The sequence below is a fragment of the Lacerta agilis genome, chromosome 17 (assembly GCF_009819535.1).
Source record: "Lacerta agilis isolate rLacAgi1 chromosome 17, rLacAgi1.pri, whole genome shotgun sequence".
NCBI lineage: Eukaryota > Metazoa > Chordata > Lepidosauria > Squamata > Lacertidae > Lacerta > Lacerta agilis.
The window spans coordinates 36,134,283-36,202,958 of record NC_046328.1 but is presented as its reverse complement, the minus strand read 5'-3'; the positions used below and the strand labels follow the sequence as shown (position 1 = coordinate 36,202,958).

The following is a 68,676-nucleotide window of genomic DNA, read 5'->3' as shown; positions in this document are numbered from 1 at the left end:
AGCAGCTGCCCAGGTTTTCAGACAGGAGACAATCCAGGAGCTTCTGCATGTGAAACATGTGCTCTACCTACAGTCGAACCTTGGAAGTCGAACGGAATCCGTTCCAGAAGTCCGTTTGGCTTCCAAAACATTCAGAAACCAAAAGCGCAGCTTCTGATTGGCTGCGGTAAGCTCCCGCAGCCAATCGGAAGCCGCGGAAGTCGCGTCGGACGTTCAGGTTCCAAAGAATGTCTGCAAACCGGAACAAACACTTCTGGGTTTTCGGCATTCGGGAACCAAAACGTCTGAGTACCAAGGCGTTCGGGATCCAAGTTACGACTGTTGTTGTTGTTGTTCAGTCGTTCAGTCGTGTCCAACTCTTCATGACCCCATGGACCAGAGCACGCCAGGCACGCCTATCCTTCACTGCCTCTCGCAGTTTGGCCAAACTCATGTTAGTAGCTTTGAGAACACTGTCCAACCATCTCGTCCTCTGTTGTCCCCTTCTCCTTGTGCCCTCCATCTTTCCCAACATCAGGGTCTTTTCCAGGGAGTCTTCTCTTCTCATGAGGTGGCCAAAGTACTGGAGCCTCAACTTCAGGATCTCAGGGCTGATTTCTTTAAGGATGGATAGGTTTGATCTTCTTGCAGTCCATGGGACTCTCAAGAGTCTCCTCCAGCACCATAATTCAAAAGCATCAATTCTCGCTTTGAAATAATGCTAAGTTCCCAGTCTTTGTCAAGGGCTGACTTAGGAAGCTGCCTTGTGCTGAGTCAGACAAGCATGTACAGTGGTACCTCCGGTTGCGGACGGGATCCGTTCCGGAGCGCCAGTCGGATCCCGAGGTTTCCGCAACCGGAGGGACCGCTTCTGTGCATGCGCGCGGGGCGAAACCCAGAAAAATACTTCCGGGTTTGCTGCATACGTATCCCAAAGGATACATAACCGGAGGTGAATGTAAATAGAGGTGCCACTGTACTTTAACCATTGAGTTCTGCAGCTTTCCTTCAAAAATAAAACAAGGTTCCAGTCCTCAATGTCCTGATTAAGGGGCTGATTTAAACAGCAGTGTCGGAAGCTGCCTTAAGTCGAGGTTGGATGGCCATCTGTCTTGGGTGCTTTAGCCGAGATTCCTGCATTGCAGGGGGTTGGACTAGATGACCCTTGGGGTCCCTTCCAACTCTACGATTCTACGAAGTCCAACCACTGACCCGTTTAGAGATGTCACTGGGGACTGAACCTCTGCATGCAAAGCAGGTGCTCTAACCACTGAGCTGCACAGCCCTCCCCTTCAAGCATCCAACAAGTATTGCAAGGTGTGGCGTGAGCAGATCGTAAGGGACTGTATTTTCCCACTACTAAAGACCGGCGGCCCTCATCATGCCTGAGTCCCAACCACCACCCAAAAGCTTTTCTTGCAAACAGGGATCTCGACTCTGCCTTTTCCTGGGGCTGGTGATTCTCTCGCTCAAGATGTTCGTCCCAAAAAAGGAGAAAGAAATTGGGCAGGGGTTGAGAGCGAAAGGTCAGGAGGTCTCCATTGTGTGCTGTGCAACCGCCACCTTGAAACTCTGAAACAGACTTCAGGAAGGAGCTGAGCTTCTTGGCTTGTGACAGAAGGATGAAAACAGGAAACCCCAGTGCATCTGTGGGGGTGGCGAGGAGGGGAGAAGGGAAGGAAACGCTGACTTTTAAAAATATATTCCGAGGCATCGTGAGAAGGCTGGGCTGCAACGGTGCCTGGCGGATCCCTCTCGGACGCTGGTTTTAAAAGGAAGAGGGGACAGAAAAACCAGCTTGGAGATTTGGTGGCGCACACTGGTTCAGAGGAACGGAAGGAGAGACCCGCTCCGTTGAGGTGGCGGCGCACAAAGACTGCCACGACCCCACGTTCTTCGCTGGGCATCCCCGAACATCTCACCCTATTGAGGAGGAACGGAGAGACCAAGCAGAGATTAAATCATTGCAATTAAATAAAAAAAGAGTTAAGGTAGGTACGGTTCCCAGAGGGGTAGCCACATTCATCTGTGTTTGGGCCAAGGCAGTGGCATCTTAAAGCAGGATTTGACTGAGGCCCACTTCCTCACAGCGAGCAAAAACCACAGGCACGTTATGTGCAGAAATGCAGAACTGTCTCGGTTTGCCACATCGCTCCGAGACTCTCAGATTTAGCTCCTTCCGGACTCAGCCGGCATTTTGGGTCTGTCATTCATGCCCAGCATCAACCACCTGCTCCTTATCTGAGCATGCAAATATACCTTCCTGCGGTCAGTTCCGCAGATGTTTGGCTGCTTCGAGTGTCCCATTGATGGGTGAGAATATTCTTTCTCTCCACACCCTCCCCTCTCGCAGAAACACACGCATACACCCTTCCTTTATTGCAGGAGTGTGTAATATATATGTATATTGTCAAGGGCCACATTAACAGAATCATAGAATTGTAGGGTGGGAAGGGAACTCAAGAGTTATCTAGACCAACCCCCTTCAATGCAGGAATCTCAGCTAAAGCATTCATGACAGATGGTCATCCAACCTCTGTTTAGAAACCTCCAAGGAAGGAGAGTCCACCACCTTCCAGGCGAGCCCATTCCACTGCCAAACAGCTCTTGTTGTTGTTGTTGTTGTTCAGTCGTTCAGTCGTGTCCGACTCTTGGTGACCCCATGGACCAGAGCACGCCAGGCACCCCTATCCTCCACTGCCTCCCACAGTTTGCCCAAACTCAGGCTAGTCGCTTCGAGAACACTGTCCAACCATCTCATCCTCTGTCGTCCCCTTCTCCTTGTGCCCTCCATCTTTCCCAACATCAGGGTCTTTTCTAGGGAGTCTTCTCTTCTCATGAGGTGGCCAAAGTACTGGAGCCTCAACTTCAGGATCTGTCCTTCTAGTGAGCACTCAGGGCCGATTTCTTTAAGAATGGATAGGTTTGATCTTCTTGCAGTCCATGGGACTCTCAAGAGTCTCCTCCAGCACCATAATTCAAAAGCATCAATTCTTTGGTGATCAGCCTTCTTTATGGTCCAGCTCTCACTTCCATACATTACTACTGGGGAAACCATAGCTTTAACTATATGGACCTTTGTCAGCAAGGTGATGTCTCTGCTTTTTAAGATGCTGTCTAGGTTTGTCATTGCTTTTCTCCCAAGAAGCAGGCGTCTTCTAATTTCGTGACTTCTGTCACCATCTGCAGTGATCATGGAACCCAAGAAAGTGAAATCTCTCACTGCCTCCATTTCTTCCCCTTCTGTTTGCCAGGAGGCAAACAGCTCTTACTCTCAGAAAGTTCTTCCTGGTGTTTCATTGGAATCTCATTTCTTGTACCTTGAAGCCGTCGGTTTGGGCCCTACCTTCCAGGGCAGCAGAAAACAAGCTTGCTCCATCTCCCATGTCTGAAGGTGGCTCTCATATCTACCCAGCTCCCTCAACCGTTCCTCATGAGGCTTGGTTTCCAGACCCTTGATCATCTTGGTCGCCCTCCTCTGCACACTTTCCAGCTCGTCAATCTCCTTCTCAAACTGTGGTGCCCAGAACTGGACACATAATTTCACGTGGGATCTGACCAAGGCAGAATACAGCAGTATTATCACTCCCCTTGATCTGGACAGTAGACTTCTGTCGGTGCTGCCTAGAATTGCATTAGATTGTTTTGCTGCCGCAGAATAATGGATATCTGTCTGGGGCTGCATGCTGACAATGGGCAAGGCCAGAGCCACTGGTAGACAGTATTATAGACTTCTCTCTGTCTGTCTGTCTCTCTCTCTCTCTCTCTCTCTCTCTGTCACCCACCACCCACTTTTCCTGCTTTGCTCCTCTCCCTCAGTGCTATCCGCACCCCCATGAAATTGCTCCAGGGGCTGAATGCCCCACCCTTGATTTTGTTGGTGGCAAGGGCGGGGGGAAGAAGAAGAGAAGAAGAAGAGTTTGGATTTGATATCCCGCTTTTCACTACCCGAAGGAGTCTCAAAGCGGCTCACATTCTCCTTTCCCTTCCTCCCCCACAACAAACACTCTGTGAGGTGAGTGGGGCTGAGAGACTTCAGAGAAGTGTGACTAGCCCAAGGTCACCCAGCAGCTGCATGTGGAGGAGCGGAGACACGAACCCGGTTCACCAGATTACGGGTCTACCGCTCTTAACCACTACACCACACTGGGAATAGTTATATAAAAGCAGAATTCCATGGAAGCCAAGATGCAGGTTTGGGGCAAGTACTCTTTGGTAAGAGAGCCCGTCCAGAGATTTAAAATCACAAAATAAGTGTGGAAACATAGGTCGTTAGGCTTTTAAAATATGCTCTTGTGAATGAGCTCCAGAATAGTCCCCTCTTCCCCTACCATAGAAAAAGACAACATGTTTGGTAAGTTAAAAATGGTTTACTTACAAACTCTCTAAAGGTCATATTCATGTGCTTTTTCCATACAGCATTCAGAAAATGCACAGGCAGTAAAACGTGGCTTCATTACAGTGGTGAAAGTTCTTAAATTATTGGTATAGGAACACAAGAATGGCTTGTAAGAGCCATGCAGTCTGAGCTTGGAGCAACCAGCTCACTGAGCTTCTCAGGTAGATTGGAGGGGAACAAAGTCTTGATTACCCAAGTCCCTCCCAAGGTGAGCTAAGCCTGGCAGGACAGCTTACTCTATGGTTTTAACCCCTTCGTGCATTAATTAAGACTTAAGCATGTTGGTTATATCAAGCTGGTTATCCCACAGATAACTCCTATATTCCTCACCTCCGAATTCTGGTTCGACATGGAGAATGTTCAGACAGATCACACAGACAAAACACCGTCCTGAGAAGTCTCTCTCAGCAGCCATTCTCCCTCTCACACACAAACAGAAAGCAGTTAAAAACGACAGTTAGTGGAATAACAGTCACAACAGAAATGGAATGCCGCTGTCATGTGACTCACAGTCAGTCAATCACATGAGAGGGGGGGAACCCCATGTTAAAAGTACACAGTAATTTAACATGAGTAAATATTCCCATTTCAGGAAATTAAATCACTATCCTTAACAGTGGCCTGGGGAGAGGAGGGTTATCCTGGGGCGAGTCCAGACAGCCTTATAAAACCTCTCTGTTGGCTTTTCCAGGCAGCCACGATGGAGGCGTTCAGCTCCCGCAACTTGGCCATGCAGGCCGAGAAGAAGATCCTCAGCCGGATGGCCAGCAAGTCCATGGCCAATATGTTCATTGACGACACCAGCAGCGAGATCCTGGACGAGCTCTACCGGATCTCCAAGGAGTACACGCAGAACCGGACCGAGTCCCAGAAGGTCATCAAGAACCTCATCAAGGTGGCGGTCAAGATCTCCGTCCTGTACCGCAACAACCGCTTCAGCCCCGAGGAGCTGGGCCTGGCGGAGGAGTTCAAGAGGAAGCTGCACCAAGGAGCCATGACGGCCATCAGCTTCCACGAGGTGGAGTTCACCTTCGAGAAGGCCGTCCTGGCTGAGCTGCTGAGGGATTGCCGTGACCTGCTGCTCCGGCTGGTCGAGAAGCACCTGACGCCCAAGTCTCACGGCCGCATCCGGCACGTCTTCGACCACTTCGCCGACACGGAGCTCCTGGCCAAGCTCTACAGCCCCGGGGAACCCTACCAGTCGCGGCTGAAGAAGATCTGCGAGGGGATGAACCGTCTCATCGACGAGGGGAAGTTGTGAAACCCACCGAGGAGGAGGAGGAGGAGGAGAGGAGAAAAAAAGGTGGAAAGGAACACGTATGCGGGGTGGGGAGGGGGAGACATGAAATTTAACATCAGCCAAATCCTTCAAGGACCTAGCCTGTAAGAAGCTATGGATCCAGATAGACTGCTTCTGGGCCTGGAGGTTCCATCAGGGCATGAGATGAGCCCTGTTGGATCAGGCCAACTGGAGAAGAATAAATGGGTTCACCCTGTGGTGAGAAAACAAGACGAGGGGTGCTTCTCGTGATCTCTTTGGCAGGCCGGTAGCACCCACAGAACTTGTTTGCTGGGTGGGTGGCCCTATCGGAAACTCAGCCCCTGGAAGCCCCTCCCAGCCTTCCTTCCTATGTCTTCGGAAGCCTGCACGCTCTGCAGCTCATCTTTGCAGCCGGTAAGGACTAGAAACTTGGGAATGAAAATGGAGTTCCAAACAAATCTGGGTGGTGAGGGGAGAGTGATGGGCAGGAAACCGCAAACCCATCTCTGGCTGCGTACACTGGACTTATTACAGCTCCATCATAAACCTTCCTGGTCCATCATCAATGAGAAGAAATGTTGTGTTTTATATTCTTTAAATGTTGTTTGCAGACGTTTACTTTGTTACGTTTGGTGTGGGAGGAGGGGGAGGGGGAGAGACCTTGCCACTACTTTTTTTTTTTTTTGCTTCTCCTCTGAAGTCACGGATCCTTTCAACGCCTGTGTCACCTCCTCTGGCTGTTGACCATGGTGGTATCTGACGAGGCTGATGGGAGCCATAAGAGCTCAAGCGCCAGTTGATGGGAAAGAGTTCCCTAGGAAAAGGGATCGTTTGCTAAACCGCTCTGGGAATCGTAGCTCTATGAAGGGGTTGGGAGGTCTCCTAACAACGCTTAGCACCCTTAGCAAACTACAGTTCCCGGGATTTCCAGGGGGAGGGAGCCACGGCTGTTTAAAGTAGCAGGCACAGCGCTTTAAATGTATTGCGGCCTTGGCGGGTTGCAGGCCATCCCTTGCTGCAAGATCAGCACCCTGGACAGCTGCCCCAAAGGAGGACCAGCTTGCTGGGCCAAAAAAACGGGTTTCTCTCTCTCTTTCTTCCCTTGACCACCCGGGGACCGTTCTGCTCAAGATCTCAGGGATTTCGACTCAGGGACTGCACAGACTGAAAACCAAACAAATAAAGATTTCTTTTCAAATGAAGAGTGTTCCCATTTCCTTAAGACAGGCAGCCGGGGCAGGAGAAGAGGGGGTAACCAAAACCGTGAGCCCCCTCCAGTCCTGCCGTCTAAGATAAGGGAGTGTGAAAAATGGCCTGTTTTGGTTTCAATAGCTTTCTCATTTGTCCTTCTTTGGCTCCTCAGATTTAAAAAAGCCGCTTGCAATTAAATAAAAAAAAAAGTCCTCGTGGAAATTCTCTAGCATTTTGGGCATGCATTTCTCCTAATGTTTACACCCTCGCACATGATTCTGTCTCTCACACACTTTTTTGCAAGCCGTTCCCCACAATATAAGGCATTTCTGTACATCGCTTTCCCTGCCTTTCGCATTATTTGAGACCGGAGAGGTCTGGGGTTTTTTTTTAGGACCCACGCTATTTCTGCGATTGTAGGTTGTTTTAAACTGTTAATATTGCATTTAAACATTGTAATCTTCCCTGGCACCTTAGGGTGAAGGACCATCAATAAACAACAGCAGCAACATTCTCCTTTTTCCCTCCAGGTTCCCCCCCCCCTTGGAGAACCCCATCACGAAATTAAGAAAAGTGTGAATTTGGAATAACAGCCGCAATTTGCTTCAAGAAGTGCAAACTGGGATGGTTTCTGTTGCAATATGAACCAGAGCAGATTTCTCCTCCCTTCCCAGCCCACTCCCTATCCAATGGTGCTTGTTGCCAACTATTTTTTTAAATATGGGGCAGGCAAGTAGGCTCAGTTAATGCCAGCAAGGACGGGCTCCACTGACTGACTTGTTTCCTTTGGGCAAAGATGCTCATGAGAAGACCATCAGAAACCTGCACGAAGGGGTTAAAACCATAGAGTAAGCTGTCCTGCCAGGCTTAGCTCACCTTGCGAGGGACTAGGTAATCAACTACCCCTGCCAACCAAGGAATCTAGATAGACTGCATCTGAACCTGGAGGTTCCATAAGAACACCCAAACAGCCCTGTAGCTGTTCGAGCATCCTGTTCTCAGTGGCCAATGGAAAGTGGGCGAGCAGGACCACAGCACAACAGCAACGTTCTCCCCACTTGCGATCCTCAGAAACTGGTATTCCAGAAGCACATAGACTCAGACTGTGGAGGTGGAAAAGAGCCATCGTGGCTGGCAGCCATACATAGCCTTTTTTATCCTTTGATGGGCTTTTAAAGCCATTCAAGTTGCTGCCCCTCACTGCCTCCTGCAGCACCCAGTTCCATAGTTTCACTATGCTCCCATGTCAAGAAAGGCTTTCTTTCGACTGTCCTGAATCCGTCCACATTCAGCTCCATTGGGTGGGCTCTCCCAGCTCCTAGCATTAGGGAAAAGGTAGAAGAACCACTTTTCTCTTCCATCCTTTTTACTCAGGAGCACGAGGCCTATTTTTTATATTTGCAAGCAGCTGGCATTTGGAGGTAGACTGAACAGAGCCATGGAGGTTCCATCTAGCTTTAACAAGCAAATCGGTGCTTACATGAGGATGTATTTAAGTGTACAAAAACTGCACCGGGTCCCACTAAATGGAGAAGCCCGAGGCAGATCCATGCAGACCAGTTTTCCTGTTTCACGCAGCAGCTCACCAGCTGCATCCAGGAATCCCACAAGAAAGACAGGAAGGAAACAGCCTATCCCTGTTGTTGTTGTTCCTCCTCCTCCACCACCACCAGCAACATCTGCTATTCAAAGATAGATTGTGCTTGGACACAGAGGCTTGATTAAGCTATTATAACTCTTGCAGGTTAAATCGTTAAAAAGGAAAGGAGGAATTGCTAGAGGAGTCCCAGATTTCACTTTACGGATGTTTCCTGTGGGTGGGAGAAAGAGCTGAAGTGGTGAAGGGCCCTACTAGATCAGGTCAAGCTGGGTTTGGCTAGCCTGGACTAAAATTGTCTATCAAAAACTTCACTCTTGTGGTTTATCACCACAACAGCTACTCACTCTGGGTTTTAGTAAAGCAAACAGTCTTATTTGTCAGTGCCCAGGTGGCGCTGTGGGTTAAACCTAGGGCTTGCTGATCAGAAGGTCGGCGGTTCGAATCCCTGCCATGGGGTGAGCTCCCGTTGCTCGGTCCCAGCTCCTGCCCACAGCAGTTCGAAAGCACGTCAAAGTGCAAGTAGATAAATAGGTACCGCTCCGGCGGGAAGGTAAACGCCGTTTCCGTGCGCTGCTCTGGTTCACCAGAAGCGGCTTAGTCATGCTGGCCACATAACCCGGAAGCTGTACACCGGCTCCCTCGGCCAGTAACGCGAGATGAGCGCCGCAACCCCAGAGTCGGACACGACTGGACCTAATGGTCAGAGGTCCCTTTACCTTTAAATGATATTGAGAATCAGAACGACTTGGCCACAATAAGGAAATTTTGCCCATGGTATGACTATTTTCCACCTTCCCATTTTGGCTCTCTGGCACCCTATCTGCATAACCTAGCAATTCTAAAATATAGGCGCGCTTTTACTCTCGCAAGATTGAATGCCTTGCCCTCGGCTGTACTTGAGGGACGATTCCAACAGATTCCACATGAAAAACGCTTATGTCCCTGTGAAGACGGAAGTACCAAATCGGTGGTGCATGCTCTTCTGGCTTGCACTCTTTATAAAGACTTGAGGGATAAGATTATCACCCCTCTTTTATTGTCCGTTCCGGGTTGCCCAACCCTGCCACAGTGTCCTTTCTCTTGGCAGATCAAGATGATCAGGTGACAGCAAAGGTTGCAAGGTTTTTAGCTGGGGCAATCAGAATAAGATCCACTATTTGACTATTGATTCAATACCCTAAAATGTATTTTATATAATTGACTTTTTATTTATATTCTTTGCATATCGATTGTTTTATTGCTACGGCCAATGGCTGACGCAAATATTCTTTTATTCATTCAAAGCTGGGTTTGGCTAACCCGTTCCCCCACAGAGGCAATACGGTTCTCAGCACATCAGGTAGACTGCATCCTGTCCATGGAATCCCAGCACACACCCCAGCTTGAAGTATGCTCCCTCCCATTACTGGGAGATAGTATATTGAAGAAGGTTTTATATTTGAAGTATGTGAAACGAGTTATTGTAAAAAGCCCCTCTGGGTGGCACATGCCCCCCCCCGGCCTCTATGTGCCCCCCACTGAAGAGGGAAAGAAATCTAGCCCAGAGCATTGACTCATGTAGAGGGGCGGCAGGCAGCCTCTTCTGACGGCAGCCTGCTCCACTGCATCCCTAGATCGGGGGGAGGCAATGGGACACTTCCATCCCACTTATGGGGAGAGGCAAAACCCAAAGGACAAAATCCCAGCATTTCCCCAGGTTGCCAATGACCTCCGCAGACAAAAAAATAAACCGAGTCAGACAGGCACAGAGACAAACTTGGAAGTCAGCAAAAACTGCCAGTTGTTTTAATCACAGGGGAGGCAGTACAACAAGAGGACCGGAAGTGTGCGGGGGTGAGCAGATGGGAGCCTCGGAGGTGGAAGGGGTGGGCTGGAACAGTTCAGGGATCCCACCGTTAAGTCAAGCACGGACCCTACAAGCCCTCGCCCAACGGCCAGCCACATCGGGGATCCCACGGCGGCCACCCCAGCCCAAAACTGACCGCCGGAAAACAAGGGGGAGGTTCCCCCAGCACAACAGCGCCCCCTTCGCTTCCGTTCGGCCAGCCGCACCATATATACCACGGGGGGGGGGGGCATTAAGGGAAGGTTATCCTCTGATTTTGAGGACGGGCAAGAAAGCACTTAAGGTGATAAATATGATGGAGGAGGAGGGAGGAAACGAAGGTACGCAGAGACAAAGACACACAAAGAGTCCGTTCGAAATCCAGGGGGCAGGAATGGGCAAAGCCGTCGATGATGCTGAGGCCGCGGAGGCCCCTTCTGAAGCGCCCATCTACGGGGGTCGTCCGTCCTCCAAAAATAATTCCCAGCTCCTTGGCTGCTTGCAGCGGGAGAGTCCCCTTACGTGTGGGGGGCACAGGGACGGGGAGGCTCTCCTGCGGTCGCCGGAGCCCCACGGACAGCGGGACGGGGAAGGAGGGAAGTGGCGTCACTCAGAGCTTGAAGATTTCGTCCTCTTGGTCGCGGAGGGTGTCGGCACGGGCGATTTTGGTGAGCGGCACGGGGCCCAGGACAGCGCGGGAAGAAGCCTCGTTCTGATAGGAGGAGGGCGAGGAGGAGGCCGTCGCGTGGGGAGATCCCTGCTCGCTCCCAGAAACCCTGAAGAGTGGGAAATGGAAATATGAGAGGGGGTCTGTGTTCTGCTGTGGGTCAGACCCACCTAGCCCCCAGCTTTCTGTTTCCAAAGTGGGTCGGCTGCAGGCCTGTGGGGAAACCGCTGGGGAAATTTTGGTTTAGGGTGGGGATTGCTCAGAGACTCTACATATGGTGGCAGTCTATCTCCAAGCACCAGGGGCAACCGGCTCGGAGAAACTGTTGCTTTCATGCCTCATGTGCAGACTTCCTAGAAGTCTTCAGCTGACCAGAGGTGCTGGGCCAGGCAGACCGGCCCACGGCCTGATTCGACAGGACTCTTCTCACCTCCAGCAGGGGAGGCTCCTAAAGTGGAAACAGGGACCCCGGCCTCTTGCCCAATCTAGTTGGCATCAAGGGAGCCTCCACGCTATGGAGCAGTCTACCTCTGAACGCCCAGATCCAGGGGACTTGGAGCTGGAATTGGCCATTCCTTGCTTGCCCTTGGCATCTGGTGTTCAGGGGATGCTCCTGGAGACTGAATTTCTATTAAGCCAACCCAGTTAACAGTTGCTAGTACACTTATAAATTCCCAGGACTGAAATCTGGGTCAGGAGCAGGAGCAGGGCAATTCTGGCCCTTGCAATGCCAGCATGTGGCCCTCGAGAGACTACTTTGGAGAAAATGCGGCCCTCGGTGGTGGGCAGAATGCTCCACAGTTTTATTTTTAGGGTGCCCATAAATGCTGTGTTTGCCCAAGCTGAGGACCAGAGTTGGATGAGACCTCAAAGCTTCCCACGCCACCCCCGCCCGTTAGGCAGGATCACAATGTTCCGCAACCAACACACACACACGCACCCCTCCTCCTCTGATCACCCGGCAACGGATCCGCCGATACAGAGGAAGGTTGTGGAAAAGAAAGCGCAGTGCACTGGGGTTGTTTTTAAAAGCAAAAGGCGCTCTTGGATCGCTCGTGCTAGCCAGCCAAGCTGCAAGGAGCTTGGTGCCGGTGTTTGGGGGAGATGACCAGAATCTCTGCCTGTCTCCCGGTCCAAGGAGGCCCCGTTTCAAAACTCCACGTGCTCTCAAGTCTTTATCTTGCTATGACCCATGCACGCTTTTGCAGAAATCCATTAGGGCGGGAAGGAAATGAGAATATCAGCGTCACCAAATTCAAGGATGGAGCAGCTCTGTAGCTACTATGCCCTCTGGTGGCCACAGAAGCTCAAAAGCAGGCAATACCTCCCAGACTAAGACTTCTTTCTCTCCCAGAGGACTTGGAACAAGGTTTTAATAATGATAATAATAATCACTGCTTCATTGGGAGTTGGTTCTCAGCAGGCTGAGAGCCAATACCACTTTTTGGCCCTGGAGAAAGAAGGTGTCTAAGCATGCCAGAGTGCCTGCTTTGCTGCAGCCAGCTTCTTATGCCAAATTAAGGATTCAGGCCTCCCAGTTAGAAAAACTACAGATAAGGTTTCCAGCTTTGCAGTACATATTGCAACCCAGGCTGGAGTCCCTTGCGACAGGTGGAGCCACAAAGTGAAAATTAAAATGCATGTTATTATAATTACAATGTTTTAGTCGATTTTAGTATCGTGGTTGGTATAGCCAACTAAGCTCCGCTCGGAAGTTAAGTTTTGAAAACGGGGCCTTTTCTGCCATGGCCTCCCTGGAATATCTTCCCCAGATCCTTCCTTCTCTGCCCCCGCCCCCTCAGGTTGGGCTGTGTTGTGCTGCAAGCAAGATGCAACAGGAGGTATGAGAATGGAGCGTTGTATTTAGGTTGCTCGGGGCAAGTGAGTCAAGCTGCATTTTGGGAAAAGGGCAGCCTGAGTGCCAGGTGGGTGGGGAAAACATACCGACCCCTGTTTGTGTGGCTATTCAGGAGACCCCTTTATTGTTGTAAACCACTCTGGGATCATATGGTTCAAGTGCAGGCAAATAATAATAATAATAATAATAATAATAATAATAATAGCCTTCCTCATAAAGCTTGTCCTTAATTTTCCCATCTGTGAAATGGGTACAATTGCCTAGGGGGAAAACAGGAAATTGGCCCGGCACTCTGGCTGCCCTTTTCCCACAACGCAACTTGACTCACTTGCCCCGAGCGACCTAAATACAATGCTCCGTTCTCAGGCTCCTGTTGCATTGTGCTTGCAGCGCAACGCAGCACAATCGGGGGGGGGGGGAGCAGAGGAGGAAGTATCTGCTTTGTGCCACCCTTGGGACCCACGGAAAAGGGAAAAAGCAGGGGCACTCACGCGCTCCCCCCTTCCCGCAGCTTCTTCGTGGCAGCCTGCTTGGATCGGCGGATCTCAGAGTCCAGCTTGAACAGGAAGTCCGCGGCAGAGAGGTCATGCTTGGGGGCAGAGGCCCCTGACGCCCCGTTCTTCCGCGGATGCTTCTGTTTCTTGGGGGCCTCGGGCTGAAAGGCCCCCGTCCCCTCTTCTTCCACCTTCTCCTTCTCCTCCTCCGCATCGTCTTCCTCGAGATCTAACCCGTTGGACAACAGCGCCTTGGGTTCAACTGGTACAGGGATGTAGAGAGTCTTTTTGAGGAAGATGGAGTCGTTGGTGTACAGCCGGTTTGCCCTCTTGATCTGCTCTGTCTGGAACGGAAAGGGGGGGCTGCTAAATACAAGGCCCTTTAACAAAGCAAGCTGCTAGACCTCATGGATGTGGGAACATGCAAAACAGCAGAAACTGAGTGGGGGAGCTCACTTTGGCATAATTTGGGCAGAGCACCTGAGTACAGCGTTGTTAAAATTTTGTGGTGCCAAGTTCTTGATCAAGCTGGGATACGCCACAACAGCGGCGAGAATGGTGACCGCAAAGAATTGGAAAGGGGGACAGAGTTCCAACAAAGGAAGAATGGCAACTCAAAACTTTGTGAATATTTAGAATTAGCAAGAATTACGGAGGTGATTAGAGGCTAACCCACCCAAAAAAACAAAAAAAGATTGGCTATGTGTAAGAGATTACCGGTACATGAAAAAACACTGTTCTCAAACTATATCAGGCATAGGCAAACTCGGCCCTCCAGATGTTTTGGGACTACAATTCCCATCATCCCTGACCACTGGTCCTGTTAGCTAGGGATGATGGGAGTTGTAGTCCCGAAACATCTGGAGGGCTGAGTTTGCCTATGCCTGAACTATATCCTGGTTATGTTTTGACTACCGTATTTTTCGCTCCATAGGGCACACCGGACCATAGGGCACACCTCGTTTTTAGAGGAGGAAACAAGAAAAGAATTTTTTCTGGTTTTCCTCCTCTAAAAGCCCTGTTTTTTTGAGGATCAGCTAAACGTTTTGCAGCTTTTTTTGCAAAGGGAAAAGCCCTGTTTTTTTGAGGATCAGCTAAACGTTTTGCAGCTTTTTTGCAAAGGGGGAAAAGCAAAGAGGAAAAGCCCCGGTTTTATGGGGTTCAATTCACATTTCTGCAGCTTCTAAAGGAAAGGGAGCCTTTTCTACAGTTTCCAGACAGATCATCTAATCAGCCAGTCACATGTAGCTGGGGAAACAAACAACCTCCCTCTGCAGCACATTCAACAATGGAGGCCTGGGGACTCTTATCTCTCTCCCGATCTCTTGCTGATCAGCTGCTGAGCTGGGTCCTTTCAACACCCCCTTTTCTCTTTGTAAAATAAAAAGCATGATCCTCTTTTGGCCCCTGGGCAATTCAGCTCCAGGGACCACCATTCGCTCCATAAGACACACAGATATTTCCCCTTACTTTTTAGGAGGAAAAAAGTGTGTCTTATGGAGCGAAAAATACGGTACATCTTGTAAAGAGTATTATTGAAAGAGAAAGAATTGGGAGACTTAAACAAAATAAAGAATAAATAACACAGTAAGAAGAAAAAATTGCAAGAAGAAAGCTGCAGTGAGGTGGCGGAAAAAGATTTGTATGGGTAGACGTATAATGTATTAATTGAAGGATTTATGTTGTAAATAACTCAAGAATATATGTGTATGTACAATCTATACTCAATAAAAATTAATAATAGTAATAATAATAAAAGATCAAGCTGGGATAGCTCAGTCGGTAGAGCAAAATTTTTAGAACTGGGGTTGGGGGTCCGAGACCCAAGTTGGGTGAAAGATTCCTGCACTGCAGGGGGTTGGACTAGATGACCCTCGTGGTCCCTTCCAACTCTACAATTCAATGATTCTCTCAATAAGATCATCCCGGCTGGGGCTTCTCAGTTCTGCTCAGGTGCATGGGAGATGCTGTCCTCCGGCCTGCCAACCTTATCAAAGCTTTCTATGGATCAGGAAACGCCACGGATTTATCAGCAGACTGCAGCTGAACAGGCAGGCTCCATTAGGGATCCCAGCCAGCAGCTGTTGCTCAACCGTCTCTGATTTTATGCTTCCTCCATGAATCAGTCTTGTCGTCGTTTTTTTTTTTTTTTTTAAAGTCAAAGCTAGAAACTGTCACCACTTCCTGTGGCGGCGAGTTCCACAAGTAAGTTGTGCACAGTACGAAGCAATAGTTCCTTCTTCCTCCTGGACAACCACCACCCCAGCCTGAATGAACTACCAAAAAAAAAACTCCACCTTCCCCCCCACTGATGACTCGTTGTTCCTAAAAACAGCCCAGAGGATAAGATAATTTGGATCGGTAGGGACTGAATTCGCTTTGGCAAAAAAACACGAGAAAACAAGCACCAGGCAGGTAAGAATGGGATTGTTACTGAAGGTCTGGGATTGTGCTTTGGTAGTGGGTTCCCTAGACTAGAATTAGCCAACACAATGATGTTGGCAGCCAGCTCCCATCAGCTTCGGCCGGCTATTAGCCAAAATGGCCATTCTCTACCTCCCCGGTTTGAGGCAGCAATGCTTCTGAATACCAGCTGCTGGAAACCACAGAGGGGAGGGTTGCTCTTGGGTCCTGCTTGTAGGTTTTCCATTGGGACACCTGGTGAGCCCCTCTTCTGGTGTTCTTATGGAACCAGAAGTTAACAGCTGGATCAGGCCAATGGCCCATCTAATCCAACATCTCTCAGGGGCTGGACTGAGAAAGAATGGTTGCCTCCCTCCCCCTGCACTTCTCAGCAGGGCCGGCGCGTCCATTAAGGCAAACTAGGCAATTGCCTAGGGCGCCAAAATGGAGGGGGCGCTGGCCAGGCTTGGGCGGGGGGGGGGGTGGGACGGGCTAGTAGCAGCTTCTCCGCTGTAGCGGAGAGGTGCTGCTTGCCCCCTACACCACCACCCCGGCTCCCACTAAAACAGGCTTGGGCGGGGGGCGGGGGCGGGACGGGCAAGCAGCAGCTTCTCCGCTACAGCGGAGAAACTGCTGCTTGCCTCTCCCACCACCCCCACCTCCCGCTAAGAAGAGTTTGGATTTGATATCCCGCTTTTCACTACCCGAAGGAGTCTCAAAGCGGCTAACATTCTCCTTTCCCTCCTTCCCCCACAACAAACACTCTGTGAGGTGAGTGGGGCTGAGAGACTTCAGAGAAGTGTGACTAGCCCAAGGTCACCCAGCAGCTGCATGTGGAGGAGCGGGGAATCAAACCCGGTTCCCCAGATTACGAGTCTACCGCTCTTAACCATTACACCACACTGGCTCTCACACTGGCTAAAGCAGGCTTTGGCGGGGGGCGGGCGGCAGGGGGCGCCAGAAGGTGGTCTGCCTAGGGCGCAAGAAACCCTAGCACCGGTCCTGCTTCTCAGAGAAGAGGGAGACAGTATAGATTTAGACCAGGGGTCTGCAAAATTTTTCAGCAAGGGGCCGGTCCACTGTCTCTCAGACCTTGTGGGGGGGCCGGACTATATTTTGGAAAAAAAATATGAACAAATTCCTATTCCCAACAAATAATGCAGAGATGCATTTTAAATAAAAGGATGCATTCTACTCATGTAAAAACACTGTCCACGGGCCAGATTTAGAAGGCAATTGGGCCGGATCCGGCCCCCCGGTCTTAGTTTGCCTACCCATGGTTTAAGTTCTGAAATGAACCGAGTAGCCTCCTACAGAGTAGCTGGGTTTTTCGGAAACTTTTGGGCAACCTTTTTCTTAGGATGCCTCCTTCACGAATAATCATTCTCTCCTCATAAATCCTTCTGTTTCTTGTATGATTCTTGTTGAGCAAAGAGGATATTACTGCACTGTATGAGAATGGAGTAGTCCCAGTTGACAACATGACTAATAATTTGTCATGTAAATAAATTTTAATCCTTCCTACTCTTACGTTTCTGTATCTGAAGAAGTGTGCATGCACACGAAAGCTCATACCAATAACAAACTTAGTTGGTCTCTAAGGTGCTACTGGAAGGAATTTTTTAATTTTTTATTACGTTTCTGTGATTCTAAGGCTTTGTAAAAATTGCTGTTGCCATTTTCCTTGTCCACCAGGGGGTGCCCTTTTATTTATTTTTGCTTGAAAGTCCCCGTACACCCTAAACTACTGTATATTCTGGTGTATAAGACTACTGTTTAATCCAGGAAAATCTTCTCAAAACTCGGGGAGTCGTCTTATACGGCGGTTGGAGAATCTGCAGTCGAGTATATCTCAAACTCTATATTTTAACTGGAAAAGTTGGGGGTCGTCTTATACGCCCAGTCGTCCTATATGCCAGAAAATACGGTAATAAAAGGACGCATTCTACTCATGTAAAAACATGCTGATTCCCGGACCATCTGCGGGCGAGATTTAGAAGGCGATTGGGCCGGATCTGGCCCCTATCCTTGATTTAGAACAGTGGTCTGCAGAAGGTCACAGGTCAGAGGCTGCCGAGGGGAGAAGCTGGGAAATATTGGGAGAGCAGCAGAAACGTACCAGGGGAGAGACAGCTGACAGACTCTGTGTCTTTAGAAAACATTCCTGCCCTCCCACCCCCCTCCCAGGACCAGGTGGGCATTGAGAGTAGTAGAACAGAAAGCTCAGAGGCAGAAAGCACAGACGGAGGGGGTGGGACTTTACTCAGAGCAATGCCATTACTGGAATGGAGAGGCACTTATCGAAGCCTCTCTCTGTGAATATAGATTAAAGGACTTGGTAAGAACTCTCCTTGTTATCTGCTTATCGGCTGCCCACTGTGAGAGGGATCAGATTCCCTGAAGCCTGACAGCACCCTGTCTTCACGGTGGCCACCCAGATGATCCGAGCATCACCTGAGTCCACCTGCAATTCCCAGCATACAGCTCCCTGTAGGAGCGGCTCCACCCCCATCGTTCTGCCCAGACACGGAGGTCCAGCGCCGAGGGGCTTCTGGCAGTTCCCTCGCGGTGAGAAGCTAAGTTACAGGGAACCAGGCAGAGGGCCTTCTCGGTGGTGGCGCCCGCCCTGTGGAACGCCCTCCCATCAGATGTCAAAGAGGAAAACAACTACCAGACTTTTAGAAGACATCTGAAGGCAGCCCTGTTTAGGGAAGCTTTTAATGTTTTTTAATGGACTATTGTATTTTAATATTCTGTTGGAAGCTGCCCAGAGTGGCTGGGGAAACCCAGCCAGATGGGTGGGGTATAAATAAATAATAATAATAATAATAATAATAATTATTATTATTATTATTATTCCAACTTATGCAGCAGGGCTCAGGTTCCTCAAATCTGCTCTGTTAGACAATGTGCAACTTGCCCTTCCAGCGCACCTAAAGGAGGCAGCTAAAAGACCTCTGTTGAAAAGGGCCTTCCTGAATCTCAACAGTATCTGATATTTATCAGCCAGGTTCCAATATCTCATTTCGGGGCAAGGAACTGGCATCTCAGCTCCAGGGGTTTCTGGAGGAGATGGTTCTCCTCTTCATTCTAGAGTCAATCTTGAGCTAATCTATTTATGTGTATATATGTATACGTAATAGCTTAATATTTTATTCATTTCATAAAACTGATACACTGCTTGCTTGCCCCCCCAAAAAAACCTCAAAGTGGTTTACAAAAAAGGGGGGAGAATTATTGTTAAGAAAAATTAGCAACAATAATTTAAGACATTTGAAAAGTTAAACTAGCAGTAGACTAAAAAGAGACAAAAACTCACGTCACCTTTCTAAGCATCTGGGTAGGCCAGTCTAAACAAAAATGGTTTTTTGCAGGCACTGAAAAGAGCACAGCGAAGGAGCCTGCCCAATATCAATAGGCAGGGAGTTCCAAAGACTGAGCTCTTACAAATGCAAAATGGAAAATAGAAAATTCTTTTCAGTAGCACCTTAGAGACCAACTGTGTTTGTTCTTGGTATGAGCTTTCGTGTGCGTGCACACGAAAGCTCACACCAAGAACAAACACAGTTGGTCTCTAAGGTGCTACTGAAAAGAATTTTCTATTTTGTTTCGACTATGGCAGACCAACACGGCTACCCACCTGTAACTGGAAATGCAAAATGGGTCTTACATGGGCAGAGTGGACGTATATGGGGTAAGGCGACCGCAGGTAAAATCAAGAGCTTTACATGTGAGCAGTAACAGCAACACTGCAAACACCATTTCTGAGCATACGTGTAAGGATCGTGACCCCTCCCCTTCCTAAGCAGACTCACCGTGACCCCATACTTGACCGCCAACCCCTGGAGGGTGTCCGCAGGCTCCAGCCGATGCTCCAGCCGCCTCTCGCGCGCCGGCGAGCTGACCGTCTTGACCAGGCTGCCGTAGGATCGGGTCTTGCTCCCTTGCAGCAGCCCCGCCCCGCCGGGGGACCCCTGTTTGGACGGGGAGGCCATTCCCCCAGCTGCCACCCCTCCCCTTACCTGGACGGCCCCAGCTTGAGGCCAGGGAAGGCTGACCTCTCAAGGGCTGATCCTACTGCAGCCACCAACTCCTGCAGCCAAGAGGGCTCATTTCACAGGAGTGCTGCGTCCACCCAGGACGCCTCTCCACGTCCTTCGCCCTTCCCCGCCCCCCAAAAAAATCTCCAGTCCCCCGAAACGCAACCTTTCAATGCAGCTGTGCTTTCACTTTCCAAAACACCCCATTGTTTCCAGCCTCTTCCTGTTCTCCCAGATATCAGATCCCCCAAGGGATCTCCTGCTCCCACGTGAGTCCGCTTTTTCTCTGAAAGATCACCCCCCCCCGCCCGCTCTTGCAAAGCAAAAGCCCCCTAACCTATCCAGTAGTAAACCACCATCAGGTAGCCTGGCGGCTGCGCTTTCTGTTGCAAGCAGTTGAAACAGAACCCAGCCTAGCCCTGGCCCCTCCCTCCCACTCACCCGCTCTCGCAAAGGCTTCTGGGAGCTGTAGTATTTTGGGGGGGGTCTGCTGAGCAATCTCCCACCCACTACATTTTCAATTATATGTTGCACAAACACACAAAATGAGCCTTCTACCAGCCTGGGGTGGAAGGGAGCCACGGTGGGGGGGGGTGTGAGACTACATTTCCCATCATGCTCCCTGCTTAGCAGTCCCTCCCGCAGCATGACGGGAGTTGTAGTCTTCCAGAGGCAGAAAAACAAAGGCTGCGCTTTCAAAGGGGGCGGCGGCTTCTCCCCTGTTGCATTTTGGGGGATTTAGCCCACGGGCAGCTGGGAATTGCAGTCCAGCCAGTTAATTGTTGTGGTTTTTTGTTTGTTTTGTAAGATTCTCATAAGGACAAAGGGACTGTAGAAAGAAAGGTTGTAAATTTGGGGGGGTTTTAGTTTGGAGAAGCGGCGACACCATAGTAGTGTATAAAATTATCCACATCTGTACTATGATGGCATGCATTTTAATCTGTTTTTTTAAGTTTACCATTGGCTTTAAGATAAGATAAGATAAGATAAGATTTCTTTATTGTCATTGTACAAGTACAATGAAATTGGATGCCAACCCATACAAACAACCTGGGGCGGGGACATAATTATATTTTGAATGTTTTAAATACTAGGTTTTATTAATTTTTTTAAACCGATCATTTAATTGCTTTATTCATTTCCTAAACTGCTTGGAGGTTTGTTTGTTTTACAAGTGGGGTGTCAGTGCTATGAAATAAGTCAAATTATACACGGCCCGCTTGGGGGTCTTATGGAACCTCCAGGTCCAGAGGCAGTCTATCTGCATTACTAGGTTCTTAGGAGCATTTGACCACCGTGAGAACAGGACACTGGACTAGACCCCTCCCTTTGGCCTGATCTAGCAGCCAGCCTCTCCTGGAGCTTTTATGTTGTACTTTCCTTACACGCTTACCTGAGAGAAAGGTTGGTTATATTCACTCAGAGGTTGTTGTTTTTTTACCAGAGTAGCCCCTCTGAAGCAGACCAGCATGGCTAATTTTAATTTTTTTTCAATGGGTTAGCTCTGAGGAAGACCCAGTTAGATCCAACTCTTCATTGTTAGGCTACAAATATGGTCCCTTCAATGAGCATACTTACAAAAAAAAAAACCAGTAAAAAGACAATAAATATCAAAAAGGACAAAAAAACCCACCTTCAAATAATTCCTTTATAGAGAAACAGCATAATATAATTTGCAGTTCAGATTTAAAACACACTTTAAAAGCCAGGGTGAATTTAAATACCTGTATATATTTATAATACTGTATATTAATTAAATATATTATATTAAATATATATGTTATCATCTAATATCATTGATAGACAGATGTTTGATACATTTACTGGGCTTGTTTTCTTCCTTTATTTTTTTTTCAGATTCTACCCCGCCCCTTCTCTGATAATATTTACATTGGTCTATATGGCGCTGAAAGCCGTGCGGCATGCTGGGAAATTGAGTTTTGCGCTCGCTCCATTTTCGTTGGCCGTGCAAGCCTCCTTGGGAAATGTAGTCCCTGAAGCCTGATTGGCTGAGAAGGGAAAGGGAGGAAAGAGACCGGCATCCAGGTGCATGCTGGGGGTTGTAGTTCTCGAGGGAATGGAAAGGCCAAAACTGGAAGTGTTGGAGGAGTCCTCCTGCTCCTTGTTCAGTCTTCGGAGCCTGAAAGAGTGAAGGGGGGGGGGGCACAGCATGTCTTTCAAGAGGGAGGGAGACGACCCCAGCCAGCTCAATGTGCTCAAGGTGAGTGGAGGGGAAGATTTGAATTTGAATTTATTTTTACGGTCACAGACCAACTCACTGGAGGGGAAGATTGGGGGGCAGGGTTTCAAAAGGCATTCAGGGGATCTTATCCCCCCCCCAAAAAAAAATCTGCACAACCTCCTAGTTCGTCGTCGTTGTCGTCGTTAGGCTTTTTAGTCGCTTGTTTATTTATTATTATTTATTTGTTGCATTTCTGTTCCACTTCTTTCTCCAAGGAGTTCAAGGTGGCTCGGACATGGTTTTCCCCTTCCTCATTTAATCCCTGCAAAGGAGGTTAGGCTGAGAGGCAGGGATTTGTCCAAAATCACACAATGGGTTTCATGTGGCTGAGTAGGGATTCGAACCCTGGTCTCTCCCGGGTCCCAGTTTGACATTCTAACCGCCACACAACCAACTGGCTCAGACTCTGAGGTCTCCGAGCGGTTTAAGAACACGTGTAAGACGTAAATATCAAACCAGGCCTAGAGAGCAAGCTGAGCCACTCCGCATGTTCTCCCTACTCCGGGAGAAAGCAACTGCGCTCTGCACATGCTCCCAGTCACTGTAGACTCTGCACCGGATCCCAGCCCTAGCACTGTGCAAACGCTCCCTGTTCCAGAATTTCTGCCCAAGGCCCTCATCTCCAACTCTCTTCTCCCTTTTTCGTGACCCTGTGGGCTCATACCCCTAATTCCTCTCTCCTACTGTGACTTTGCCTGTAGCTAAACCAAGGTGGAATATTTCTCCTCCTTTATTCATTTCCAGAAAAGAAGAGTTGCTGACCTCTTGGCCAATTACATCGCCGAAGATGAAGCTTTGCTGCTGAGAGATGGCAGGTCAGAGCTAAAGAACACTGGATACTCCGTTGTTATCTTCATTGATTGATAATAGACGGTGCAGGTTTATGTACAGCTAACAATGGGCAGTTAGAGCAAACTGGGCACTCTGCACATGCTCAAAATCCCAGGTCGCTGATGTAGCAGGGCAGCAAAAAGAATGAGACCACAGTTTAGCTCTCACCAAATTGGCTCTCTTACGGCATGTAGTTCATAAGTCTATTTTAGTTAGAATACGTGGAGTAGAGGAATAGGGTAATATGATTTATAGTTCCAGTTACAGGTAGGTAGCCGTGTTGGTCTGCCATAGTCAAAACAAAATAAAATAAAAATCCCTGAAGAATCTGAAGAAGTGTGCATGCACATGAAAGCTCATACCAAGAACTAACTTAGTTGGTCTCTAAGGTGCTACTGGAAGGATTTTTTTTTTAATGATTTATAGTTTTCATTTTTATTAACACCCCATTTTGCAGCCAAGACGGTGGCCCAAAGCTGTTTTAAATTAAGCAGAGTTGTTTGAGAGGAAGAAGAGTTTGGATTTGATATCCCGCTTTATCACTACCCTAAGGAGTCTCAAAGCAGCTAACAATCTCCTTTCCCTTCCTGCCCCACAACAAACACTCTGTGAGGTGTGTGAGGCTGAGAGACTTCAGAGAAGTATGACTAGCTCAAGGTTACCCAGCAGCTGCGTGTGGAGGAGCGGGGAATCAAACCCGGTTCACCAGATTACGAGTCCACCGCTCTTAACCAGTACACCACACTGGCGCGCTCTCTCTCTCTCTGTGTGTGTGCGCGCGCACTTCAAAGAAAGATTTTTAAAAACCCCATGGATAATTAGAGTATTATAGAAAATGGGGTCTTTTAAAAAATGGGTAATGAATTATTGGAAAAAGAATTATTGGGAAAAGAAAAAGAGAAAGGCTATATACTCAAGATCACAACTGTTCTAGCATGTTTGTCATGATTTATTTACAGAGCAGTGTTGTAACAAGCCTGCTTAGAACTCAGTCCCACAGATTGAATGGGGCTAAGGCTGCACCACTGAATGCAATGGAGAAAGTTCTAATTCAATTCTCTTTGCTTGTTCCTTTGCCCTAGCAGATATGCCTGCACTGTCTGCTTCCACCGTCCAGTTTTTGACACTCTTGACATGCTCACGGTCCACCGTTCTGGAAAGAAGCACCTGATCAGTAAGTCTGCATAAGCTTTTATTGAGCCCTCAGTGCCCCCATACCATACTCCCTCCTCCAACCTTCTGAGCAGATAATACTCAAGTTTTATACCACGTTGCTAAGAGCACCGTTGTGGTGGGGAAGCTAGGCCATCTCTCTGCATCTTTGCTCCGTTGGCTTTCAGGTGATGCTCAATTTGCTGCTCAGGGTAGTAAAAAGAAGGGATCTGTGTGCAAAGGAAAAATGAGGAATGTCTCAGAACACATTCCCAAGGAAAAGGTTAGAGGTTTTTTTGTATGCTACAGCAGCCGCTAGAATACTGGTGGCCAAAAATTGGAAGGGTGAGGAGACTCCTTCAATCTCAGAGTGGCAAATTAAATTTTGCGAATATATTGAACTAGCCAAAATGACAGCATCAATCTGATTGCAATCAAAACAAAAATTAAGAAAGGAATGGAAATGTGTTGAAGAATATATTGTACAAATTCATTCTATTAGAAATCTCTGGGTAAGTATAGACTGAACCCATTAAGTTAAGAAGTTATGTTGTTGTTGTTTTTTAATAGATGAATGACTATTGCAATGAACAAAAATGAACACAATGTTAGAGGTTTTTATTAAGTAACAAGTTGGATATCATGCATGTGGGTGAAGGAAGTCACACGGGTATTTGGGTATAAGGGAAGGTGGTTGCAGGGTTAGATGTGGGGAATTTGCAGAAATAATATATTCATGTTATGTACAATGTTGAAGGTGCATGGCAATTAACATGTAATATGAATTAATTGAAAATAATAAAAATGTTATTAAAGGGGGGGGAGGAAAGGTGTGCTGCCTGGTACCAAAATTGGAGAGGTCAGGGGTGGCTGAAAAGTAACATTTCCAGCCACTTTGTCTTGTGGCTGCCCATCTTGGGTTTGTTTTTAATCATTACTGCAGTTATTCTGTGGCACTTTTAATTTGCAGTGGTTTTGTTCATCCTTGCAATGGTCAAGTAAAGCGGTCCGGTCCCATTTTACAGATGAGGAAGACTGAGGCGTAGATAGAGATTTTGCTTTAACCAAGGCAGCCCAGAGATTTGAACCGAGACCCTGACATGTTCTTCTGTCCTCTGCCTCTCGCTTTGTAATAGGTTTGCAGAAGTTCTATGGGAAGAAGCGTTCACTCGAGAGTGAGATCCAGAAACGCCACCACCGGGCATACCTCCGAGCAGAAGAAACTGGTGCCCAGGTAAGCCTGCATGCTCCTTGCCACCTCTTAGTTGCTAAGAATTGCAAACTAGAATGGCAGCCTCTATGTCAGCAGAGTTTTCTTCCACTGCAATCCTGGGCTCATGAGACCCACAGACTTCAGCGAGACTTTAGGAGAGCAACCTTAGCATGAAGATCTGCCACTAAGCTATAGTTTGCCCTTAAAAATAAACACGATTCCAGTCCTCGTGGTTCTGAAGAAAGGGTTGATATAAATTGGAACAGAGGAGGCTGCTTTATACAGAGTCTGATCCCTCTAGCACAGTCTTGCTTACACTGATTGGCAGCAGCTCACCAAAGAAGGTGCTCTGTCACTGGGCTGCGTTTTCATGTACAAAATGTGTAGTTTTTAGTGTTGATGATTTTATTGCTCAGTTGCTTTGAGACATTTCATAAGAAAAGATTCATTCGTAGAAATAAATAAATTGATAAACCGTCTTTCTTTAGGCGAGTCCAGGCCCTGCACCTTTGCTTGTGGAGACCAGGAAGATCGCCCACAATGCTTTGCTGAAAAACGTCCCTTATAGCAGCTGCTGCCGGCGCAACAGGTAATGTGTTTTGCTCTCAAACCGTGGCCCCATGACCTTTAATGCAGATGGTGCCCATGTTCCCCGTTGGCTGGGGAGTGGCACCTGGTGGCCTTAGATCTCCTTCTGAGGATCTTCCCCAGGTTCCCTCTCTGAGGCAGACTCAGAGGATTGTGACAAGGGAGAGCGGTGCCTTTTCAGTGGTGGCTCCCTGTCTGTGGAATCCTCTCCCCAGCAAAGTCCACCTGGCACCTTCATTGACATTTTTTTGTAGCACGTAAAGGTTTACCATTCCCCCCAAGCCTTTCGATAGGCTAAGATGTTGTTACTGCGTTACTAGCGTGCAGCTGACACTTCCTGTGGCTGTTACGTAGGCTGTTGCTTTCTGTACAATGCATTTAAATTTATGTATTTAAAGTCTAATTAATATTTATGGCATCTATATCCTTTTTCTGAAAGGAGCTCAGGGTGGTATATGTGCCCCCCTCTTTAAACCCTATAACAACCCTAGGTTAGGCTGAGAAGTAGTGGCTCGCCCTGGGTCACCCAGGGATCTTCATGGCCAGGTGGGGGATTTGAACCCCAGACCAACATGTCCCAGTGTTTCTCAGACTTGGGTCCCCAGCTGTTGTTGCACTACAAACTCCCATCATCCCTGACCACTGGTCCTGCTTAGTAGGGATGATGGGAGTTGTAGTCCAACAATAGCTGAGAACCCAAGTTTGAGAAACAGCACTTTAACCACTACACTAAATTGAATCTCAATAATAATAACAAAAACAATTTAAGGAAGGCGGCTGCTTTCTACAAGGCCTCAGCATGACCGATTTATTTGGCACAGGGTGGCAGGAAGTGACATTGGCCCCAGTACCTCAAGGACAGATGCAAGCTCCAGAGAGTCAGAAGAAAATGAGCTGTCAAAACCCAAGAACTCCGTGCATGCAGAAGAACATAGACTTGCTTTGCCAGAAGCCACTGTTGCTGTGGATTTGCCTGGGTGCGCAACTTCCACGTCAGGTAGAAAATCGCTTTGGAGCAGTTTGGTTGTGATATTTCGTCATTGGGTTCAGGCTGCACCTCAGTCATAGAGCACTGTTTTGCATGGGAAAACCCCCAGGTTCAATCCCCACTGCCAGCATAGAATCATAGAATTGTAGAGTTGGAAAGGACCCCCAAGAGTCATCTATTCCAAGTCCTCGCAACACAGGTATCACAGCTAAAGAACCACTGATAGTTGGGCCACCCCACCTCTGTTTAATAACCTCCAAAGGAGGAGAGTCCACCACTTTCTAAGGGAGTCCGTTCCATGGTTGAACAGCGCTTGCCGTCAGAAAGTTCTTCCTAAGGTTATGTTGGAATGTCCGTTCTTGTCTGGAGCAGCAGAAAACAAGCTCATTTCATCTTCCATGTGACAATGCTTCATGTACTTGAAGATGGCTGTCATGTCACCTTTCAAGCTTTTTTCCTGCAGGCTAAACATGCCCAACTCCCTCAACTGTTCCTCATAAGACTTAGTTTCCAAATCCTTTACCATGTTGCTTGCCATCCTCTGCACACATCACACTGTTGACTCGTGTTAAGCTTGTGGTCTGCTAAAACCCCTAGATCCGTTTCACATGTACTGCTGGCAAGCCAGGAGTCCCTTTCAACTTCCTCTTCTGGTCTACACTCCCAAATCAATCCAGAAGGAGGAGACGGACCTGCAGGTGTGGATACAATTGCCTCACCTGCAATTGTTATTGTGAAGTGGGCAGGATTTTACCAACACCAGCCCCGTACCAAGTTGCCAGTGAGCAAGGAGATGCAACTCCTAAATAGCAATCTCTCTTGACTGCAGAATCGGCGAAAAGATCTGCTGCTCTGGGGAAGGAGCGTAGCCGCAAAAGGAAAGTGCCTCACGGTGCGGCACCGCATTCTGCCACTGGTGATGTTACCCCGGAGAAGCGCCGGGCTTTGGAACACTATCTGAGGCTGAAAAGGTAGGTTAGAGGATGCCCAGGAGGTGTGTTAACTAAATGTGCTGTTGGTAGGATCACAGGTTCCAGATTTGCAAGCTAGGAGCCAAAAAGCATCAGGGGAACAAAGTTGCCTCTGCACTGTTTTCTTTGTTTCAAGACCTGGTTTTGGGGGGGGGGGGGGGTTGATCAGGTTTTACTGTACTATAAAGTTCGATTTCAGTGCATCCCTTCCAATGTAGACACAGGCAAAGCACTATTAAGGCTTTTAAGGGCTACTGTACTCTTAATTAAAAGCTTTCTGTTGGTAAGGTCAGCCTTGTTTTATTGCTTTTTATAATATTGTGTCTATATACTACGAAAATGGGGGGGGGGGATTGAAAGAAAGTGAATAATGTAAAGCACCACCACCGCCTGCAGCAAACAGAAGCTGGCATCTCTGGATAGGGCTGGGAGAAACTACCTGAAACCCTCAAGAGCCACTGTTTGTCAGCATAGACAACACAGAGCTAGCTGGTCTAAGTCTACATTAGGCAGCTTCTTTGTGTGTTCTGAACAGGAAACTTTTAATTAATGTTCTGCGGCTGTCTTGCACTTAAACGTTATAGAAGTATCTCGGCCATGATGTACGGAAGTGCATATTAATACTGTGCTCTGCAAGTGTGCTTAGATCCATTATTCCAGAAGAATGAGCATCCCCTTCACAGATGTGTTTATTTCCTTCCCTTCTCTGGCAGTTCCGGTTGGGTCCAAGATGGTTCTGGCAAGTGGGTAAAAGACGAGAATGTGGAATTTGACTCTGACGAAGAGGAACCTCCTGCACTGACTCCATCTTGACAACATTGCTGCTTACTTTCTGAGGGGGGACCTTTGGAAATGTGCTGTTAGTTGGACATTCAGGGACCACTCCTTCAAGAGCAAAAATTTTTTTTTACCATGTACTGTATATAGGATGGTTTATTTTTAAAAGGGGGAGGAATGAACGTAGGTTACATTGTTTGGTTATTTCCTTTGTTGGTTGCATAGAGACTGCCTTTTACAACAACCCTGCTAGGTAGGCTGGATTGCGAGAGAAAGTGTGTGTGTGTGTGTGTGTAACTTCTGTGGTTGAATGGAAATTTGAACCCGGGTCTCCCTGGTCGTAATCCAGAAACCAGACTGCACCAAACATGAAAAGCACTGCTTTTGAAAAGCTTGCTTAACCCTGGCCAATTTTCTTTCAGTATATGCAAAGGAAAAGCAAATGCATGGAGTCCTGAGCTGGACCAATTCCCAAACTAGTTTCGCACCCCCAAATCCTGCTTTTCCCTTTTTTAAAAATAAAGACAGCTTAAGTATTTTTTTTTTTTTAAAGTAAGAACTTGAAGCAACATTTCATTTGCCCCAAACACCAACTCTAGGCAGCACTGGCGTTCAGCCTCTGCTGCATTGTTGGGGAAGCTTTTCCTGCTCGAGGGCCACATTTCCTCATGAGAAACCTTCGGAGGGTTGGCCAATAGCCGAGCTGCCCTGATGTCACAGAGGCACACCAGGAAGGGAAGCGGACCTCTTGACTACCACTTTACTCACGACATTGCAAAGCAGCCGAAGCAAAGCATTGGACAGGGGGCTCTTCAGGAAGGAGGCTTAAATGTGTGATCCAGAGGAGGCCAACGGAAAAAAACGTCTGGGTCCACTAATACAAGCAGTGTCCACAGAGCCAGGACCTTCAAAGATGCAGGGATGCTTTTGAAACGCACATACTGTTTTTGAATAAGGTTAAAGGGAAAGGATGCCTGGACGGTTAAGTCCAGTCAAAGGCGACTATGGAGTTGCGGCGCTCATCTCGTTTTCAGGCCAAGGGAGCTGGCGTTTGTCCACAGACAGTTTTCTGGGTCATGTGGCCAGCATGACTAAACTGCTACTGGCGCACGGAGAACCGTGACAAGTGCCAGAGCGCATGGAAACGCCGTTTACCTTCCCGCCACAGTGGTACCTATTTATCTGCTTGCATTGGCATGCTTTTGAATTGCTAGGTTGGCTGGGACAGAGCAACGGGAGCTCACCCCGTCGTGGGGATTTGAAACCCCAACCTTCCGATCGGCAAGCCCAAGAGGCTCAGTGGTTTAGACCCCAGCGCCACCCGCACCCCATATTAAATAATTTTTAAATAAGCCATACTTGGATGGTTGGTGCCTAATTGTGGGCCTTTATAACTATGTAAAGCCAAAGAGGAAGGGCCCCCTTCCTTCCACTGTCTCTGAGCAAGAGTGGGTCTCGGAGGCAAAAGCATAAAGTTGGCAATTGTTCCCACCGCAAGTGCATGTCAGCCTAGCATTGACCAACCTCCCCTGCTCCATCGCCTGCTGCTGGCTGGCACAGCCAACCAAGCAACACATTGTGATAGATACATTGCGGTTTGCAGAGGCCAACTCGTGGTTTTCACCCCCCCATTTGCCGTCGGCTCTGACGCCACCACCGCTTCTTGACGTGGGTCGTTTCCATTGCCCGCTTGCGTCAACTTCAGGGCTGGTGACTTTTATCCGCCTAACCTAACTCTTCCCCACCCTACCCCCAAGCCTAACAGCTGTCCATGTCAACCACGCAAGAACGGAGATTCCCGCTGCATTGACAGGCGGGACACATGTGACATCTCCAGCCTGGGGAGGGGAAGGGAAGCCCCTAATTTAAGGCCAGGACGCCTTCTGCTGCTGCTCTTCCTCCTCCTCCTTGCGGGGCCTGGGCCAAGATTTCGTGCAACTTGATCCCTTGGGTGTCCATTTCGTCTGCTGATCCCAGCGGGGGGTATAAATACATCGGGAGGATGGGGAGGGATTCTTCTCTTTCTCTCTGCCCCCTCCCCAATCTTGCTCCGCAGCACCACCTGCTTGGAATAACTCTCTAAAGTGGCAGGGCTCCTTGCAAGATTCCTGACGGGACACCCTTCCTTGACGCTGCTTGCGCTTCCTATTATATAAAGTGCCGGGCGGCTTTTTAAATCTGCTTTTCTTCATCAAGCACCAACCAGAGTTCGTGGAAAGCCAGATCCTGACTTCAAATGCAAGGGTGGCCAACTTCCAAGAGACTGCGATCTACTCACAGAGTTAAAGATTGGCAGTGATCTACCCCCTTTTTGGGGGTTCAGATCAAAGTTGTTGAGCTTTTTTGAGGAAGGAGAAAGGCCCGTTTCTTTTGGGGTTCTGGTCAAAGTTGCTGAGCTCTTTAGGGAGGAGGAAGGCCCCGTTTTGGGAGGATTCAGGGCAAAAGTTTTGAGATTTTTTTAGGGGAGCCAAGCTTGTTGGGCTTCTTTGGTGGGAGCCAGTGATCTACCACAGACGTCCAGTGATCTACCGGTAGATCATGATCTACCTGTTGGACGTGCCTGAAATAAAGGATGCACTTGTTTTATTTGACGGCTGCTAGCTATTTCTTTACCCCCCCCCCTTTAAGATGGAGAAGCCAGCCCTTCGTGTTCTTCCCATTTTATCCTCACGACAAACCCTGTGGGGTATGTTAGGCCGAGAGAGAAAGAGAGTAGCTGTCCCAAGGTCACTCGGGGAGCTTCATGGCTGAGTGTATAGAGTCAGAGTTAGGCCATCTCCATTGAACTCTAACCACTATACCACACTGGCTCTCATGGGGCAGCGCCTAAGCAATGGCAACCCTACCCTCGGCCCCCACACTGCCAGCCCTGAGAGTGTCTCCATCATTTCAGGCTGTTTCTTCAGTCCCGAGGACTAGAAACTTGGTTTGTGTTGTGGCTTTGAAGTGAAAGCTGTTCTTCTAAGTGCACTGGATTCTCCAGATACCAAACCAGGGATTTTGGAACACACACCTTTCAACACACTCATCTGATTTTTCCTTTCTGTTAAATATCAATGTGTTGGTTCCCACTGAAGGCGTTTCCCGTGTTTGTGACTGGAAAAAGAGAATCCCTGTGGTGTAGCAAATCACATGTCATACTGGGAAGATCTGAGTTCAAATCCCAAGACTCAGCCATGAAACTCTCACAGGGATCCTGCCCGGCCTCTTTCTCACAGCTCAGCCTACCTCATGGGGTTGGCTTTGAGAAAGATTATCTCTGTGAGCACCACCCACAGCACCATTTTTTTAATAAAACAGCCTCCCCTCAAGCCATATCTCCCTCCTTTAGCAAGCTGAGGTGAGACAGGGCAGCTTAATTCAATTCAATAATACTGGTCCAGAGCCACCAGAATGTTCCAGAAGGGTCTCCCTCATCTGTCCTAATTTCTATACTATTTCCCTCACAGCCCTTGTTTCCTCATTTTTCATTCTCATCTTTGCCCCCCCCCCCCCGTCTGAGGTAAATCAAGCTGCCAGAGGGCAGTTCTATTACTTTTCTCCTGTCACTTTTTATGACAGAGCTTTGTTAGCCCTAGTGGCACTAAGGGAATTACAAACACTAGTTTCCACCTAAGATGGCGGCCGTCATCAAGGCATTCTGTGAGGACGTCGGACTGTAGGCCTTGTTGCCTGGCAGATCTCTGTCACGCCAAACAAGTGCAGGGAAACAAATTTGTTTATGATGCCCTCAGGCACTGAAATGGCTTCCTGACTAATATCTCCTTGCACCCATAAAAACCGTCATCCTTTTGGCCTGCGGTTGTCTTTGCCAATTTAGGAGTGTTTGTTGACTCCCGAGGCCCAAATGGGTGCCCTCAATTTCCATATTTTCACGCACACACCTGGCACCGCTGAGGAAAAAAATGAATTTGATCCTGTTGGCGCTGGGGCTTGTTTGGTGTTTTGTTTCCGCTATAGTTCAATTTTTTAAAAGGGAGAAAGGAAACCTCTTTCTTCTTTGTCCAGCCTCTTAACATGCCAAAATGACATTTTGGAGAACAGAGAAGTGACTCTGGGATCCTGGTTTCCCCACCCCATGTGGCACCTGATGGCAGATATTAGCTGACAGGAGTGTGAGGCCATTGTTGGCCGACTTTTATGAGGGTGGCTTTGGCAGATCTCCAGGCCTGCCTCTTTTTATGCTCTTTCCTTGCTAAATTTACCTCAAACTTATCTCAAATTTCCCTTTTGTAGTAGAAGAGCAGGAGAAAGGACCTAGATTTAATTAGACACCCTCAAACTTGGTGTGTCAGGAGTTTAATCTCCCCACCTGCCCATCTTTTCCAGAACATTCCAACCCAGAATAAATGAAATTGATTTCTACCTGGCCTGTGTGCTAGTGTAAACCCCAAATGCCACGCTAATTATCAGGGGGGGAAATATTATTTCTGATGCTGTGCTTACGCCCATATGGTAAAATGAAGGCTGGGTCTCGTGCCAGTCACCATTGCCAGCAGCACCTAAATAATAATAATAATAATTTTATTATTTATACCCCACCCATTTGGCTGGGCTTCCCAAAAGGTGATGGAAGGCTTTGGGGAAGAGGCCACATCTCAGGCATGGGGCTGCCCATTACAAGCATTCCCAAATGCAAGCTGTCGACCCAAGAAACTTGAGATAATATACGTATTCAGGTTTTGATCAGCGAGATGGTGCCGAATCATTTAATAATAGTAGCTTGTTTAGGAAAGATAGGAAGATTACAACTGCCTTTGGTCCTTAGCGGAGAACAAAGCCAGTTCTTTGGGGGCAGGGCGGGCGTCTCTCCGAAATCTCTCTTATTTACAGAGGTAATCAAAAGACGGGGAGCCTGGATTCGGAGGAAGAAAGAACCTGAGATTGCAAGGAATTGGGGTGGGGGTGGGGTTGTCGGTCGCCAAGGTGAAGGGGGAACAGCAGGGCAAATCTCTCCGAGAAATTCTCTTCTTGAAATAAAATAAAAATCCTTGCTGTTGGCAAAACTCTGTCTCTGGGAGGCAGGCAGAGCTTAAAAGGCTGTTTAGAGGCACGTGAGGAAGCTTAAGGGCACTCTGGATTCAGTCGCAGGGGGTGGGCCATTATGTTTTCTTCTGCTTGCGGCCTGCAAAGGGAAGACGAGCAATGTGAGGACACTGAACGCTGCCTTATATACCCCGTCAGGCCATTGGGGTCCCATCTAGCTCAGTAGACTCTACACTGACCGGCAGCAGCTGTCTGGGGTTTAGGACAGTGGGTTGGATACGTTGGGAGTTGAAGCTGGGACTTCTGTGTGCAGAGCAAATTGGGGCAGACAAAGAGAAGGACTTCTTTGCACAGAGCATAGTTCATCTTTGGAACTCATTCCCACAAGAGGTAGAGATGCCTACCGACGGGGATGGCTTTAAGATTAGACAAATCCATTGAGGACAGTACGGCTATCAAAGGCTACTAGTAGCCATGACAGTCACGTTCTCCCCCCACTGCTGGAGGCAGTATGCCTCTGAATAGAGGTTACTGAGAATCACAGGTGGGGAGACCACTGTTGCCCTCTGGCCCTACTTATGGGCTTCCCAGTGACATCGGGAACAGGATAGCCAGCCATGATGTCCACCCACTAAAAATGACCACTCAATTATCCATTCAAGAATTAGGACAGGCCACGGGGGTCACCGACCAGCGCCACTTACGTAATTCGTTGTTCTTGGTTATCGCGATGGAGGCTCTGGCCCTTGGTCCTTGCTGCGTGAAGTGATAACCAAAGCGGATAATGGAAGGGCAATTTTCCAACATGGCGGCCATCTCCATCTCCACCGAATCGCCCAGTCGCTGGCGCTGTGTGGGGAGAAGGAAGGAAGAGAAATGAGAAGTGTGAAGGAAGCGAGGAGGGGCCCCACACTACTGTATATATATATATATATATATATATATATATATATATATATATATATATATGATGGCATTGGGTTTGCGAGGAGACAAGAGGATGTTGCGGGATGAACTTTGCAAATTCATGAATGTAACCGGAGCATGGTTTGAGGATAACACAAAGAAGCCACCTTGCTGAAGCAAAGAGAGAAGGCAAGCAGGGCTTTTCCATCCGCCTTGCAGAGAGACCTTTGCTCGCCGTTTCATCCGGCTGCAGAGCAGAGGAAGAGTGCAAGGGGCTCTGACCCCAAAATGCAGGCCGGCTAACCTGGTTGTCCACCTTGAGTTCAGTCAACGTGGAGTTCTGCTTCATGGCTTTAATGACTTCCATCATCCCAGCGCTGGTGATGAAGTTAGATTCAATGTTGAGGCTCTGAAGGGTCTGGTTCTCCTTCAGCATCTCGGCCACAGCCTGGGGGCAGAACAACAGGCAAAGTTCTGGAACTCTTGCAAGTACAGAGGTGGTACACATTACCTTGGTTCTCGAACTTAATCCGTTCCGGGTGTCTGTTCGACTCCCAAAACCATTCAAAAACCAAGGCGCTGCTTCCAATTGGCTGCAGGAGCTTCCTGCACTCAAGCGGAAGCCGCGCCGGACGTTTGGCTTCCGAAAAACGTTTGCAAACCAGAACACTTACTTCTGGTTTTGCGGCATTTGGGAGCTGATTTGTTTGACAACTAAGCCGTTCGAGAACCAAAGTACTACTGTATCGTCTTCAGCCACTGTCTCCAACTCCCAGCAGCTCCAGCAGCCAGCATGGGCAATGGTCACAGAGGATGATGGGAGCTGGAGTCCAGCAATGTCTGGAAGACACCAAAATCCCCATCCATGATCTACAAAAGAAAACAATAACTTCAGGTGATGTTGAACTGCCTCAGCATTCTGATGTTTCCACTATCCCTTTGGAACTTTGGAACTCACTGCCTCCTGATATCAGGTAAGTGCCTTCACTGTACTCTTTTCGGCACCTGCTAAAAATATTTTTTGATAAGACTATCTGGATGTGTAGAATGCTGACATGTGCTTTCACCTGCTTTTTAGCTTATCGTTGACGTTAATTTGTTTTGAGTGTTTTTAAATAGTTGCTTGCAACATTTCTTTAACTGAGAATTTGATTTTTTTGTAACAGTTTTGAGGATGGGTTGTTTTTTTTATATATACAATCAAGCAGTATATAAATTTTATTGAATAAAATAAATAAATGCCAGAGCAAAGGCTGGGCTGGCCACGACTGATGGAAGTTGTAGTTCAGCATCATCTGGAGTGCTGCAGACTCTCCTATCCCTGCTTAAGCAGGACTAAATCAGGGCTCTGGTTCTGATTCTGTTTTGGTCCTGTTCACCCTGTATTTGGTTAACCACAAAGCCTACATAAGTTGTCCTAAATTGGGGCTATTCTAGCCTGGAAGGTTCCATGAGTGATCACAGGGAGTCATCCTTCTCCAATTCTGTTCTCCCTTGCCAGTTCCCTGTTAGGGTTCAACCCTAGCCAAAGCTCCAGATCTCCTGTTAACGGGCAAGGAAGTTTTTCAGAGGAGGCGCAACATCAAAGCTTACATGTGCCACTGGGTCATTACTCCGGGTTGCCACCAGGCTGAGCTTCTTGATGACAGTGTTTCTTTTCATGGAGTCGCAGATTTCTATCAGCGTCTGAACGGGAATGTCCTGTTGGAATGAAGAGAGGCTCATCTGCACCACCCAAAATCTGGCTTCAAACCTTACCTGTTCCTGCATTTGGGGGTGAGGGACCACATGACATTACCCCTCTCCTGCTGACATCTCGCATGTCCCAAAGCGAAAACCCACTTTTCCCCTAACCGGTAGTAGCACAAAAATGATTTATAATATGCTAATGACACTTTCACAGTGTGGTGTGGAAGAGCCGTAGCTCACTGCTTTCTCTTCTTCTTCAAATCCCTAAAATATCCAGTCTGCTCCACAGTTGCTTAGAGCAGGGCTTTCACTGTGGCTGTCCTGGTTCTGTGGGACAACATCACAGTTTGAGAAATAGCTGTTGTTTTGTGTTGTTTTTTAAAGTATTTTTAGATGCTTTTAAAGTAAGTTTGTAAATCACCTTGAGGCACATGTAATATTTATTATTTGACCATTGCATACCTTCTAATATTTCTCTGATGAAAATAGGGACATCCCATTCTCTAAAGATAATTTTACTATTTATACCCCACACATCGGACTGAGTTTCCCCAGCCACTCTGGGAAACTTCCAGCACATATTAAAACATAATAAAATATCAAACATTTAAAAAAACTTCCCCATACAGGATTGTCTTCAGATGGCTTGGGGGTTGGATAACTCCATACCCTCCAACATTTCTCCAATGAAAATAGGGACATCCTAAAGAAAAGCAGGACATTCTAGGATCAAATCAGAAACTGGGATGTCTTCTCTAAATCTGGACGTCCCTGGAAAATAGGGACACTTGGAGGGTCTGCCATTGTATTTCTTAATCTTTGAAGGATCGGCCCACTCTCACACTGGTCAGACCCCTATCCTCTGACAATTAATCCTTTTAATTGTTCATAACCATGAGGACTGGAACTTTAGCTCACATTTAGAGGAAAGTGGCAGAGTATCTGCTTCGCACGCAGAAGGTCCCAGGTTCAATCCCCAGGTAGGGCCGGGAAGGAACTCTCTGAAACAGAGCTGCTGCCAGTCAGTGTAGACAATATTGAGCTAGATGGACCAAGGATCCAACTCCATATAAAGCAGCCTCCATGCTTGACTGGAAGCAAGGAACAAGCAAGGTGCTTGTTTCTGCCACCAGAGGTGCTTTTAAAAAATCAGCTAGATGTGCTTGAGCCCATTGACATCTTCACAGCATCTGCTCTTCTGACAAGTGATGGACTCCAAAACAGGGGCTGTTCCATCTGTTGCCTGCTTAAGCACCCAAGTGTGTCCTCCTGGGACTTGGTACTGACCTTAATGTTATTAAGGTTCACTTCCTCAAGTTCCTTGTCGTTGCTCTGGATTTTCGTCAAGGTCTCCTCCACATTTGTGGGGTTTGGAGGCTCATCTGGGACAGGCTTGTACTTATCAGGCTGCACTACGCCTGAGAGAGAGAAAAATAAAATAGAGAGTGTGTCTTGAATAAGAGAGTGCAGAACCTCAGGACCAGGGGGCAAATGTGGCTCTCCAGTCTTCCCTTTCCAGCTCTCAAGACCCTTCCCAGGTCACGCCCCTTCTCTTGAAGCCTGTTCTCATTGGTGAGTGTTTTGCTTAGTCTTCTTAGGATTGGGACTCTAGCCCCCAAACATGTCCACTTGAGTTTGACAGTTGCTTCTGGTTCCCGGGCAACAGTCTCTCCTAACTCCTTGGTCATTTGCCACCCTCTGTAAGATGCAGACCAAGGAATCACTCACTGTTTATGCCTTCCGTGTTTGTGATGTTGCCGCTGCAGATGGCATCATAATACTGCTTGTTGCTCATGAGGGTATACATGCCCAGGATAGCTGCAAGGAAGCAGAGAAGGAAATAGCCAGGTTTGTATTTTTTTAAAACAACAACAACACACCACTATATTCTGATAATTTATTTTGGTTTGCCAACCATGTGCAAGGAACTGTACAGAGCAGAGGCCTACCCCTCTTCTGATCACTAGGCCTAGCTCTCCCTGTATAAGTGCATTTTAAATTCCCCACACATAGAAGTGTAGCACGTCGTGGGGATAGTTTAGCTAGAATCCTTGACACACTAGTATTCTACATGCAGGCTTGCTGTTATTTTGACTTCCCAGAGGAGCATCTTCAGACTACAGGCAGGGACTCCCCTGTTTTACCTATCAAGTTGATCTACAGACTGTAAACATCAAACACAGTGTCAGGTTATCCAGACAACCACATGAAGCAGTGGATAGGATAGAGAGCTGCACATAAATGGCACCTTTCAAAATTAGAGTATAACAAAATCCATAAATAATCAGATAGTTAAAAACACCAGCCTGTGGTTGTAAATGCAGAAATGCTCCCTAGGCACTTTTTTTTTTTTAAGCGAGTCTGTCAGGGCACTGACGGTTCCAGATTTGCAGGGGGCCTTGGACAAGATGTCTCCTGTGGGCTCCCTCCCACAGTGAGTCCACCCACCCACTGCCATCATTGCCATCTGTTCCTGCTCCTGTGCCTCAATGTGCCTCAATGTTGCCTCAATGTTGCTGCCACTGGCTTGCTTGCCAGTGAGTGCCTCCGCCTCCTTCTTGCCACCACTGTTTACATGCTTGAGAGGCAGTTGGATGAGCAGGTTGCAAGAGTGGAGAGGAGACAGCAGCCAGAGGGGGCTCTTGTCAGTGGGACCTGCTTCCTTGGTTTGGGACCCCGGCAGGTGCCTGATTAGCCCAACCTGTGCTGCCAGCCCTGTGCCTGGGAGAAGGAGGTTTCTCCATGCATTTCCCTTTTTCTGTAGGCACCGACATTTCAAAAATCCTTTGTGGAAAATCCATTATTTACAGGGACAGGAGCGACCTGCTTTGTCAGGATAGCAGCATAGCTAGTGGGGACATTTCTGCTCCGGTCCATCCGCGCCGCGTCCAGCTCCGATTCCCAAAGCTCAGCAGCAAGCGGAGAGTAGGGCTGGCTTAGCGCCACGCAGAGGCTAAAATCAGACACTTCGGGTGCTCTCGCCCTATCGGCTTACACCGGACAGGGAGCCATGGGGGCAATAAAAATACGTGAGGCTTTGGCAAGGAGGTGACATCAAGGGACTTTCCCGCCCGGTGGTCACCGGCCAGCATGCGAGACCCACCTGCTTTTTATGCAATACAGGTTGTTACAATTGTACTGGGCTGCCTGCAACAGAGTCCCCTCCTAGAAATGGGGATGTCAGAGAAATTCCAATCAATAGAAAAAATGGGAGCAGGAATTTACGATGTCCGCTTATTCATCCCATGTCCATGACGGAAATCAATCCAGCAAATAGGGTTAGTGTTTGCTGTTGTCATTGCTTTCCATCCACTAGTGATGTGCAATTGACTGGTTTTCTTTTGCATAGACATTGTATTTCCTTTGCAATATGAATGTAAGAACAGCCTGCCAGATCAGGCCAAAGGGGACCCATCGTGTTCTCACAAACACATACCCAACAAGCAGGGTCCAAGCACAAAAGCCTTCTCCCCTCCTAAGGTTTCCAGCAACTGGTACTGTATTCAGAAGCATTGCTGCCTCCAACTCAGGAAGTAGAACATAGCCATCTTGGCTAGTAGCCATCAATAGTCTCCTCCTCCAAGGATTTCTCTAATCCTTTTTTAAAGCCATCTAGGTTGGTGGCCATCACTGCCCCCTGTGGGAGGGAGTTCTGCCATTTAGCTATGCGCTGCATGAAAATGGACAATGCAAGAAGCGTTCTTCATTCCTGCTAAAAACATTCTGGTTTAGACAAGCCTACCCTGAAGTTTTAATTACAGGTGAGTAGCCGTGCTGGTCTGCCATAGTCGAAACAAAATAGAAGATTCTTTCCAGTAGCACCTTAGAGACCAACTGAGTTTGTTCTTGGTATGAGCTTTCGTGTGCATGCACGAAAGCTCATACCAAGAACAAACTCAGTTGGTCTCTAAGGTGCTACTGGAAAGAATCCTCTATTTTGTTTCGACTGAAGTTTTAAGGTAGGGTTGTAAATGTTTGTTGATTTTACTGTTTTATCTTCTGTGAACTGCTTTGAGGGTTTTTTTGTTTACAATCAAGCTGCGCACAATATATATTTTATGGAATAAATAAGTAAGTATTACATCCCCATGCAGAGCAGCGGACTGCTCCAGATATCTAAGTCAGTGGCTTGAGAAGGGGTTAAGAAGAAGTCCATGCACAGACCCAAGCTGAGGGTTGTAGCCAGCTAAGTACTACATGGAATAGACCTGTTGGAAAAAACAGGCCTAAGTGAGTCACATTCATTAATGTCAGTGGGTCTACTCTAACATTGGCTACAACCCCAAGGACCTAACTTGACAGTGTACTGGGTGCATTCGTACGTCTGTGCTTCTCTTTGAGCAGATGGATAGTATTTATTAAACGCCCTTCATTGATAATTTGTTAATAAATGCCAAGAGGTTTCTGAAACGATGAGCTTCCTTTCCCCCTATTTGGAGCAAACTGCCACTGGGATCCGATACACCTCACTGTTGTCTGTGCCCCCAACATGGAGCAGCTCTCTGCCCACCACCCTCCGGCGAGAAATACGCTTTTTACCTGCAATGTCGCACATCTCTGCATCGGTGGCATTTGCTAAAGCTTCTTCCAGTTCAGGTTCCAGTGTGATCTGCTCTTCTTTGGGGATTTCCCTCTTGGGGTTCTTTGGAATAAAGGGTTTTCCTGGTGTTTAGGTTAGGGGAGGAAATGAACTAAATTAAAAGTGGCACAAGAAAAGGTCATACGATGCAGTTCATTCAAGCAATTCCCCCCCCCCCAAAAAAAAATTCTCCAAAACTTTCCCCATTCTGAAATCCAGCCAGATTTAGTGAAATGCCCCCAAAACCGAGCTCAAGGTTTTTATAATTAATTAGCAAGGCCCTTAAACAACTTGGGTTCTAGATACCTCAAGGACTGCCTGATTCCCTTATATCCCTGCTTGATTTCTGAGGTTTTTGGGTGAGTCACTGTTAGTGTCCCCCACCCCATGGCTCGATTCCACAACTCAAACCCCTCAGGAGCCATGTATTTGGTATGGTGGCTTCCTTCTTGTTGGGCTCCCTGCAGGCTGAGATTAGGCAAACCCCTTCCCACTAAACTTCAGCAGCTTGACAAATACCAGTACCTTTCTATTTCAGTAAGTATTTTAAGGAAACATTCTGTTTTTATTACATTAACATTAATTAACTTTGTTCATTGTATGTATCCATCTGTGACTGGATTAAAGACTTTCTGAGGGATCGGACACAAACAGTGAGGATTGGGCCTGTTACTTCTACTCCCTGAAGCTCAGCACTGGCACCCCCACAGGGATGTGTGCTGAGTCTCTACCTGTATTTGTTGTAGACATGTGACTGTATTTCATCTGATCCATCTACTGCAATTATTAAGTTTGCAGATGAAACTACCATAATGGATCTAATTACAGGTGGAGATGAATCAGCATACAGTATCTAGGCAAAAAGTATCTACTTGGTGCCTAGAGAATAATTTGCACCTAAATATTAGCAAGACAAAGGAGATGGTGTTGGACTTTCGGAGGAAGAGAGGGGAACTAGCCCCGTTGTATATCAGGGGCTATTATGGTGCTGGAGGAGACTCTTGAGAGTCCCATGGACTGCAAGAAGATCAAACCTATCCATTCTGAAGGAAATCAGCCCTGAGTGCTCACTGAAAGGACAGATCCTGAGGCTGAGGCTCCAATACTTTGGCCACATCATGAGAAGAGAAGACTCCCTGGAAAAGACCTGATATTGGGAAAGATTGAGGGCACAAGGAGAAGGGGACGACAGAGGACGAGATGGTTGGACAGTGTTCTCAAAGCTACCAACATGAGTTTAACCAAACTGTGGGAGGCAGTGGAAGACGGGAGTGCCTGGCATGCTCTGGTCCATGGGGTCAAAAGAGTCGGACACGACTGAACGACTAAACAACAAAAATATCAGGGGGCGTTGTGTGGAGAGAGTCTCTTCCTTTAAATTCCTGGGAGTTAACCTTAGTGAATACAGTTATACCTCAGGATGCGCTCGCTGCGGGTTGCGCATTTTCAGGATACGAAAACGCCAAACCTGGAAGTACCAGAATGGGTTACTTCTGGGTTTCGGCACTCGCACATGTGCAGAAGCACTGAATTGCATCACACGCGTGCGCAGACACAGTGGCACAGGTTGCGAATGCTCTGGGTTGCGAACGCGCCTCCTGCATGGATCGCGTTCACAACCCGAGTGTCCACTGTACCTCACTTGGAAAAACAATATAACTCAGGTGGTTAGAAAGGCCCAACAGAGACTCCATTTCCTCAGGGTCTTGTGAAAGAACAATGTTAAACAACAATTGATGACCTCCTTCTACCGGCCCACAATAGAAAGTGTCCTCTCATATTGTATCACAGTGTGGTATGTTGGCTTGACAGCCACGGACAGAAAGTCTTTACAGAGGGTGGTGAACACAGCACATGATATCATGGGCTGTCCCCTGAGCCTGCTAGATGACATTGCAAGGGATCGCTGCCTTAGGAGAGCGAGAAAAATTCTCAGGGACGATTCACACCCCGGCCAGCACCTCTTTAATCTTCTACCCTCGGGCAGGAGATATAGAAGTATAATCAGTCGTACCAACAGGCTAAAAAACAGTTTCTATCCGTGGGCTGTTAGGCTGCTGAATGGAAAATAATATAGTGCAACTGAATTTTGAAGTTGGTGTGTTGTGTGACAAGCACACAGAGTGCAATGAGATTGAGTGTTTGTGGGGGGGAGGCTTGGTTAATTTTATTGTACACAGGTTGTACATTGACAATAAAGGTATTATTATTATTATTATATTTTTTACGGGCATGCCTTTGAGACTTCTGTGATTAAGCAGTAGCAGGTTTTCCCAAATGAGTCCAACATCTGAGGATACATTTTTTTTCAGAGTGGAAAAAGGGAGGGGGGCACTTTATTCTCTTACCTGGAAAGACTTTTCCCAAGGTTGTGTGTAATAATAATGATAATAATTTTTATGCACACTTTCCCCAACAGATGCATTTTTTTTTTTTTTGCTTAATGTTCTTTATAGCGGGAGAACTGCATTGCAAAATCTGGAGAAGTGTACTATTCAAAGGGTAGCTGCGTTCTCGTTCTTGTATCATTTGGGGCATTTGAATTAGTTAGGTCCAGATTCCTGCATTGCAGGGGGTTGGACTAGATGACCCTCACAGTCCCTTCCAGGTCTACAGTTCTATGATTCTATGTTAAACTGCGAGCCAAACTGAATTTCTCTTCCACCCTTCATTTCTGCCTGAGTTCCCATTCAGTGTGGGTTGCCCGTTTGGAAAAGGACTGGAACAGTGATTCTGTTACATCACTGTACGGGGGAGTGACTAAATGATCCATCCCAGAGAGGCAGAAGGATTGCCGATTCTTAGCAGATGCCCAGAGCAGTCATCCAGAATTTCAATGTGGAGGATTCAGGGTCCTCAAATTATTCCAGTTATTATTTCCCATGGCACACTAGCAGTTCTCTCTACACTATCTGACACAATCAGGTCTAGAAACTTGCGCTGTTTGTTTCGTTGCTGGCTGGTTGTTGTTTTTTAAAGCCAACATTAAAGTAGCTGGGATTCCAAAGCGGCCACACCAGACAGTTCCATTTCATGTGCCCCAGATCTAACCCCTCTCCATGCCCCCAAAACACAGTGATTTAGTTACAGAGAGGAAGCAAGGGATTTCTTAATCGCAGCCAGATGTTTAATTGCTCAGTACTAAAAGTAGCAACAGAAGAAGAGGTGCCATCTGTTTAAATTGTTAGAATATAAACACCAAGCCACTATGAGCTGCAATGCACTAATTTATTTTGTGAGATTAAGAGAACAGGGGTGGGGGAGGGATAAAGAATATGAGAAATGTAGTTACGGTGAAAACAGTTTTTCCAAGTATAAAAATAGCAGCAGTAATTAAATAAGGGTGGGGAGAGACGGCAATGCCTCAAACTGGAGCAAAACAACAGTGTGATGACTTGACGCTCAGGTTAGAAACATTAAGACATGTATCGCAATTACTAATTGCATTTCTTTTCTATTTTGTGTTGGTTTTCTAATGTTAAGAACATGAACCAAAATAAGAGAGGGAGGAAAGAAGACACGGACAAGGTTTCCTCTCAGAAAATCTCTTGACACCGTGAACTTTCAGGAAATCTTTTTTTAGGCCCCAATGAGACTGGGCAAAGGGAGAATCAAAGCTGCCCTTTAGAAACATCCCGGCTCTAGGATCTTTTCTTCGTTCCAGCGTGGAGAGAAGTAAATTAGCGTGGGAACCACAAAGTGAGAGGGGCGTGAATAGGGTGAACCTGAGATGCCTTCACACACACACACACACACACACACAACCATCTTCCAATCTGCTGGCAGAGTCCACCTGTTGCTCCTTATCACCAGCACTCGGAATCTGACTGCTGCTGCCTCTCCACGGGATTGGCCAATGCACCGGCAAGATTCAGCACAAACGCCATTGGTTATGCTGCAAGATATCTGGAAAGGGTAGTGCTGCTGCTTTTGACATGCAAGGGATGTCAGAAGGCAACGGTTTCTATTCCAAACTGCATTAGTCATAATCGGTGCTGTTTCTCTTACACTGCGGTTCAGTTTCTGCCAAACACTACATTATTCATCTCACCATGACAGCTATTTAAAATAACAGAACTGTAAAGTTGGAAGGGACTCCAAGGTTCATCTAGTCCAACTCCCTGCAATGCACGAATCACAACTAAAGGATCAATGACAGAGGGGCATCTGGTCTCTGTTTTAAAACCTACAAAAAAGGGGAGTCCACCACCTTCTGAGGAAGTCCGTTCCACTCTTGAACAGCTCTTACTGTCAGAAAGCTCTTCTTAATGTTCAATCAGAATCTCCTTTCTTGTCATTTGAATTCATTGGTTCGGGTCCTCCTCTCCAGAGCAGCAGAAAACAAGCTTGTTCCATCTACCATGTGACAGCTCTTCAGGCTAAACGTACAGCTGGATTGGGCCCTCGAAATGGGTGGGAGACACATTACTCCTGCTGTAATGGGTTCTGATGTACCAGCTGAAGGCCAAATGCATCATGAATTTAAATCCCCGATCAGCCTTGTTGTTCACTGGAGGAGCTGGCTACAGTCTCTCAGATTGGCATGCCTCACAGGGTTTTTGCATGGCGACATAGAGCCCCTTGGAGAAAGGGTGGAGTATAAATGCCACAGGGAGGAATTCAACAAGTGAAGAGATTTCCTTGTCACTCTGCCTCCATGTACCAGTAAGGTAGACTGGTTGGATTTCTGCCTGTTGTACTGCTCTTAAAGTCAGAGGAGTCTGCCTGGAGTATAGGGATGGAACATTTGCCCTCTGCCTATCTTCAGCTGAATGGCAGATAACCAGTGATCAGTTTCTAAAATGTCATTTTTAGGGATGTGTTTTCTGACGCAGAATATAAAGTTTCTGCAAGTTTTGAGGTCAAAGGTGGAATGAAATGTATTTTAAAATGTTACCAAATAAGATGTGATATATATGTACTTTGGCTTTTTAAAAAGAATTTTTGGCAAGCCGAACCACAGGACAGCTCAAATTTATGCTCTCACAAGCTGTTTATAAAACTTTGGTTCCTCTGGTTGGTGTCACACAGAGAGGAACTCTGCGAGTGAATGACAAGAACCTTTGCCTGACCTAAGCAAAGCCACTGGACAGCTCAGTTCTAAGGTCTCACAGGGGAATCCCTTTGCAATACCTCAGCTCTCAGGGTCACATGCAAAATCTGCAAATGGAAGAACATCATAAAGAAGAATATGACAAACGCCCTTAATGTATGGCAGCAGGATGCCCTGAAAGTGCTTTTAGCATACGTGAAGGACGCAACTAGGAATGAAGGCAAGTTCTTAAAATCAATGTCCTCCTTTTCACACCTTTCATTGTGGGGTCAAGTAGCTGCAGTTGAAGGTCAAGGATGAAGAACATGCAGCTGCAAGTGTGCCATCGTCTACTCAGAAGGAAGTCCCAATTCAGTTTGGAGCCGACATGCATGAGAAAGGGCTACAAATGTTTCCCCCCAGGTGTGTTGATGGATGATTTGAAGAGATGCCACTAGCCTTTACCAGGAGCACTTAGGAACCTTTTGTGGGTCAGGACATCTGAGCTACACACCGGGCTATTTTGAATCCTCGGCGTGCTCCCGGCCGAGCTAAATATAACTTTTCCTCTCAATCCCATCTCAATTCTGGGACAGCACGCACAGTAGGATTCTGGCAACACTCAGGAGCAGCTTTTGCCCGGCGCCAAGCTGGAACAGAGCTGGCCTTGAAGACCTATGGGCTGTACGTGATTGTCTCTCTGCACATGCCTCCAGCACCTCTTGCCCCCAATCAAAATGGCAGCCATTGATTTGGAACCACCAATAAAACTGATGCTAGCACCCAGGGTTTTTTAAGGATATTGCAAATGTCTAATTCCAAAATCCGTATCAGGCAATGGCTTTATTAAGTCAATCAAAGTGTCACAAAGGAGTGTGCAAGCTTTCAAGGCCAGGACAGTTCAGAGTTGGCACCCCAAGCATGGTTTGTGCTAACCACAGTTTATAATCAAAGTACAAGCAAACCAAGGTTTACAGCTGCTTGCCTGCTTTTGTTTCCCAACATCTCGGAGCACAGGCTGATACATTTACTCTCATTTTGATGGTGCAGTGGCTTCTGGAGACAGGGAACTAGTAGTCACTCTGCTCTGTCAATTTGAACATCTCATTGAATCATAAAGCACACAAACCATGGTTTCTCAGCCTTGCTCACCAGATTACCGGTACTGCAAAGCATGGTTTGCGAATTCAAATGTCACAACCAAGCATAGTACAGGCCCATGGTTTGCAGATTTGTCAAACCATGGTTTCTGGCGCCAGACACAAACCATGGTGATGCATAAGACAAGCCTGGTCTGGAAACATACAAACCAATGGATTTGGGGGCTGATGGCAAACCATGCTTTCTCAAATTAGTGTCATGCCTAGCTGCTGACCACAGTTTGATGTGACATTTGAATAGGATGAATTTCTACGTCTTTGTAACAGGAGAAATGCTAGAGGGTGAGAGTACTCCGGGGCCTGAAACACAGCAGGCAGAAAATAAAATTTATTTGTCCAAAGGCAGATGTCCAGGCTTCTGCTATTTAAATCAGACCTGGCCAATCCAGATGCTCCATACAACCCACCAATCACAGAGGGTATGATCTCATGCAGTCCCAGTAGCTCAGTAGTAACTCAATAGTAACCATTATGGTAGTAATGGTTAGAGTGTCAGACTATGAGATCAGGGTTCAAATCTCCACTCAGCCATGAAGCTCACTGGATATCACTGCTTCTCAGCCTAACCTACCTCACAGGGTTGTTGTGGGAATAAAATGGGGGAGAACCATGCACACCACCTCAAGCTGCTTGGAGGATATAAATGCAATAAATAAATAACTCACTGAAACTGACTTTTAGGGTTGCCAGCTGACCATAAGTTTTTTGTTTAAATGGGCTGCTCCTCTGCCTTCAAGAGCAGCTCAATCTGCAAAAATCTGTAGGTGGCACTTTGTGCATCACAGTTGCACATCCTGCTGCTGCAGATGGGACAGCCCCAGAAGATAGCTGGAAAGCTTGGCAGTCCATCCACCCAGCCTTAGAATCATAGCATCCAGCTTGGAAATTAGACAAATACCTTTTTTCTCTCCTGTGAAGGGCACCAGGTCTTCCCGCTCCTTCGCTTCCATTGCCTGCTTCTCCAGGTGCTGCATGAGGGCATCCCGATCCAATGGACCCGTCGGGCTCTTCTTTGTCTGGTCTCGTTGCCGGAGACCCGCCGGGAGCATCACGTTCTATGAGGCAGAGCAGAATGGGGGTGAGTGAGTTATACAACAGTGTGGCATTGTATCGCCCAGTACCATAGGAAAGGGCTTCTGGCTGTATCAGAACAAGGACTTTCAACTGGGCCATCAAAATTAACTCAACAGGTGAAGCTTTGGGCTTTGTTATATTTCCCTGTTAGGCATCATCTGTTGAATGTGCCTGCTCCCCTCTCCCACCTAACAACACTGGCAAGGGGAAATGACTGGGAGTGACTTGACACGGCTACTACTTTTAAACTTTCAGTGCGCTTGTTCATCATCACAAAACTTGCCCTTGGGGTTGTGAGGGAGGGATTTGTAGGGGTGGCCAGAAACAATTCCTGGGAAAATAGCAATCTAAATTTCCTTCCACACCTACTGCCTAGATGTGGGACTATTTCCTAACCTGTATGTAGATTATGACAATGATAATTGACAATATTTGGTCTCGATACCCATACCTTCTTGTTTCCCGAGCAAATGTTCCTAAGCTGAATGTACATTGCAAAAATCCAAATTAGTATTCTCCTAAACTTGATTCCATCCTGCAACCTTACCCCTTTAATGTTAGAGTTATAGGCTCAATGGCAGGGCAGAGAGATGGGGAGGAAGAAGCCACCCAAAAAACAAGCATGGCTAATCTTTGCAAGATACTTCACAATTGTGTATGTAAAATGGGTGCATTTGAGGACCTTTTAAAAATGCTATGATAAAAATTAAAAGTTATCACCAAGACTTAAAAGGTGAAACTTTAAGCAAACTCATTCTCTGAGGGTTGATCTTTATCATCCATGCACAGGGATCAGCAGGCTTGGGAGAACCCCAAAATTTGAATAAATACTATGCATCTCTCTTTAGAGGAGGGAAACCTGAGGGAATCCCCCTCCCCAAAACAGTCCAGATAGTTGGGCATGCACAGTGCTCACAGATTGCCTCTGATGTCAGGGCACGAAAGTGGAGGGTGTGTGGAATGGCATGCCCTGAAAAGGGATGGCGGAATCTGTCAGTTTTGGTTCTTTCAGTTTCACATCCCACCCCCACCCCCAATCTTAGATTCAGTTATCTACATTTTGCATCAATTTGTAATTTTAAAAAAAATCCTCATGAAAATTCATCAGCGTTTAGTGCGAATTTCTCATAACACATTTTTATAAGCTGTTTTTAATACCATACATTTGTTGCAGTCTCACTTATTACCCCTAAGGAAAATTAAGTTTCACCATCTTCACATTCAAGAAGGCTGTGAATTTTAACCCAATAAACCTTTAATAGAAGAAGGCAGCTATGAACGTTTTGATTCAGCACCAGGGGGTTTGCTTAAAAAAACCATCTGGATAGGTGAATCTGCCAGTTTTGGTTGCTTTCATTTTATCAATCTTAAGTTCAGTTCTCCATATTAGCTTGAAATTTCTTTTAAACTCATCGCAAAAATTCATCAACATTTTAGTGTGAATTTATTTCAGCATACATATTTTAAAGCATTTTTGCCTTGTGTACACACTTTTTGAGCAAATCTCTGTAACATAATGCATTTTTGTATGTCAGTTTCCCTAATGTATACATTTAGAGGAACATTTTACCCTGTCAACTGCATTTTGTTGCACACATTACTTAGCTGGAGAACTACATTGCAAAATTAGAAGAAGTGAAATTTCAAACGATATTTGCAAAAAGTGCAAATTACCGGTAAGTAAGTTTGTCTTTTAATTGTGGGTGAGACTGAATTTCTCCCCCTGCCTAAAACCATGTCTAGGCAGTCGTATTTCCGTTTCCCTCAAAAACCTAAAATTAAATCTAGAATCTTCAAGAATCCCACCTTCTACCCCAAATCGTCACCACCCCCCAATCTCACTTCAGGGTCCATTTCCTGAAGCTCTACGTCAAGTTGAGCCAGCTCCTCCGCAGATAGTTCATTCAAGATCTTGTCTTCATCAATGTCTCGATATTTCTCCAGCTCTTTCTGATATGAAGTCGTCATGGTTGCTGCAGTTTATGCAAAGGTGGTTCTCTCCTGTGATGTAGAATGAGGAGGATGAAGCTGGATTTAGGGGGGATAGAAAGAAGTCCCAGTGAGTAACTAGGAGACAGCTCTAAAAGATCCAGTGTAAAAACATGGGACACTGTTGGGGGGAAAACCAGTGGAACTCCTTGCCTCTTGATTTTTCTGACTGATCAGCTAAGTTGGTTTCTAGGACTATAAATTAGTGGTAGTATTGAGACTGTCGCCTGATTAAACAAAACATAGTTAATTAACCCTGTGAGATCTGTTGTAACATAATATGTTCCAAGTTTGAGTCCTCCTGACTTGGGGGGGGGGACACCAACAAGGCTAAACCCAAATGTTAATTCAACCATGGTGCTTGTGACTTGAGTTTCTTTGAAGAGCAGGGTCTCCTGGTAAGTTTATATCTTGTTCCTGAAACTCTCAGCATCCAAATTTGGTGTGTGCGCTTGTTTAATTCAAATTGGGTCACATTTCAGTCTATGGCCTTAATTGAACAATCCAGACGAATAGATCAATGCAGGCATTAATGGCCACATCAGAGTGTTCAACAAGCAAACAAGCTTACCCGTTCACCCAAAAGAAAATGACTGGTATTTCGCACTGTACTTTAATTTTCTGTCCTGCCTAAAGGGCAGCGCTCCATTTGCCAGAAGCTTCTGCATGGGGGGGGGGAGGTGTTGAATGAGTCCCCCAAAACAGCTGTTTTAAGCCACCCCATTAAGCTGATTGTCAGGACCTGGTTCTCAAAGGCTGAGGGTTTTAAAGCAATGCTGAGGAATCTGGGGTCTTCCAGATGTTGCTCCCAACTCCCAGCAACCAGCACAGCCAGTGGTCAGGGATGATGGCACTTATAGTCCATCATCATATGGATTGCCACAGGCTCCCCTTCCCTGGGGTAAAGGTATAAGCCCCCCAAGGGAATGGGTGCCCCTGTGCCCTATGTTAAAAGAGCCACAGAAAACAACAAGAAGGAATAAGTTTCTGAGGGTAACTGCTGTTTGGCAGTGGAATGGGCTCCCTTGGAAAGTGGTGGAACTCTCCTTCCTTGGAGGTTTGTGGATAGAGGTTGGGGGGGGGGGTCATCTGTCAGGGATTCTTTAGCTGTGATTCCTGCATTGCAAAGGGTTGGGCTAGATGACCCATGGGGTCCCTTTCAACTCTACGATTCTAAGACTAGGCTGATTCTTTAACACGGTTGGGATTTTGGGCTTGTGGGGAGAGGACATCCTGTTGTGTGCTGTCTGAAGTCGTATCCTCTCTGGAGGGCTGTGCCATGCAATGTTTTTAAATATGTAAAATCATTCACATATGTCTGTGCATGCACACTCTGTGTCTCTTAGCTATGCATTTGGACATTTCTTGAGGTATCATAACCAAATTGTGTGCGGTGGTTCCTGAGATGAACAGCACGTTTCTGTCTACGTTTGGGTACCGTTGGGAGCCATTTTGAATCACGATGGTCAAATGAACCTTTCAAAACTACGCCGATTTTTAAACACTGGTCTCAAAATTGGTTTCCTAGAATTTCTGAGCAACCCCAGGCTACAAACCTGCTATATCAGAATAAATGACAGATGCAGGAAGGCTCTGAAGCCTAATGAAAGAGAAATCAGATTGAGCAGTAAAACTGTTTCCAAACTGTCCCATTGCCATACTTACTGTCTGCTTATCACTCTCTTACAAGGCAGGCAGGGAGTGGTCCAGGGAAATGCTCTCAGTCTGGCTCTTACTCTCTTCCCCTCCTTCATTTCTGGTCTCATTTTCTCTATCACAAAATTGACCCAACACACCACACAGGGTTGTTGTACAGGACTAAATGAATGCAAAGGAAGCACTCTGAAGTCTGATACACATGGTACCTTTTAAATGTTTGTTTGTTTGTTTTTGAGCTGGTGTGTGTGTGTTTTTTTAAACTCTGTGACTCTTTTTAACCTTCTAATCTAGTTAAAGGACCCAGTGGCGCAACGGATCAATGCTTCTGGCTGATAACCAGAAGGTTGGTGGTTCAAGCCCACCCAAGGACAGCTGTGGCCAGAATTCATGCACTGCAGGAATTTCAACACTATAATTCTGTGATTCTATGTTTTCTTCATCCTTTTAAGAACCTAGGAAACTGCTATATTCTGAGCCAGACCCCCAGTCCATTCAGCTTGGTATTGTCAACACTGACTGGCAGCAGCTCTCTAGGATGCCAGGCAGCTTTCTCTCCCAGCCCTACCTGTAGATGGCAGGGATTGAACCCAAGGCCTTCCGCATGCAAAGCAGGTGCTCTGACCACTGAGCTGAGGTCCTCCCTTATATCAGATGGACTCCCTGCATTTTCTTGCACCTTTCAAATAATGCCTTCCTGTTTTCCAACCTACTTCTTTGATCGGTCTCTTCTCTCTCTTCCTCTCCTTCTCACTTTTCCCAAAAAGATAAGAAGTTTTCTGAGTCCTGGAATCAAAGAGTTCTTGTGTGCTCTCAGAATTCAACCTCCGTGCAAACTCGGCCAGCCCTCTTCTGGGAAGATCTAAACTAAATAGGTCTGTTTGTTTTCCCCAAGATGTCTTAAATTATGGTCAAACTTCCATTCTCTATTTCCTGTGCACTTTAACAACCTGCGGCGGATAGAAATTCAACCACTGTGGGGTAGCTTTACCAGCGGAATTTCTGCCTGTTGTGCAAGTTGGTTGTGTTTCCAGCAAGCGATGTGACAGGCAAAGAAAAGCGGGGAGGTGGGGGTCGGCATCCTGTTTCTGGAAACACAGGTGTGGGGAGCCTTTGGCCCTCCAGATGTTCATAGAATCATAGAATGGTAGAGGTGGAAGGGATACCCAAGGATCATCTAGTCCAACCACCGCAAAGCAGGAATGTTCCTGGACGATAACTATCCTCCTCCTTCCTGGCCCTTGGGAGCGCTGGGGCTGATAGGAGTTGTCATTCAGTGAAACACCTGGAGGGGAGGGCCAAATCTTCCCCACACCTGCTGTAACGGTTGCCATGCAGGTGGACATTCAGCTGGTGAAGCGTCCCACCTGTCAGAGTAAAAAGAATGCCCTGACAGGCCTCCGTCAGAGAGAAACCATAGCAGAGAAACAACAGTGGCAAGTTTAGTGAGCATAAATCAGGCATCCCCAAACTTGGCCCTCCAGATGTTTTGGGACTACAACTCCCATGATCCCTAGCTAACAGGACCAGTGGTCAAGGATGATAGGAACTGTAGTCCCAAAACGTCTGGAGGGCCGAGTTTGGGGATGTGTGGCATAAATGAACGTCCACAGGGGCACATCTTTCCATGCTGAAATATGTTGGTGGTGACAGCCCACCTTTAGATGACTCCCATATTATATTCGCCCATCAAGTGTTTGGTTCAATATCTGAATTTTTCCTGCCACCGTTTTGGAGGAGATACTACTTTGCATTGCCATAAATAAATAAATAAATAAATGTTGGCCATATCATATTCCCTTTGATTACCTTTTTTCTTTCTCTTTTAAAGCCACGCTAGACAATTTTTACCTCCTCCCACAGAGTGGTACTCTAGACGTCTGCGCTAATGTCTTACTCTGACAGCGCCACAGAGAACGTGTCCATCAAGACCGCTTCATCTCTGACAGGGGCCAAACAAATGCAGCTGGGAAGCCCCCGCAGCAGAGCAAGCTGAAGACAGGCAAACGTGCTGCTTCCCACTCCTTGCATCTGGTAAACTGCTCCTGGACATGGGGGTTCTGTTTTGCTCATTGCTGTCAATGCACGACTACATATGAATTTGCTCCTTCTTTCCCAGATTCACCTGCCACACATCCCATTGCCACACGCCAGGTTTAGACATAAGAATGTGAGACGGGCCAAGCTGGTTCATCTAATCCAGCCTTTTCCCTCAGCCCACCAGCACAAATCAGTTAGGAAAGGGCCTTTTCCTTTCTTTGTTCTCCAGAATCTGGTGCTCTCTGAGGCAGACTGCACCTGAAAGACCCATTCCAGCCATCGGGACTAACGGCCCTCAATAGGCCTCTGAATTTGTCTCACACCGTTTTTAAAGCCGGTTCAAGTCAGCATCCATCACCTCCACATCTTGTGGCGGTGAGTTCCGCACATCAATTTCACTCAGCCACCCCATATTCTAGTATTATGCAATGCTGGAAGGTGGTTGACTCTCCTTCCTTGGAGGTTTTCAAGCGGATGTTGGAATGGCCATCTGTCATGGATGCTTTAGCTGAGATTCCTGCATTTCAGGGGGTTGGACTGGATGATCCTTGGGAACCCCTTCCAACTCTACAGTTCTATGATTCACTGGGCAGACAGACTCTCGGTTTCCCCTGTCTCCACACTGCTCGTGATTTACTAGATCTCTATCCGGACTCTTCTTTAAGGTTTTTTCTTTTCTTTTCCTCCTCCTCCTCCCCTTCTCTAATTTAAAACGTACCCAAGGAAGGAAGATTTTACGTCCATAACAAACACAAACACAGAGAGAGAAGCCAGTTCTCTTTTGACACCCTCTTGCTCCCTCTTGGGTCTGGAGATCTGCCCTGCCAGGTGGTCTAGCATTGTGCGAGGGTTAATTAACAGGGAGGAGGGGGCTTAGCTGGACTTCCGAGTAGGAAGCAAGGACACAGCGACCCGGAGCCCTCCGGGAAACCTGCCACACCATCTCTGCATTCAGCGTGACGCTAGAGTCTCTCCCTTCAGTGCCTGTGAATAATGCCAGGCGCGCTGGGATTCACAAGCTGGGAGACTCGCTGCTGTTGTGCTCGGGTTCTGCTTGTAGGCTTCCTATTCGGGGCATCTGATTGGCCACTGTGGGAAAAGGATGCTGGGCTAGACGGGCCCCCTTTGGCCTGGTCCAGCAGCCAGTCTATTTTGATGTCCTAATAGAACCTCCGGGTCCAGAGGCAGTCTATCTAGATCCATAAGTCCATTGGGTGTTTGGCCACAGATACTGGAGTGGATGGGCCCCTCCTTTGGCCCTTGGGGCCCCTTCCAACCCTACAATTCTACGGTTCCATTATTCTATGCATTGCCTCTAATGTGGTCTTAATGCCGACGGTGAGTGTGCAGGTGCCCTTTGCAAAGTTTAAAGGCCTTTCCTGAGCCCCTTATGCTTGCATGGGTCCCTTTTCAAATCCCCAAGACTCTGCCCTTTGGCCCCAAATCTTCTTTGTTTAAAAAATTGCCCTGAGTGTTTCTGAACTGGTAATGAACTCGGGGAGAAATGGTGATCTGGGTCACTGAGTAGGGTATTTACTGGAGGGAGGAAACAGGTTAATTTAAGATTATTAATTATTTTATTTATTTATTTATTTATTTATTTATTTATTTATTTATATCTGCCCCCCTTTCCCCAGCTTGCGCAAGTTAAAAGAACACAGATAAAATGCAGAAGGCTAAAAGCGTATTTAAAAATAATAGTTAAAAGGTTATTAAGCCCTAATAGAATTAAAAACAAAGTAAAAACAAAACTGTTTAAATGTAGGTAGTAAAAGTAGTGCAGCCCTTTCCTTAAAAAAACAAAAACAAAAAAACAATCACTCCCTCAAGGCTACCTGCCACCAAAAGGACAAGGAGGGAGCCAGTCTGGCTTCTCCAGGGAGGGAGCTCCAAAGTTGTCTGGGAGAAGCCACCACCGAGAAGGCCCTCTCTTGTGTCCCCACCAAGCGTGCCTGTGAGGGTGCTGGAACTGAGAGAAGGGCCTCTCCTGAAGATTTCAAACCCCCAGGCAGGTTTGTATGTGAGGATACGGTCCTTCAGGTAGCCTGGGCCTAAGCTATATGACTTTACCTAGAGATGATTTGAGAGATGGGGGGATTGGGGAGGAGGGCAATTGAATCAGTTGGGAACATAAGTGTTGGGAGGCGGCAGATGAATCGGGTGGGGTGTGCATTAAACGAAAAATTCATCAGTGGGACAATTTGGATGGGAAGTGAATCGGCTTGCAAAGTCTGTATCCTCTGAAGTCTAAATTTTAATCTATGTACGTTGTTAGTGTGCGCAAATTTTGTGCACCTTTGGATAGGAGTGATGGGTCTCCTGCTCTAGAGACCTTTTAAGTACAGTGTCTAGGAATACTCCGGCTTTATGTCTGCAATCCGCTCCCTGAAACTCGGTGCAATTTTCACCTCCACCCCTCCTTCCATTCCCTCAGTCAACCCCTGCCTTATCCCAGGTCAGATGCTCGGCTCTATCTAACACGATGTTGTCTACACTGACTGGCAGCAACTCTCCGGGCTTTCAGGGGGCAGGCATTCCCTGTCCTATCTATTTATTTTTACTAACTTATTTATTGTATTTCTACCCCACCTTTTCCACCAAAGAGCTCAAGGCGGCGTACACAATTCTCCTCCTCTTCCTCATTTGATCCTCACAACAACCCTGTGAGGTAGGTTAGGCTGAGAGGCAGTGACTGGCCCAAGGTCACCCAGTGAGCTCCATAGCTGAGTGGCGGGATTTGAACCCTGGTCTCTCCCAGGTCCTAGTCTACCACTTTACCACTACACCACCACTGGCCCTCCTACCTGGAGATGCTATTGGGGAATTGAACCTGCAACCTTCTGCAGGCAAAGCAGGTGCTCTGCCCCTCAGATACAACCCTTCCCTTAAGATTCTAGTCCTCATAGTTCTCAATAAAGTGCCAATTTGAAATGAAACCGAGGAGGCTGCCTTATACTGAGTTTGGCCCCTGGGGTCTGTCTAGTGTAGTGTTGTTTGCTCTGACCAGCAGTGGCTCCCCAAAGTTTTAGGCAGCCCTAACTGAAGGTGTCGGAAATTGAACCGCGGACCTTCTGCTTTCAAGGCAGGTGCTCCATGCCTGAGCTGCGTCTTTTCCCTGTGTGATCCCCACCTTCTCCGCAGCCACAACTTGGCCCTCGACCGCATTTCCCAGGCAGACAACTGAGCTTGCCAAATGCCCTCCCTCTTTTGCCCAGATCTCTCTCTCTCCCTTCTTGGCTTCCAGAACCTTTAAGGCTGCGAGATGCTCAGGGTGGGGCCACTATCCGTAACAATTACCTTTTGCTTTTTATTTTTATGTTTTTGCTATGTCACTCTGCCTGGTACTGCCACCATTGACGGCATCATAAAAAGGGTAATAGCTGTCCGGTTTCACACCATTTGAGAGACAGTGGCTGTGTACAGTTAAAGCACACAAACCCCTGAAGAATCCCGGGAACTGTAGTTTGCCCCTGAGCCGAGCTGCAAGTCTCAGCGTCTGCAAACTATAGTCCCCAAAATTATTTAAATGCAGCTTGCCTTGGGGAAGGTTCCAGGGTGGTTCAAATCTGTTTTGGGGATTTGATGCCACTTTTAAGTCTGAATTCAATCGCTTGGGGATCTCCTTTGACCCACCTATACTTCCTGCGTCTGGATTAGAGGATCCACCTGTTTCTAACCTCGCTATCAAGGCTTAAAACATTACTTAAGCTCTCCTCCACCTTCACCCCATAGATCTGTTTCCTTGCAAGCCCTCCTCCTCTCTTCCAAATCTTCAGTTAGCAAGAGACAACTGGGTTTTGTGATGCCCACACACACACCCCTCCCACCAGACATGGGTGGGGCCTGCTCTACACTTTTGCAGCAGGAGGAGGTGGTAGAGTCCTTGCAGAGCAGGTTGCGCCACTTCAGGCTGCAGGTGGAGAGTTGAAAGGACCCTGCCTGGATCCCCTTGAAAGTGAACCAAAATCCTTTCTGAAGGATTTCAGCAATCTTCTGCCCAACTCCCAACTTGCAGCTTTGTCGTGGTACAGTCTCTTCAGGTTTGAAGGCAAGCCCAACAGTGGGGGGGGGGGGAGGAACGACACACACTCCACCCCAGGCTCTGATCCTTTCTAACTGGTCACCTAGTGAGCTACTTGCACAGAAATTCATTTTATTTGATTTTACAGGACACACACAAGACATTTGCAGGGAGCGTTGCCTGTGCACACGGCAAAACGGTACAGTCCTCGCTGATCTCGTGCCAGGATTCTACCGCCTTATCTGTTGCGTGTGCCGACTGGGCCTGTGTGTGTGTCTGTGTGTATAGAACACTCTCCACCCCGCAAGGACCCAGCCCAAACATAGCCGGTGACAGGCAACCTCCCCTTTGCTTGGCGTACAATTTTCTCGCCACCCGCTTGCTGCCTCTTAAATTCCCACGAAGCCGAGGAGGGAATAAAGGGGGGAAAGGGACCCAGACTTACCTCCCAGGCAGGCTGTGTCGGCCTCTGCCTTTTTTCTCCCCCACCCTGAGTGGTGTGAACCTAGCAGGCAGGGCAAACGGGGAGAGAGCGAGAGAGCGGCAAGCCCAGGAACTGTGTGAGATCAGCATTTTATTATTTTAGCTTTCCAGCCGGGCAGGCGGGCGGGGTGAGGAGCGCAGGAGCGAGAGATCACATATACAGACTCCGTTATCAATCACTCCACAGACCTGCCGAGCGGCCCAGTCAAGACCTCCAGCGGCCACAGCTGAGAAGTGCCAAGCAGAGGAGGACCGGTTCAATCGGGAAGATGCTATTGGCGCTTCTGTTTTGTTTCATTTCAAGCCTAGCCAGGCTTCCACTGCAGCTGGACTACTGCAGTGCGCTCTGTGTGGGGCTGCCCTTAGAGCTGGTTCAGAAGCACCAGCCGGGTCAGAATGTGGAGCCCAGACTCGTGATGGGGAAATCTGGCTGACAGCATGTGGCACCACTGTTAAAACATCTGCAACAGCTGCTAGCTACTACCCGGCTGCGTTCAAGGTCCTCATATTAATTTTTGAAGCCCCGAACTGCTTAGGCATGGGTAGGCAACCTAAGGCCCAGGGGCCAGAGCCGGCCCAATCGCCTTCTAAATCCGGCCCGTGGACAGTCTGGGAATCAGTGTGTTTTTACATTAGTAGAATGTGTCCTTTTATTTAAAATGCATCTCTGGGTTATTTGTGGGGCATAGGAATTCTTTTTCTTTTTTTCAAAATATAGTCCGGCCCCCACAAGGTCTGAGGGACAGTGGACCGGCCCCCTGCTGAAAAACTTTGCTGACCCCTGTGCTTAGGTCTCAGGGACCGCCTGAACTCTTATATCTCAACTCGGTCACTGAGATCATCTGAAGAAGCGGCATTGATGAGATGAGGCTCAGTTGACAAGAAGAAACACTTTAGTGCCATCGGGCCCAGCCCTGTGGAACTCTCCGCCACTGGAGATTCAGCAGGCGCCTTCCCGTTTTTAAACACCTCCTGGAAACTTTTATAGTCTGCTCTCTCTATGCAAGTAATTAAGAAGACATCCTTGCACAACTGTTAATTGATGCTTGTTTTTTTAACTTTTTTAATGGTTTTTATTGTATGGTTTTATTGCTGCAAACCGCTTTGATACATTGATATGTTTTATGAGATGTTTACAGATATTTAAGAAAAAATTAGAGAAATTTGTGGTGCAGAAAGGAATAAAATAATTATCATGCTACCTCACAGATTCAGCCCTCCACTTTCCAGGATCCTCAGAGTTGCCTCCCTCACCCCTTCTCTCTCGTTTTCTTTATAGACAATTGGTTGTGTGCAAATAGAAACAAAAGCTTAGCCTGCTGAAATAGTGAACTGGTCAGAGGAAGCTCAGGAAGGGCGTCTTGCCTCTGCAAAAGACCCAAATTCTCTGCTTTCTGACGCAGAAAGGGAGGGTGCAAAAGGAACCACACAAAAGGAACCTTCTACACAACGGCTTCTGGTGAAGAATATCCCCAGCGTTCCTTGGAGATGTCATGGGCCGAACCTGAGACTTTCTGCATGCAGAGCAAATGTTCTATCCACTGAGCCAAACCCCTTCCCCTAAAAGCAAAGTAAAACTATCGTCCATATGGTTCTGAATAAAGGACTGTTTTTAAATAAGAAGCCTGGGAAGCTTCTTCATACCTAGCCAGACACTTAGGTCCATCCAGCTCAGTATTGCCTACACTGAGTGGCAGCAGCTCTCCAGGATTTCGCACCAAGAGCCTTTCTCAGCCCTACCCAGATGTGCTAGGGATCAGACCCGGGACCTTCTGCATGCCAAGCAAATGCTCGACCACCGAGGCACAGCTGTTCTGTGACCAAGAAAAAAAGCACTCTGCTGACATTCAGAGGAATGAACGCTCCTTGCACATCCTTAAGGCTCCTTCACTGGCTCGAATTAACCCATAGCTTTTATACCTCTGGAAGCTCCTCTGTGAGTATTGGGGAGAGAAGGGGCTCCCCATGGCTGGTAATGGTCACTCTGATAGGCATGAAAGGCTGGATTTTGGCCTACGATCAAGCAGGCAGGAATCTTGGTGGTACCTGGCATGGTGTCGCCCCCTGGTGGACAATCAAAGCAGAGCAGATGAAGGCAGCCACTAAGGGATTGTGGGGGGGACGGGAACACCTGTGCCCCTCCAGAAGTTCATAGAATTGGAAGGGACCACGAGGGTCATCTAGTCCAACCCCCTGCAATGCAGGAATCTTTTTTGCCCAACATGGGGCTTGAACCCACAACCCTGAGATTAAGAGTCTCATGCTCTACCGACTGAAATATCCCAGGCTTTAGTGTGACGTAGTAGCATGAGTAATAGGACCGAGTCTAGGACCAGCGAGACCTGGGTTCAAACTGGTCAGGGAGTTGCAGTTTGGGAACCATCAACCTTAAAACTGAGAAAGGCAACACACAAGGATGAAGACGTCACATCAAAGCCGTTTATTTTCAGAGAAATGTTCTACAGGCTGTTGAAACTTTTTTAAAAAATGATAGTATTTTTGTAAGTTGATAAAAAAAAATGCACGACTTTGCCTCGCCAACAGCTCTCGTTCGCCGGCTGCAGACCCATGCTCCCACATGCCTGTGTCCTGCTCAGATGCTCAGCCTCTTGTATGACCATCCAGTCAGACTTGGAAGCATTTTTCTTCGACCCAACAAAAATAGCTCCCCCTCTCCCAATTTGCAAAGGAAGCCAACCTTCTGGCCCTCGTAGAAAGGCCTCCACAAAACCTCCCCCTCTCCCGCAGCAGGCATGGGCCTCATTTGGTCTGGTAAGTGTCCACCCTTTGACCAGCAAGTCGCCCGAGTTCATGCAACAGCAGAGGATGTGGCTCCAAAGGAAATGCAGGCTGCTCCTCCTCTGCAAGCAGGGCTCTCTGATAGCAAACTCCGCTGCAATCGACTGCGCTTACAAGTTTCCCAATGGGAACTCCCCAGTGAAGCAGAACAGGGGCTTGACACCAGTGGCAATGCACTCTTTCAAAGGTGACCCCACTGGGACGCAGACCTGTTTCGTGGCTTGCTGGATGCGCAATGCCCACCCTTTGGTGATGTCTTGGACAGGCAGCCAAAACAAATCAGCTAGGAATAGTGGGCGCTTTACGACCTGTGAGCAGTCAATAGAAGTTTGGCATCAGCCTTTGTGCCAAGAATGTGGGGCGATGGTGGTTTGCTTTGTTTTTTTTAAAAGGAGACATTTTGATTAAAATGCCTTGGTTGCCTTTTCTGAGAGCCTTGCCCAAATCCCTTTGCTGGGTTTATCTTTTAAACCTGTGATGGGAAACCTGTGATGCTTCAGCTGTTGTTTGGACTCGCCTCTGTCCCAGTCAACCCGGCCAATGGTCAAGCTCCCTTCTGTGTGCTGTTCCTGAGGCAGAAACAATGGCAATCTTTCAACACCTCCTAAAGACTAATATAAACAGAAATGCCCGCTTAAAAAGATGGGTCTTACTGAAATTTAAAGGAATATTTCATTGATGGCTTCTCCATTTTTTACTGATGCATTTCTTTGTATTTTTGGTTTTAAATGCTGTATATGCATTTTCTCTCTCTGAATTATCGTACTGCGTAAACTACCTGTACTCAGGGATTTTGCATCTTAAGCTGTATATGAATATTACTGATGGCAGTATGGTAAGAACGGATCGCAAACACAGAGGCAATCAAATCAGGCATTTTAACACGAGGCCGTTGTGGTGCAAATGAAATTGCAGGTGGTAAGCAGCTGATTTGTGAATCTCGGGGGAAATCTGGCTTGCCAAACTCCAGAAATAAGATGGTCTGTTGCTGACAGACGTTCTGAAAATGACCACATTACTGGAAAAGGAATTATGACCAGAGATTATCTTTGTTCTAACGGTTTTTGAACAGAAGGGAACATTTGAGAAACTCTTACAATGACCTTATAACCCGGTTCTGTTTCTCCCTTGAAGGCCAGTTCTTACTGCCATGCCTATTTATTTGTCGTGTTTGCTATAGTAATAGGGACAGCCGTTTCGTGGAAACGGGACGGGGAGTCAGCAAGGAAGGTCCCATGCCCTACGTATTCGGAACGCTTTGCTTGATGATGATCTTCTGCCTGGTGGCTCGGACACTGGAGTCGGCCATGGGAGGCCCTGCCCCGAGGGCGGCCGTGGCAGCGTTGGGCAGGCCATGGGCTGTGATGTACTTCTTGTAGGCCTCGCGGATGATCTTGAAGGCCCGGATGTTGGAGTAGGGGATGTCGGTGATGGGGTCGCGGTAGATGGCAGCCTTGTGGGTGACGGGGCAGACCTCCTTCACAGGCAGCTTGGGGGCCCGAGACTTTGGGAAGACGCGCTCGAAAGTCTCGTCGTCGCTGAAAGTGACGAAGGTCCGCGAACATTTGGCGGCCAAGGTGGAAGTTGCTGGTGGGGCCTCTAGCGGTGGGGGCTGCATGTCCTGGTCCAAACTGAAGCAGGCGGAAAAGGGTCCAGTGTTATTTGTAATTTCACAAAATTTATATGCCACCTGAATATATATTTGGGGGGGGGGAGAGCCTCGAAGAGCTTCACAAAAAAAATGATCTACAAACATTTAAGATGTACGAAAACTTAAGATAAAAACAAATTCAAACTGGCGCCAACTTTCTAAAGGCCTGACGAGGCTTGCCTGAAGAAAAACGTTTTTAGCAGGTGCCAAAAAGAGCACAGTGAAGGCACCTACCTGACGTCAATAGGCAGGGAGTTCCAAAGTGTAGGTGCTGCCGCACTAAAAGTTCTTGCAAATGCGGAATGGGTATTACGTGGCACCTGTTAGTCCTGCTCAGAGTAGCCCCACTGAAGTGAATGGACATGGAGTTGTATTCAACTAAGTCCTAGTGAGGCAGGCTAGTAGTCCATTTATCTCAGGATGGTCTACACACTGACTGGCAGCAGCTCTCCAGCGGTCCAGACAAGGGGCACTGGAGATGCCATGGACCGAACCTGGGACCTTTTGCATGGAAAGCAGATGCTCTACCACTGAGCTATAGCCCTTCCACTTAAAGTGTAGTAGATTCTAGTCCTCGGGGCTCTGAATGAAGGGCTGGTTTTAAATAGGAACCTAGGAAGCTGTTTCATACCTAACCAGACCCTTGGTCCACCTAGAACAGTATTGTTTGCACTGACTGGCAGAAGCTCTTCAGGGGGGGAGGGGGTCTCAGAGCAGAGTCTTTTCCATCCCTACCTGGTGATGCCAGAGATTGGACCCGGGAACTTCTGAATGCAAAGCAGACATTCCGATTCTGAGCTAGAGCCCTTCCCTTAAATGCCTGAAGGACAAGTGAATCATCTCCCATTCTACCAGTTGTGGTTGCCCAGCGAGAAGGAAAAGAAAATTTGCACATGCTCAGAGGCACAGTAGTATTCCAGGCTTCAGCGGTGAAGGTAGATAATGGGTAGAGGCCCAACTGAAAATAGTAATAAACGAGCCTCTCTGCCCGTATGCTAGTTTAAGCAATGCATACCCGCCATAAAATTTAGAGTGTGTTCTTAGTTTGCGACTTGCTGAAATGCAGGTCTCTAACGGACTGGCTGTACAATTGGCCTGGATATGGAATTGAACCCAAGGCTGTGAATAACCACTTGCCTACTCGCTTTTGGTGAGTGGAATCCCCACCAGGTGACCAGACAGTTTCTGTAAACTAGGAGACAAAGTGAGCTCTCCCGTTTTCTTCTTTAGGCCGACAATGCTCCCAGATTCAAGATGTGCCTGGAAAGGCAAGCCACGCGTGACCAATTTCTTAAGGACTAGGAACTTGCGCCTACTGCTTCACACATCCAGCTTGCTCCATCCCGGGGGCAAGCCGGAAACCCTTACCCCTCAACGTCCACATTCTCTTCCTTGAAGCTGAGGTCGGACACGAGGGGCATGGTCCCTGAGTAGTAGCGGATGGTGGGCCCCACACATTTTCTCTTCTTCTGCACCTGCCTCTTCTTGTCTGCTTCCAAGCGCTCGTACGTCTCTGCAGAGGAAAGGAAGCCAAGCTCCTGACAACCCCAAACTTTTGACATAAGGCGCACCCGCTCCTGGATAATTCTTGTGGACTAGTAACTTGGCTATACCGCAGGACCCTGACTCACCCAAAGAGCGCAGGTTGAGCTCCTCTGTGATCTTGGCCTCTTCCAGCAGCTCCTCCTGGGTCAGGGGCCGGTCGTAGCTGGGGCCCGCCCCCTTTTTGCGTTTCGACTGCACCTGGCGCTCCTGCAGGCGTAGGAAGGTCTGCCGCGTGTGTTCGGTCGTCGACTGGCGCATGTGTTTGCGGCCTGGGCAGGCAAGGGTTAGGAGGAAGGAGTTTGAAACAAGAAGAGGGGAGAGCAGAGGATTTCAAATTGGGACTTTCAAGCACAGCCCTCCAGGCCTTTCTAACTGGCCCTTGGGCCTCTCCACAAGCCACACCTCCACCCCCCAAGCCACCCCAGTTCTCCCTAGGTCTAACAACTCACAGGCCCTGATCCGCACCCTTCTGGAGTGTTTCTGCCTGGCTGGAAGCCAACTGTAAATCACTTAGGGATGCCTCATAGGAAGCGATCCATAACTTAAAAAATCAAGAATGGCAACATGCCTTTGAACAGCGATAACGACTTGGCTGAATGGAAAGAAAGGTGTGGAAGTGGATATGGAGAAAGGTTTGTCTGCCTCTCTCGTAACACGAGAATTCGTGGAGGTCCAATGAAGCTGGAAGATTCAGGACAGATAAAAGGACTTATTCAGGCAGTGCACAGTTAAAACTACAGAACTCGCTCCCGCAGGAAGCAACAAGGGTCACCAACGTGGGAGGGCTTCAGAAAAGGATTGGACAAATTCATGGCTATAACAGTGGCTACTAGCCATGAGGGCTCTGCTCTGCCTGCACTGCCAGGGGTGTTTCTGAAGATGAGCTGCTTAAAACTGTAGGGGGGGAAAGTGCTATTGGGCTCAGATGCTGCTTGTGGGCTTCCCATTGGGGCATCTGGTTGGCCTCTGTGAGAACAGGATGCTGGACTAGATGGCCCCCTTTGGCCTGATCCAGATGCCAGGCTGCTCTTACATTCTTGTGTGTATGCGCGTGCGTAGAAATCACTTGTGTAGCTGTGATGTGGCCTTCCATGCAAAGGTTGAGCATCACATTTTTTACTCTTATCACACTTCTTCTGGCCCTGCCAAGCACTGGCATGCAGCCCCTGGAAAGTCGCCTATGAAAGGATATGGCCTTCCTCATCTCTGGTTTAAAAAGAATCTGAGACTTTTTAATTAATGCACACTCAAAATGGGCACTTACTGTCTCCAAGGTCATCCTGGAGCTCGGCTGGGGCCAGCCTTTCCTCTCTCACTTTCTGGGAGCTGCTTACAGGTGCGTCTGCCTTCTTGGGCCTCAGGCTCTTGATGGGTTCCTACGGTGGATTCAGAGGACAGAAATTAGGAAGGGCGGTTTATAGACGTGATTCATCAGCAGAACAAAAGGCCACCAGGTGTTTAAAAAAGCATGAAAGGTCAGAGCTTACATTTTCTTTACTTTGGGGAGACCTAAAATAACTACAATTACAGTCATGGGCCCCTGCTAAAATGGCTTCAAACACACACACACACACACACACACACCAAGTTTAAGATGCATTTATTTAGAGTATTCCCCACCCCCAACACTTCAACCAACAAAAGGCTCCCAGAGCAACTTATGCACAATCAATCAAAAACAAGACAGTCCCTTCTAGATTTATGGTCTAAGAAAGCAGAACACAAAAGGAAAAAAGGGAGGGGGAGGGAAGAGGAAAAGCAAATTCAGGTCCTTAAAAAGCTAAATGGTAGTTCTTAAAATGACTTCCCACAGGGTCTCCTCGCAGGTGCTGCCCACTCTCCTCAAACCCCAGGCAGAAGGTTGCCAACTCCACACACACACACACACCCCATGGATAATCCCACGGTCTGCAGGGGACGGGAGTATTGCCTCTTGCACACAAACACCTCCCTCACCACTTTCTTTTTCTGCACTCCCAGCAGTCTCCGTTGCAGCAGTGGGGGCAGCTTCAATGCAGCTGGGCAAATGCCTGGCTCCGCTTTGCTTGCCTCTCAGTGGAGACACAAGAGCGGCTCAGACACTGCTGCAGTTGGAGCTCAGCATTCCCACCAGCCCTGCTCTCTCCCATTAATGGATTTGGCATTTCAGGAGGGCATCCGTGCACCCGGCTCTGCCCAACTCCAGTTACACATACCTTGTAGGCTTTGGTGACAACCCTCCGCTTCCTCTTGGGCTCGTTGTCATCCTGATCGCTGCTGGGCTCATCTCCCTCGTCAATATCAAAGTCGGAATCTACTTCGTCGTCACTGTCCGATTGGTCGCCTTTGTACTCATCATCACCAGATTCCTGCAGGGCAGCCGAGAGAAGATGGTTGGCTGAGGAGAGCTCTCTTTCTGAACAGCAATGGCAAGAGACTCAGTTTGCCATGCCCTGTCCCCCAAGCCAACCCCAGCAGATCTTTGCCCACCCCTCTAGCCTTTGAGCAACACTTTGTATATTTTTGCTCCACCCCTCTGGCTTCTGAGTAATATCTCTGCAAAAACAACAACAGCAGCCAGTCAGCCAGCATGGAGCTTAGTCTGATTTCTCAGCCTAAACCTTGCAGGGGGGTTTTGAAGCTAAAAATGGGGGTGGGGTGGGGGTATCACATATATTCCCCTAAGTTCTCTGGGAGAGAGGATGAATAAAAAAGGAGAAAATGGGAAAGGACATCCAAAGTCAGTGTGGTTAAAGTGTCGTACTAGGACCTAGGTGACCAGGGTTCAAATCCCCACTCAAGCCATGAAGCTGACTGGGTGACTGCCTAGCCTACCTCACAGGGTCGTTGTGGGAATTAAATGAGGGAGAACAATTAAGTAGGCTACCTTAAGCTCCTGGCAGAAGGAAGGTAGGATGTAAATGAGATACTTCCCTCTCTCTACCAAGATTCAGCCACCATCACTAAAAGAAACCACCCTGTCCAGGAGCAGTCTACCGCCAAGCAACCTGTTGCAGAAAAGAAGATGCGGGTAGAACTGCTTATGGGCTCCCCAAGTGCAGCCTCCTTTGGAGAGAAAGTGTTGGACCTTCTTGGTTCAAAACTTCCAGAAATTAATATTTATATTATATGTATTGCACACATTACAAACTAAGCTGGACCAATGTCTCTGTAGCCCCGCCCATCCCGCCTTCCTTCCAGCCAATCACAAGCAAGCGCCGCCTCGGCCATGAGCTCGGGGTCCCGCCCACTCCTGGACCTACCCCGCCCCCTGCCGCTGCCCATCAACCCAAGTCCCGCCCCCTACCTCCGTGAAGCCCCCGTATGTCGTCTTATAAAATTCGTCCTCTTCCTCCGCTTCGAGCAGCCCCGAGAGCCGGTTCCCTGCCGTCCGCCGCGGCGCTCGGCCTCCAGCCAGGCCCATCGAAGCGGACGCCGCCGCCGCCGCCATTTTTAGTCTTTCTCCGGGGAGAGCGAAGTTGCGATCGATGCCGTCGGCTCGCGACCACGCGCCCTGCGTTGCGGGGCTATTAGCAACGTCTCCGGGCGGCCTCCGCTTGAATGACGGGAGGGATGAGTCATCGAGCGCCGACCGAACGGACGCCGATGGTGGGTAGACACGATTAGTTGAGCGTCGGCGCAGAGATTGTGAAGGGAATGGGGGAATCAAACGCCGAGAAAGTCGATGGGTGAGAAACAAGCCTAGAGGATCGTGTTTCCAACAAGACGCTTCCGGGGAGGATCTGCAAGCTGGGTGTTCAGAAGACAGCCTTCCTTTATTAATACCCTTGCAGAAACTGGAAATTCATTTAGCAATCATGCTCCAATAGGCCTATTTTTCATGTATTTGCTTAATCCCCTGCCCTTTGCAAAGTGGTAAGTACGTAGATGGTGCTGTGTAAATAATAGCGAGGAGAGTAGCAAGAATAATAAAAAACCCAGTAGCACCTCAGAGACCAACTAAGTTTGTTCTTGGTATGAATAATACAGTACTTGCTTGGTTGACTAAAGGCCACTTCCATTCAGCATTCTGTCTCCAAAAGCAGACAGAGACGGTGCAAGCAGCACCACTCAGACGTGCACTACCTGTGCATTTGGAAGTTTCATCTACCTCTTTTTTACCCATTAATTTTTATTGCTCTTCAAAAATTGTAACGAATTTAACAACAAATTTAATGAAAAATTTAAAGTTTCATCTACCTCTGGTGGCTAGTATCTGCTGGTGGACTCTTCCAAGAATTCCAGTGCTGCTCTGCTGAATGAAGGCTAACCCACCACCAACACTGGCAAAACAGAAATCCTGCAGTTTGTCCTCTCCCTCCACCCACAACTGATATCCAGAGGTTGACTGCCTCTTTGAATGGAGGTTCCATTCCACTGAAAAACTGATGACTTCATTCTCAGAGCTGAAGAACCACCTTAGCTGTTCATGCATTGGTACATAGAATGATAACAGTGGAGAACTGGAAGTTGCCCCTAAGGATCATCTTTTCCAACAATCATCATTCTAGTCCACCCCCCTGCATGTTACTTATGGTGCTGTGGAACCACTGTTGAAAGTCTGGGAATCAGATAAATCATTGGAACTTATTTCTGGCACCTCTCAGA

General features: G+C 47.6%; 5 protein-coding genes across 8 annotated transcripts in view; 2 read left to right on the top strand and 3 right to left on the bottom strand.

The window, feature by feature from the left end:
• Nucleotides 1-5,663, top strand: part of TNFAIP8L2 (TNF alpha induced protein 8 like 2) — an 8,053-nt gene extending 2,390 nt beyond the window's left edge. Inside the window, exons 1-2 of one of the 3 annotated variants that reach the window (XM_033136309.1) lie at nucleotides 1,858-1,913; nucleotides 5,070-5,663. In XM_033136309.1, coding sequence (XP_032992200.1) covers nucleotides 5,079-5,639 — 561 coding nt within the window. In that variant the 5' untranslated portion in view covers nucleotides 1,858-1,913; nucleotides 5,070-5,078 and the 3' untranslated portion in view covers nucleotides 5,640-5,663. Of the gene's footprint in view, nucleotides 1-1,857; nucleotides 1,914-1,947; nucleotides 1,971-5,069 lie in introns of those variants that run through there. The other 2 variants (XM_033136310.1, XM_033136311.1) reach the window with 2 other exon arrangements.
• A 4,512-nt stretch (nucleotides 5,664-10,175) lies between these two features.
• Nucleotides 10,176-19,824, bottom strand: LYSMD1 (LysM domain containing 1). Its single transcript, XM_033136038.1, has 3 exons — nucleotides 19,493-19,824; nucleotides 13,272-13,618; nucleotides 10,176-11,031 (listed from the first exon to the last, which is right to left on the bottom strand). Exons 1-3 carry the CDS (start codon nucleotides 19,670-19,672, stop codon nucleotides 10,866-10,868), a joined length of 693 nt encoding a protein of 230 aa, XP_032991929.1. The 5' UTR covers nucleotides 19,673-19,824; the 3' UTR covers nucleotides 10,176-10,865.
• A 2,021-nt stretch (nucleotides 19,825-21,845) lies between these two features.
• Nucleotides 21,846-28,605, top strand: LOC117039092 (sodium channel modifier 1-like). The gene is made up of 8 exons (XM_033136127.1): nucleotides 21,846-21,938; nucleotides 22,704-22,774; nucleotides 23,876-23,964; nucleotides 25,079-25,176; nucleotides 25,644-25,744; nucleotides 26,565-26,740; nucleotides 27,561-27,702; nucleotides 28,416-28,605. The coding sequence occupies exons 1-8, from the start codon at nucleotides 21,888-21,890 to the stop codon at nucleotides 28,513-28,515; spliced, it is 828 nt and encodes a 275-aa protein (XP_032992018.1). The 5' UTR covers nucleotides 21,846-21,887; the 3' UTR covers nucleotides 28,516-28,605.
• Nucleotides 28,606-33,153: 4,548 nt separating this feature from the next.
• Nucleotides 33,154-58,191, bottom strand: TMOD4 (tropomodulin 4). 2 transcript variants are annotated; one of them, XM_033174712.1, is made up of 10 exons: nucleotides 58,057-58,191; nucleotides 49,748-49,933; nucleotides 47,730-47,886; nucleotides 40,600-40,722; nucleotides 37,789-37,878; nucleotides 37,348-37,478; nucleotides 35,965-36,072; nucleotides 34,676-34,819; nucleotides 34,170-34,314; nucleotides 33,154-33,604 (listed from the first exon to the last, which is right to left on the bottom strand). In XM_033174712.1, exons 2-10 carry the CDS (start codon nucleotides 49,871-49,873, stop codon nucleotides 33,582-33,584), a joined length of 1,047 nt encoding a protein of 348 aa, XP_033030603.1. In that variant the 5' UTR covers nucleotides 49,874-49,933; nucleotides 58,057-58,191; the 3' UTR covers nucleotides 33,154-33,581. The 2 variants fall into 2 exon arrangements, with proteins under 2 accessions (XP_033030603.1, XP_033030604.1); XM_033174713.1 differs by lacking the exon at nucleotides 58,057-58,191 and having other exon boundaries at nucleotides 40,600-40,724; nucleotides 47,731-47,886; nucleotides 49,748-49,886.
• A 3,802-nt stretch (nucleotides 58,192-61,993) lies between these two features.
• Nucleotides 61,994-67,557, bottom strand: VPS72 (vacuolar protein sorting 72 homolog). Its single transcript, XM_033135833.1, has 6 exons — nucleotides 67,376-67,557; nucleotides 66,285-66,437; nucleotides 65,354-65,465; nucleotides 64,176-64,358; nucleotides 63,913-64,057; nucleotides 61,994-62,524 (listed from the first exon to the last, which is right to left on the bottom strand). The coding sequence occupies exons 1-6, from the start codon at nucleotides 67,517-67,519 to the stop codon at nucleotides 62,134-62,136; spliced, it is 1,128 nt and encodes a 375-aa protein (XP_032991724.1). The 5' UTR covers nucleotides 67,520-67,557; the 3' UTR covers nucleotides 61,994-62,133.
• Nucleotides 67,558-68,676: the final 1,119 nt, after the last annotated feature.

Excerpts from the sequence above, each read along its gene's own strand:
- LYSMD1 (XM_033136038.1), bottom strand. The coding sequence starts at position 19,672 with ATGGCCTCCCCGTCCAAACAGGGGTCCCCCGGCGGGGCGGGGCTGCTG. Across the intron at positions 13,619-19,492 it reads CGGTCAAGTATGGGGTCACG|ACAGAGCAGATCAAGAGGGC; the intron begins GTGAGTCTGCTT and ends TTTCCGTTCCAG. Across the intron at positions 11,032-13,271 it reads CTGCGGGAAGGGGGGAGCGC|GGTTTCTGGGAGCGAGCAGG; the intron begins GTGAGTGCCCCT and ends CCCACTCTTCAG.
- LOC117039092 (XM_033136127.1), top strand. The coding sequence starts at position 21,888 with ATGTCTTTCAAGAGGGAGGGAGACGACCCCAGCCAGCTCAATGTGCTC. Across the intron at positions 25,177-25,643 it reads CAGAAGAAACTGGTGCCCAG|GCGAGTCCAGGCCCTGCACC; the intron begins GTAAGCCTGCAT and ends GTCTTTCTTTAG. Across the intron at positions 25,745-26,564 it reads AGCTGCTGCCGGCGCAACAG|GGTGGCAGGAAGTGACATTG; the intron begins GTAATGTGTTTT and ends TATTTGGCACAG.
- TMOD4 (XM_033174712.1), bottom strand. The coding sequence starts at position 49,873 with ATGACGACTTCATATCAGAAAGAGCTGGAGAAATATCGAGACATTGAT. Across the intron at positions 47,887-49,747 it reads TTCAGGAAATGGACCCTGAA|AACGTGATGCTCCCGGCGGG; the intron begins GTGAGATTGGGG and ends TCTGCCTCATAG. Across the intron at positions 37,479-37,788 it reads AAACACGGAAGGCATAAACA|GCGTAGTGCAGCCTGATAAG; the intron begins GTGAGTGATTCC and ends TCTCTCTCTCAG.
- VPS72 (XM_033135833.1), bottom strand. The coding sequence starts at position 67,519 with ATGGCGGCGGCGGCGGCGTCCGCTTCGATGGGCCTGGCTGGAGGCCGA. Across the intron at positions 66,438-67,375 it reads CATACGGGGGCTTCACGGAG|GAATCTGGTGATGATGAGTA; the intron begins GTAGGGGGCGGG and ends GCTGCCCTGCAG. Across the intron at positions 64,359-65,353 it reads CCAGGATGACCTTGGAGACA|GCCGCAAACACATGCGCCAG; the intron begins GTAAGTGCCCAT and ends TTGCCTGCCCAG.